The 60,478-nt window shown below is 38.6% G+C and overlaps 1 protein-coding gene across 1 annotated transcript; it reads left to right on the top strand.

Annotated features, from left to right (window-relative positions):
- The first annotated feature begins 24,631 nt into the window (after positions 1-24,631).
- Positions 24,632-32,869, top strand: LOC103099928 (carcinoembryonic antigen-related cell adhesion molecule 1-like). The gene is made up of 3 exons (XM_007506454.3): positions 24,632-24,893; positions 31,936-32,211; positions 32,582-32,869. The coding sequence occupies exons 1-3, from the start codon at positions 24,884-24,886 to the stop codon at positions 32,839-32,841; spliced, it is 546 nt and encodes a 181-aa protein (XP_007506516.3). The 5' UTR covers positions 24,632-24,883; the 3' UTR covers positions 32,842-32,869.
- The last annotated feature ends 27,609 nt before the right edge of the window (positions 32,870-60,478 follow it).

Raw genomic sequence — 60,478 nt, 5'->3', positions numbered from 1 at the left:
CCTAATTTGTTAATATATGAACTCAAGGATATAAATTTCCCCCTGTGTACTGCTTTGGCTGCATCCCATAGGTTTTGAAAGGATGTCTCATCATTGTCATTTTCTTCAATGAAATTAATTGTTTCTATGATTTCTTCTTTGACTAACCAGTTTTGGAGACTCGTATTGTTTAATTTCCAATTAATTTTTGATTTACCTCTCCATGTACCCTTACTAATTATTATTTTCATTGCATTGTGATCTGAGAAGGTTGCATTTATTATTTCTGCTCTTTTGTACTTGTTTGCAATGTTTTTGTGCCCTAATACATAGTCAATTTTTGTGAATGTATCATGTGCTGCTGAAAAGAATGTGTATTCCTTTTTGCCCCCATTTATTTTTCTCCACATGTCTACTAACTATAATTTTTCTAGGATTTCATTCACTTTTCTTACCTCTTTCTCATTTATTTTTTGTTTTGATTTATCTAGTTCAGATAGAGGAAGGTTCAGGTCTCCCACTAGTATAGTTTTCCTATCTATTTCATCCTTGAGCTCCACTAGTTTCTGCTTTAGAAATTTGGATACTATGCCATTTGGTGCATATATGTTGAGTACTGATATTTCCTCGTTGTTTATACTGCCTTTCATCTGGATGTAATTACCTTCCCTATCTCTTTTAACTAGATTTATTTTTGCTTTGGCTTTGTCAGATATCATGATTGCGACTCCTGCCTTCTTTTTATCAGTTGATGCCCAATAGATTTGGCTCCATCCTCTTACTTTCACCCTATGCGTATCTATCTTCCTCATGTGTGTTTCTTGTAGACAGCATATGGTAGGGTTTTGGATTCTAATCCACTCTACTATTTGCTTGTGTTTTATGGATTTGTTCATTCCATTCACATTCAGAGTTATGATTACCAGATATGTATTTCCCAACATTTTGCTTTCTACTTGTAGTTCTGCATTTTCTTCGTTCACTATTTCCTTCTATAATCTACTTTTAATCAGCCCTCCTAGTTTCCACCCTTATTTCACTACCCTTTCTACCCCATCCCTATTAATTTCCCTCCTTATTTTTTGAAGTCTTTTAAAACTACCTCCCAACCCTCTCCATCCCTTATACTGCTTCCCTCCCCACCAGTCCATTTTGTAATATAAGAGATAATCTGTGTAAATATTTCTGGTTGTGGTAACTGGATATTCTGGCTTGTGACTAGAGAGCTGCTACAAGGGGACACCTGAGGTTGCCTAGTTATAATGGAGATAGATGAGAGATAAGGCTAGAGAGATAGATACTGCTAGAGGGGATTACTCTGGAGCTGCCTAAAGATCACTAAAGGCTAATAAATCAAACTATTTTCTACTCTCCACCCTTCACCTCCCAGTCTTCCACCTGAAGCCCTCCCGCTACCCTTTCCACTCCCCTGGTCTTAGTCAGCCACCTTCTAAGTAACCCAGGGGAACTATGCGATTTCAGAGAAATATTCTTTACTCTTCTTTTCTCAGGTAAAGGGTTTATTGGTAACAAACAGAATGTGGATTGAGGTGAGAGGGATGAAGTTTGTCCCTAACCTACAAGGAGAATTAAGAAGGGTTTAGGAAATGTCAGTCTAGTCACAATTGTGACACTCTGTCTACAGCCAGAGAGATGGAAGATAACTGTTAAATCTTCCTTCTCCAGTCAGATAATCTCTGCTTGAGTAATTCAAGTCCAGACTCTTTCAAAAAACCACAAAGGTCTTTCTCTCTGCCTAAGTCAGGAAAAGCCAGGCTCTCTTGATCAGGAATCCAGAGAAGAGATTTCTCTCTTGGTCAGTCACTCCCAGAGAGAACCCCAAAGTCCCAGTTTCTCTCCTCTGTCCAGGCTCCCAACTGCCTCCTCCTGGGAACATTCCTTTTGGAATCTTCACCTTGATTTTGCAGATCATGTCCCCAGTTTGATCTGCATGCTTGGCTTGTCCTGCAAATCCTCTCTTTCTTCATGCCTCTTCCACAATCCCCCCTTTTATTCTCCAAAAAAATCAACTTGCATTTTTCAATGATTCTTACACTTATTAATTCTATCTATCTATTCTTCACCCTGTGCTATCTTAAGTATTCCCTTAGCCACCCCCAGATAAAAAAATCCTAACTTAACTATTCTATCTACATAGATGTTAAGCTAAGAATCGTATAGGAAAATGGTTTAGGTAAGGGATTTACATGAATATAGTTTCACATAACAAATCCTGTAACATTTGTCAAATCAATCCAACAATTTCACTAACATTAAGAATATGCAAATGTCCTAATTCCTAATGTCTATACAGTCACTAAGAAAAGTTTACTATCATTAACAAATGCTAACCTACAATCATAATGCAATGTAAATTCTATACTTCAGAACTTCTATGTCTTCTTTCCTAAGACTTAAACAAATTCACTAGGCTGTCACTAATGTTAGTAGTTAGAATATTAATAAATTACTCAAATAAAGTTAGCTCATTAGTCAATAGTAATTTACATGTGTACATAGGATCCATACACATTGACATATGTACATCATACTATATTTCTGTGCAAACTCATACAGAAAAGAAATCTTTGAATTTTCCACAGAAATTTGTATCAATGTGTCTTTTGTTATGCCACTATGCATGTTTTGTACTTACCCATTCTATGAGATATCTTACTAAAGTGTATTCAATGTAGGATGTGTGCATATATGTGCATATATGTGAGGTAACATGTATTATGCATTCTTACATACCCTCATGATCAAAAGTTCCAAAATTCCAAAGTTCCAAAGTCCTACCATGTCCTTTAACGATGTTTGCATAAAATCTTTCTTACTCTCTGGTCCTCTGTCTGGTCTGCATGCCAGTTGCCATCTTCCAGTCTTGATGTGGTCTTCAAATCAGGATCCACTGGAATTTCAATCAATCAGGAACCCAGAACACACGAACAAACCACAAACATGTATGCATGTGACATTTTTATGTGTGTGCAAATAAGAGTGAAAAGTATATTTGCATGGAAGTAAGTTGAAATCTTCATGAATGTTTGTCAGAATTTATCAATCTTTATGTCTGCAGGTAAGATTTACATGTATTCTCTTCGTGCATGGAGGTAAGCTTTGCATATGTATATCTTCGTGAAAAGCAAGTAAGGTCTACATATGTTTTTTCACAGATGGGTGTGACCATTATGCATAGGTTCTCAGGATTTTGTTAAAAATAGTGATTTCAAGTTTGCTAATTCTTGTTCTTTCACTTTTCACTAGAAGATTTATTGAATGTTTACTGTACTTAGTTCTTGGCAGAGACTTTGTATAGAAATATATCGAGGCTTTTTCTAAGGCTTCTAATGCTATTCTTTTGGCTGCAACACTGGCTGCATTTGCTCCAGGGGTGCTATCACTTAATCATGTTAACATATGTAGGACTCTCTTGTCTGTATTCTGGTGGCAAGTAGTCATGTCCTTTCATGTGTTGTCAGTAGGGACGGTCATTGCTTATTGATTATATTCCCAGAGCTAATCAACATTATGGGTGTGATGCAATTTCACATGTGAAGTATGGAACTATGGATCTCTTTGATCAACCTTTATAGATGTTGGGATTGTCATTATGACCTTAGTTGGTCTGATCCATCTTGATTCTGTAGGAGATTCTCTATTAAGGTTCTTGACATATACCTTATCACCTGGTTTTATCTCATGCAATGAAAAATCTAGTGGTATTCTTTGCCCAAGCAAACCCAGTTTCCTTAGTTCTTCAATCCTACGTTGTATCTGTTTTAAGTATTCATGAAGAACACATTCCCCTCTTAAGATGGACAAGTAAGGTGGTCTTACTGTCCTACCATGCCAAAGTGGCTGACCATGTAGCATTTCAAAAGGTGATATAATGCAGGTCAGTCCTAAGCCTGGTTCTAATATTGAACAAATCAAGAGGCAAAACATCTGTCCATTTTAAATGTGTTTCTGAACAGAGTTTGCCTATTTATGTTTTCAGTTCTTTGTTCATACGCTTGACCTGCCTGGAACCTTGGGGTCGATATACTGAATGGTAATTGTACTTAATCCCTAAATTCTTGTAGATTACTTTTAGAATCTGGGAAGTAAAGTGAGACCCCTTGTCCGAATCTATGGTATCAGGAATGCCATGCCTAGGTATAATCTCCTTTAATAGAAATCTCACTACCGTAGCAGTGTCACTTTTCTTGGATGGACATGCCTCAACCCATCTAGTCAATTTATCCATAATCACCAATGCATATTTGTATCCCTTGTCTCTAGGCATGTTGATATAATCAATTTGAATACACTGAAAAAGCATATAGCTGAGTGGTCTGCTTCCCAATGCAGCACTCTTAAAATGTCCTTGATTATATCTCTTGCATGTTTCACATGCCTGACAAGGTCTAATGGTATTTTTTGTAATTCCTGGTGCTGTCCAATATCTCTTTATGGTATCCGGAATCCCTTGCACTCCATAATGTCCTTCTGCATGACTTACAGTGCATAGATGTTGATATAACTTTTTAGGGAGAATAGGTTTACCCCCTTGAGCAATCCAGACACCCTTGATTAGTTTAGTACCTAGCTGCTCTTTCCATGTCTGCATCTCTTCTCCATCCTAGGCTTCAGTGAGATCCTCCCTTTTGATCAGAGAGAAATTCAGCACATGGTGAGGATCGAACCTAGCAGCGTACTTTGATGTTGTGCCTGCTCAGTCATTCCCTAGGGGTATTCTGTCCTTCCCATGAGTGTGTGCCTTAAAATGGATTATGGCCACCTCTTTAGGAAAGTCTACAGCACTTATGATATGATCTATCAGATTGCGATATGCAATTGGTTTCCCAGCTGAAGTTTTATGCCCTCTGTTTTACCATATGTATGATGACCAATGCACCGTGGAGAAAGCATATTGTGAATCCAGAAAAATATTAACTCTTTTCCCTCTAGCTAATTCTAGGGCCATGATCCTCCCTAAGCGCCGACATGGCTTGGCAGTGATGCATGCCAAAGAGTTTTGTCATTGTCAACAACTGCTGCCCCTGTGAATTTTCTCCCATCATGAACATAAGAGGATTCATCCATGTATAACTCTATTTCTGGATCCATAAGAGGTGTATCTTTAAGGCATTCATTTGGCCTATGCATGAGTTCCACTATCTGATCCCAATCATGCAATACTTCTCCATCCATTGGCAAATCAGGGATCAGAGATTCTGGGTTCGATGGTGCATATCTATGAATTGTGATGTTATAATTGCCTAACAAAATGACTTCATACTGGGATATTCTTGCATCGGTGAATGAATGCATATTCTGCGACCATAACAGTTTTTCAATTTGATGTGCGGAATACACATGCAATTTACATCCTAGTACTATATCATATGACTTCTTGACCATTAGAGCTGTAGCTACTAAGCTCCTGAGGCAATGAACCATTCCTTGTGCAACCGTGTCAAGGATAGGACTGTAAAATGCAATAGCCCTCAGATTTAACCCAAAATACTGTGCTAATATTCCAGAAGCAACACCTTTTGCTTCATGGACATACAAGTGGAATTCTTTCATATAATCAAGTATTCCCAAAATTGGAACTGATAAAATAGCTCCTCTCAACTGTGACAAAGCATGTAAATGTTCTTTATTTAATTGCAATGGTTCTTTAATATCTTTCTTTGTCATATCAATCAAGCACTTGGAAATATGAGAATATCCTACTATGTACTGCCTTGAGAAACCAGCAACCGCCAGAAAAGCTCTTAAGTTCTTTCTTAGTTCTAGGGGTGCCTAGCTTCTGTATGTCTGCCCTCCTTTTATTAGATATTTTCCTGGTGTCCCCCTCCAGGACTAATCCTAAATATTCAACTGTTGGTAGGACCCATTGAATCTTCTTTTTAGAAACTTTATGTCCCCTCTTATAAGGTTCTATCAATTATTTCTTTGAATCTTCCAAACATGTTTTAGGGTCAGGAGATGCTAGCAACAAATCATCCACATAGTCTATCAATCTGCTATGTTTGAAAGTTATGGTAGCTAGATCTCTCTGCAACAGTTGACAAAATATTGAAGCAGACTCGCAACATCCTTGCACTAATCTTGCATAGCACAGCTGGGTTTGTCTCCATTGGAAAGCAAAAATATTTTGAGAATCAAGGTGCAATAGTATAGTGAAGCAAGTGTTGCTCAGGTCCAACACTGTGTACCACCTAGACTCTGCAGGTATTTGAGTTGTGATATTGTCTGGAGATGGTGTTATAGTGTGTTTTTTTTTCATATAAAATTATTCACAGCCCTTAAATCCATCACAAATCTCCAGGCAGGAGTTCCATCTTCATTTAGCTTGTTCTTTTTAATAGCTAATATTGGGTAAATGTATTCAGATACCATAGGTCTCAATATACCTTGCTCAAGCAAACTATTTATGATAGGTGTTATCTCTTCTCTCGCTTCTCTACTCAATTTGTATTATGGTATCTTAGATGGTATTCCTTCCCTGACCTCAATCCTAACAGGAGTAATAGATTTAATCTAACTCATATCATTTTGATATTTTGCAAACACCCCTTGTGGTATATCTGTGGGTATGTCACACATAGAAGTTACAACTTGAATCTTTTCAGGTTCTTCTTCAAGTTGTTCTAATAGTGATAGTGCTTCAGTGAATTCCTGGATAGATGCAATTAAATCTCCCCAGATTTTTCTGTCTGGGGTCTGTCATCCCCAGTCCTACTTGCCTCAGCCCAGAAAGACTGAGCACCCGGGGCTTGGGCTCCATGTGAACGTCTTTGTCAGCCACAGGAACTGAAGCTGAACTTTTCCTAAGGCCTGGAGGAGTTGTGATCTGCACCAGAGAAAGGGGTGTCCTTGCCATTGAAATCACAGGTTTTTGGTCTCTGGCCTACTGCCTTGCCAAGGTCTTAAACAGGCCACTTCCAAACCACTTATTTGGTTATAAGGTAAGAAAAAGAACCAACACAGTCATTTTCTGTCTATTCTCTGCACAGCGCCACTGTCCAAACCTACCATTCTCACCTCCAACAATACTGCAGTGGAGACCAAAGACTTCTCATTGACCTGCAATGCTACAGGTCAAATTCACGCTTACAAGTGGTTCATAAACGGAGTTGCCCCAGCTGGTCGCAGGATACAGCTGTCACCAGATAGGAGGACACTCACTCTCCAAAGTCTCACAAGAAGAGTTAACAAAGGGCCCTGTGTGTGTGAAATCGAGAACCCATTTTATCGCAATAGGAGTGATCCATTCACACTGGATGTTGCCTGTGAGTAAATTTGTTCTTCCTATATGGTGCCTGCTTATAGATTGGTGGTGTGTTCCTAGAGGCCAGGCTAATTCCATCCCTCCTCAGAGAGCTAAAGAGCTAGGCTCTGAGGCTCCCAACCCCTTTCATCTTTAGGGAGCCCAAATTGGCCTTGTCATGTGTTCTGGTGGAGGGTGGCCATCCAGGGTGCTGAACTGGAGAAAGCCCTAAGATCTTCCAAGTTCAGATCCACACTGGAAAAGTAGAAGATGAGTTGTGAATTTCCCAGCTCAAAGGAGGATCAGGGAGACACAGTGGTCCTTGGTGATGGGTTACAGACTAGGAGATGCCCCCTTATTTCTGCCATAATCTCAATATGGAATCCTTCTCTTTCTTCCAGATGGCCCAGATATCGCCACAATTGTACATTCCCCCGATGAGTACCCTACTGGGGCAAATATTACCTTGAGCTGTGTTGCTGATTCTAACCCTGCAGCACAATTCACTTGGTTACACAATGGACAACCAGTCAGCAACTCAGCCACATTTTCTATTATTGCATCCCTGAGTGATGCTGGCACTTATACCTGTACTGCATCTAACTCATTCACTGGTTTGACGCGTACTGCAACCAAGAATATTATAATCTATGGTGAGTATCTGGATTGGGCCCCCAACTTTGTGTGGGGCTCTCTCTTTCCCTGGCATGACAGAAATAGACAAAAGTGACTCTCTCCCCCCCCCCTGGTCCCATGGCACAGTGCATTGTGTTAGAAAGAGCCCTGAGCTCAGAATCATAAAACTTGGATAGAATCCTTTCTTTTCTGTCTACTCTCTGTGTAGTAAATGACTCCTCCTTTTGAGGCCTCAGTTTCTTTATCTGGAAAAATGAATTACATTTTCTCTGTATATAATAGCATTCTATGAGTAAAGGTCCTTTTTATATGGTAGGTATAAAAAGCATGTGAGTTGTCTTCATCATCCTTGTTATTGATATTGTATTATTCTCTTCTGTCCTAGTGATATACAACCTTCTTCATCTCCCAAATTCTAGGACCGCAGGTTCAATGACTGCCCAATACTCTTTCCTTCAATCCCTTTCCCTTGGTGCTGTGGAACCACGGAATATTTCTAGTCTTGGTTGGAGTATAAGCTATGGTCATGCAATGGGGCTGGCCTTGATTCCCCTTGGTAGGGAAATTCTGGAGATGGAAAGGAAGATATAAACTTTGTCTCCTTTCACACAAAGAGATTCACCATTGGACATATATTTTCCTCTTTGTGGCATCAAATGTCACATGGAAGCATGTCTCTTGTGAAGCCTGGTTCTGATCTATTGGCTTTAGCATTCAGTAGCTGGATCCACTGTAGAATTCCTGCTGCCCAATTAATTCACTGGTCTGACTTTCCTATGTACAGATGACAGACCCTCCATTCCCATAATCACATTAATGTACAGCAGGACCATAGAGAGATCATCTCTGGCCTTAGTTTCCTTTTATTTCATGTAGTTTTATTGTTACAAACCTTAGGGGTATCCCAACTTCCTGTCCCTGCCTCTAGGAATGTTCTGAATGGAGAGCAGGGGGGAGAGATAGAATTGTGAAGTGGGGAAGTGACCTTGGGGAAGTCAGACACCAACAGGATATACTTTAGAGGTGGAATGATTTTTTATTGGCCTCAATCTGTACATGAGGATGATGAAAGCACACATTTTAAATGATCATATAATTATCTGTTTGTCATTTTCTTTTGTTAACTATTTTCCAATTACCTTTTCCCCTGGTTCATGCAGCACCTGAGAATGTTGCAGGCTATGTATTTGACTCCCGTGGTTGAAAAGAGCTTTTTCTTAATTTATTTTTTTCCAATTAACTAAAATCTATTTTCTGTTACCCTTCTACCTTCTACCAGTAATGAAAACTAAAATCTTTGGGACAGAGATGAGTTGTGTCTGCCTGTAGCCACAAATTAATACATTCCTAGGTGGACACCTGAGAAGGAGAGTTAGAAACTGAGAGAAAATGGGTGAAGGGGATATAGAGAAAGAGGAAATAGAACAAAGGAAGAGAGACTCAGAGACAAGGCTTCAAGAGCTTGGGATCCAGCCTGTGTGCTCCGCTGATGGTGGTAGAGAGAAAGAGAGAGTGAACTATATATGTCCTCAATCTTTTATTGGAGGATCAAGGAATGGGGAATGGAGGTAGCTAATGATCATTTTACAAGGCACAAGACTTAACATTGGTTCAACTGACTACCACAAGATCAAATAGGAGGGGTTTATTCAAACATGTGACCTGGTATGGAATCTGGTCAGACAAGGTGTGAACTAGGACCCTATGGCAGCTTACCCGGGAATTCTTCTTATTTTTGGACTGTAGATTTGGAGAGTAGTCAGAATTAATACAGTACCTATTAAATGCAATGATCAAGACTAATAAGCCTATGAATCCGGTACATGAGCACATAAGTTGCAATATTTACATATTAATAATTGTTTCAAGATTAAAATTCATGTATGATGCCGCATGGACAATCAAGGAAAACTAATTTCAGAGCTCAAAAAATATGTGTTGCAACATACACCCTCAGTCCATCCCATTTCTGAAGAGAGGCAGCTGATTTCATAGGAAGTCTATAGCTTTTTGTAGAAAGTGAGTAACTTATTTCATCATGGGTCTTCTGCAGTCCTGGTTGGTCAGTGCAGTGATGAGAGGTCCCATGGGTTTCCAAGTTGTTTGCCTTCAGAACAATGTTGGTATTGTATATATTATCTCTTGGTTCTACTCACTTCATTCTGTATCAGTTCAGATAAATCTTCTGAAGTTTCTTTTCTTGAACTCATTCTGTTCAATGTTTCTATGAGTGACTTGGATCAAATGAAATAATATCTGTAAAGAGTTTTGTAAATCATGACCATTAATGTTCTACTAATTCTACAGACAAGCAGAAGGCATAATTTTGAAACTGGAATGAAAAAAAGAAATAATGAGAAAATTGGCAGGATAGGGATTGTTGAAACAGGTAGGATGCAGAAGTAGTTTAGGATGCTGGCACAGTAGACATAATGTGATAAGATGAATGTCATTGGGGATTGATATCAGGTCCTATCCTTGAGTAGAAAAAGTCCAAAACACAAAAAAGCATCGGCCTCGATGGGACAGTGACTGGTACCTATGCCATAGAAAAGAGTTGAAGTAATGGGGTATGGTTGATTTAAAAAAGGGGAAATTGGAGACAGACTATTAATGCCAATTTGGATTGCATAAAGAGATGTTGGGGATTATTGAGAGATCCACAAACTTATTATAAGTGGGAAAGGTAACAGGGTAGTTGAAAAAGCATAATGCATACTTTTTTTAACCCTTCCCTTTTAGCCTTAGAATCCATACTGTGCAATGGAGGTTAAATGAGTGGCCTAGGGTTATATATCTTTGAATTATTTGAGGTCAGATTTCATCCCAGAACCTCTGATCTCTAGGCCTGGCTCTTAATGCACTGAGCTAAACAACTACCCCAACCAATGCAGTCTTAAGAGAAGCATGTCCATTTCCAAGAATAAGGAGAAAGCTGCCCTTCTGTACTATCAGATGGCACTTGGATTATTGTATTTGGTTCTAGATGACTATTTACAAGTGGCAACAGTGAACTGGGGAATGTTCAGCCAGATTGGTGAGGAGTCTGGAGTCTCTGAATATCAATTGAGGGAACTACATATTAGAAAAATGCCTGGGACTTCTACTGAGTCACAATAGGGGGCTGCTAAAGAGTTGTAAGAAAGAAAGACTGCAACATTATCAAAGCAGGGATAATTAACATTTATTTTATGTAGCACACAAGGTTATCCTCAAGAAAAAGGTTGGGGATGTAATATGGAGGCCTCGAAGGAGCAGAAGTTCAGACCTCTGAATACCCTTCCTAATGGATCACACACTGAATGCTCCCAGGGGATTGAAAATCAAACTTAACAACAAGTCTGAGCCAAGGAACCATCCTGCTGGACTTAATTCAAAAGGTACTCTCCCCCTCCCCCATAAAGCCAGATTCTGAGAACACTCAGGGTTAAGGGGAAGGTCCCAGGACCCATCCGCCCACCCACCCAGAGTGCTGAGATTCCAATGGCAGCAGGAACTTCTGGTTGGTCAAAGGTGCTGGTCTGAAAGGCATAACATGCAAGCAGAGCTGTGCCAAGTTCAGAGTGTCCAACACAGGTGTCGGGGAAGGAGCTAGAGAGGGAGCATAGACCTGGCAGCCTTGTCAGAGTGGTGGAGATCCTCCATATTTGCTCCAGCCTTCCAGGAAGTTTTGGACTCAGAGCACACCCAGCCCAACTAAGCTGAACTTAATCTCATCAAAAGACTCCAGAGTTCAGGGAAACCCAAGCTCCATATCCATCCTCATTGACTGCTGGACTTTAATGCAATCAAAAGCCTCCAGAGGTCAGGGAAGCTCAAACCCCACCAGAGGCTACACTGAGAGATCTCCTATTAAAGCTCCAAGAGGGGAGACTGACAGAAGCCCCCAAAACCAAAAAAAAATGAGAGGAGTAAGAGCACAGACAAATATGGGGAGTAAAGAAGGGGTGAATTTCAGCAAACAACAGATAAAGAAGAAAGAAACTACAATAGACAGCTTCTACTCAGCAAATGGAACAGAGGGGGAGAGAACAGCAAACGATAAATCAGAAATCCCAGTGAATTGGATACAGGCTGTGGAAGAATTCAAAACAAAATCAAAAGAAGCTGAAGACAACTGGGAAAATAACTTAAAAATTAAGATAAGTCATCTGGAAACAGAGGCACTTGAACTAAAATGAGAAAATAGTGTCTTGAAAGCCAAAATCAACCAGCTGGAAAATGAGGCAAAGGAGATGAAAGATGAGGCAAAGAAGATGAAAGATGGGACAAAGGAGAAGAAAGACAAGGTAACTAGGATGAAAGAAGACCCTAAAAGAAAATCAGATCAGAAGGAAAAGGAGGACCAAAAAGCCAGGGATGAAATTCAGTCTTTAAGAATCAGAATACAACAACTGGAATTAAGTGACCTCACAAGGCAACAGGACACTATAAAACTAAACAAAAAGAATAAAAATATTGAGGAAAATATGAAGCCTCTCATTCACAAAACAGACAATTTAGAAAATCGTTTGATAAGAGATAATTTAAGAATCATTGGTCTACCAGAAGACCATGACAAAAGAAAAAGCCTGGACATAATACTACAGGAAATTATTCAGGAAAACTGTCACAATATCCTAGAACAAGAGGGGAAAGTGGAGATTGAAAGAATCCACAGATCACCTCCTGTATTTAATCCCCAACTGATAACACCCAGGAATGTTATAGCCAAATTTAAAAACTATCAGACCAAAGAAAAGATATTACAAGCTGCCAAGATTACACCATTCAGATACAATGGATACACAGTGTGGATAACACAAGATCTGGCTACATCCACACTGAAGGACTGAAAGGCATGGAATATGATATTCTGGAAAGCAAGGAACTCTGGAACTAGGTCTACAACCAAGAATCAAATACCCATCAAAACTGACTATATTCTAACTATATTCTGACTATATTTAGAATCCTCTAATGAGGATTCTAAAAAATCCTCAGAAGAAGACTAAATTAGAGATCCTAAAAATCAAAGGAGAAATCAATAAAATTGAAAGCCAAAGAACTATTGATTTAATAAATAAGACTAGAAGCTGGTACATTAAAAAAAAGAAATAAAATAGACAAAGTACTAATCAGTCTAATTAAAAAAAGGAAAGAAAAAAAGAAATTGACAGTATCCAAGATGAAAAGGCAGACCTCACCTCTAATGAAGAGGAAATTATGGTAATCATGAAAAACTACTATGCCCAATTATATGGCAAAAATATGGCTATCTAGGTGATATGGATGAATACTTAGAAAAATATAAATTGCCTAGACTAAAAGAAGAAGAAATAAATTACCTAAACAACCCCATATCAGAAAAAGAAATTGAAAAATCCATCAAAGAACTCCCTAAGAAAAAATCCCCAGGTCCAGATGGATTCACAAATGAATTCTATCAAACATTCAAAGAACAACTAATCCCAATGTTATACAAAGTATTTTACAGAATAAGCCAAGAAGGGGTTCTACCAAGTTCTTTTTACACCACAAACATGGTACTGATCCCAAAGCCAGGCAGGTTAAAAACAGAGAAAGAAAATTATAGGCCAATCTCCCTAATGAATATAGATGCAGAAATATTAAATAGGATACTAGCAAAAAGACTCCAGCAAGTCATCACCAGGGTTAGGTACTACAGGTAGAATTCATACCAGGAATGCAAGGATGGTCCAATATTAGGAAAACTATCTACATAATTGATCATATTAACAAGCAAACCAACAAAATCACATAATTATCTCAAAAGATGCAGAAAAAAAAGCCTTTGATAAAATTCAGCACCCATTCCTATTGAAAACACCAGAAAATATAGGAATAGAAGGGCCTTTCATAAAAATAATAAACTGTATATATCTAAAACCTTCAGCAAACGTCATCTGTAATGGGGATAAACTCGAAGCCTTCCCAATAAGATCAGGAGTCAAACAAGGATGCCCATTATCACCTTTATTATTTAATATTGTACTAGAAACACTAGCAGTAGCAATTAGAGAAGAAAGAGAAATTGAAGGTATTAAAATTGGCAATGAGGATACCAAGCTGTAACTCTTTGCAAATGATATGATGGTCTATTTAAAGTATCCTAGAGAATCAACTAAAAAGCTAGTGGAAATAATCAACAACTTTACCAAAGTTTCAGGATACAAAATAAACCCACATAAGTCATCAGCATTTCTATATCTTTTCAACACATCTCAACAGCAAGAATTAGAAAGAGAAATTTCATTTAAAATCACTCTAGACAATATAAAATACTTAGGAATCTATCTCCCGAGACAAACACGGGAACTATATGAACACAACTACAAAACACTATCCACACCATTAAAACTAGATCTAAACAATTGGAAAAACATTGATTACTCATGGGTGGGATGGGATAACATAATAAAAATGATCATCCTATCCAAACTTATCTATCTATTTAGTGTCATACCCATGGAACTTCCAAAAAACTTTTTTTTACCGAATTAGAGAAAACCATAACAAAGTTCATTTGGAAGAACAAAGGTTCAAGGATATCCAGGGAAATAATGAAAAAAAAAATACATAGGAAAGTAGCCTTGCCGTCCCCAATCTCAAACTATATTACAAAGCAGTGGTCATCAAAACAATTTGGTACTGGCTAAGAGACAGAAAGGAGTATAAGTGGAATAGACTTGGGGTAAATGACCTCAGCAAGACAGTCTATGACAAACACAAAGGCCCCTGTTTTTGGGACAAAAATCAGCTATTTAATAAAAACTGCTGGGGAAATTAGAAGAGAGTGTGGGTAAGATTAGGTTTGGATCAACAAATCACACCCTACACCAAGATAAATTTAGAATGGGTGAATGACTTGAATATAAAGAAGGAAACTATTAGTAAATTAGGTGAACACAGAATGGTATACATGTCAAACCTTTGAGAAGGGAAAGATTTTAAAACCAAGCAAGACTTATAAATAGTAACAAATTGTAAAACAAATATTTTTGACTACATCAAATTAAAAAGATTTTGTATAAACAAAACCAATGTAACTAAAATTAGAAGAGAAGCAACAAATTGGGAAACAATCTTCATAACATAAAGCTCTGACAAAGGTCTAATTACTCAAATTTATAAAGAGCTAAACCAATTGTAGAAAAAGTCAAGTCATTATCCAATTGAAAAATGGGCAAGGGACATGAATCGGCAATTTTCAGTTAAAGAAATCAAAACTATTCATAAGCACGTGAAAAATTGTTCTAAATCTCTTATAATCAGAGAGATGCAAATCAAAACAACTCTGAGGTATCACCTTACACCTAGCAGATTGGCCAACATGACAGCAAAGGAAAGTAATGAATGCTGGAGGGGATGTCGCAAAATTTGGGACATTAATGCATTGCTGATGGGGCTGTGTACTGATCCAACCATTCTGGAAGGTAATTTGGAACTATGTCCAAAGAGCACTAAAAGATTGTCTGCCCTTTGATCCCGCTATAGCACTTCTGGGTTTGTACCCCAAATAAGGAAAAAGACATGTACAAGAATATTCATAGCTGTGCTCTTTGTGCTGGCAAAAAAAAAATTGGAAAATGAGGGGATGCCCTTCAATTGGGGAATGGATAAACAAATTGTGGTATATGTTGGTGATGGAATACTATTGTGCTAAAAGGAATAATAAAGTGCAGGAATTCCATGGATACTGGAACGACCTCCAGGAAGTGATGCAGAGTGATAGGAGCAGAGCCAGGAGAACATTGTACACAGAGACTGAGACACTGTGGCACAATTGAATGTAATGGATTTCTCCATTAATGGTAATGCAATGTCCCTGAACAATCTGAAGGGATCTATGAGAAAAAAAAAAACGGTATCCTTAAGCAGAAGAGAAAGTGTGGGAGTAAAAACACGGAGGAAAGGCAACTACTTGACTACAGTTGTTGAGGGGATATGATTGAGGAGAAATGCTAAATGAGCACCCTAATGCAAATACCAACTTCAAGGAATAGGGTTCGGAGCAAGGGCACATGTGATACCCAGTGGAATCACAAGTTGACTTGGGGAGGGTTGGTGGAAGGGGAGGTGAGGAAAAGAAAATGATCTCTGATTCCAATGCATAATGTATGAAAATGACCAAATAAAGTAATGTTTAAAAACTAAAAACTTAAAAAAAAAGGGAAATTGGATACAGACTATTAATGCCATGTTGGATTGCATAAAGAGATGTTGGGTATGATTGAGAGGTCCACAAACTTATTATCAGTGGGAAGGTAACAGGGTAGTTGAAAAAACATAATGTATACTTTTTTTAATCCTTCACTATTAGCATTAGAATCCATGCTGTGCAATGGAAGTTAAATGAGTGGCCCAAGGTCATATATCTTTGAATTATTTGAGGTCAGATTTGATCCCAGAACTTCTGATCTCTAGGCCTGGCTCTCAATCCACTGAGCTACACAACTACCCCAACCACTAATGCAGTCTTAAGAGAAGCATGTCCACTTCGAAGAATAAGGAGATAGCTGTCTTTCTGTACAATCAGATGGCACTTGGATTATTGTATTTGGTTGTAGATGACACAATTTACAAGTGGCAACAGTGAACTGGGGAATGTTCAGCCAGATTGGTGAGGGTTCTGGAGTCTCTGAAGATCAATTGAGGGAACTGCATATTAGAAAAATGCCTGGGGTTCCTAAGGAGTTGCAATAGGGGACTGCTAAAAAGTTTCAATAAAGAAAGACTGCAACATTATCAAAGCAGGGATAATGAACGTTTATTGTATGCAGCACGCAAGATTTAAAGTTCTCCTCAAGAGAAACAATCTATTCTCCCCAATCCTCCCCAGAATGTGAACAGGGGAGTTAACCCGTTCTCAGGAGATCTTGGAATTGTTTATGCAGCCTTGAACTGAGATTTCTATGTTTTGGTGTACTCAGCAGGAATAGTATGTGTCAAACACCTGGGAAGAGGAAGTTTTTCTCATGGGTTCCTGGAAGGTTCACTGCAATTCCCCATTTATTTTTAAGACATCAAATTCCTTTTGGTACAGGATCCCATTAATAGTTTTTTTGCAATTCAGCAAAACTAGTAATTAAAACTTTTAGCAAACAAGGCAAGCATAAGCAGATAAACAAAATCACAAGTGCACCAACTACAAGAAGAGTCATATCATGAAATAAGGAGGAAAACAATCCTTTTTATGTTTCAATCCAATTATACAAAGAATCTGCGATATGCTGTGGTTAGAGATCCTCCTGAAAGGATGAATCAATATTCTGAATTAATATACTGAGATTGTTAATATATTTGGTGATGTTTTCATGGTCCCATAATTCCTGTAATTGTAATTTAATTTTTTTCCAATGTTTTTGTGTCATTATTTACTCCTATATAGTAAGCAAAATGCAGTATATCTATAATCACATTTCATGTGTGTTTTCAATGACACATTCTACTTCATTTGTTAGATCAGTCATATTTTTCTGTAACATCATAATACTTTTGTAAAAACTTGTATCAATTTCTTTTTCTCTTTCTAATGCTGAGGTTACATTTGTAGCCAATGCTTTCAAATGATTGGCGTCATTCTCAAGAGAATGTAAGTTAGATACTGATTGTGCTAAAGATACAGAATCTATTATAGTAGAAGCCAATGAAGAAACTAATGCTACTATGCCTAATGCAATACAAGTAATACATCGTTTATGTTGTGGTCTTATTTTTTGTTGTAATACATAAAGAATTTGATCCCCTGGGCTACCATACCATGAATCTTTATGTTCAGTGGCAAAAAGGGCCATGCGTGGTCACTTAATGATTAAGACAGGCCCATCCACCTGTGATCCTACACAGTAACTGACCCTACAGTTGCTACAGGTTACATTCCAATATTCAAATATCTAACTCTTTTGCTTGTTATTTCAGTAATGTTCAAAGCTTCAGGATGATTATTTACTGTAGGTATAAAAGCATATCCCCCTGTTAGGCAAGTCTGAATGTCTAATGTAACACTTGTATTTACTGGTTTTTGGACTTTTCCATTATTAGAAACATTAACATAGTGATACATATTTACTTTATCCAATGCCAGGGCTGTCTTTCCATAATCAATCAAAATCTGTATGAAATTAGCAGAACGTAACCAATTAGCTCTGGGGGCATCACCCACAAAGGCAAGCTGTATCCTCCTATAAAACTATCATGAAATTTATAAGAATCCAGTTTCTTTCCAATACACCTTGTGTCGTTATGCCAAGATACCCAAATCATATTTTTCCAATGAATACATGGTGCCCTTTTAGATCTACACAATAGCAAGGGAGGAAACATATTAACAGTGTCTCTTTGTTCATATTCCATCACAGAAGGACAAATAGGTATTTCTTGTCCCCAAGTACCATCACAAGATTCCCCTAGCCAAACTAAATATTGCAGTTGGCTGTACCCTTTATATTTTACCCCTTTGTCTACACGATAAGATCCTATCCAGAAAGAGTCTGACAGGTCAGGATGACCATAATAATGCGCCTGCAGAGATCTGAGGGGCAGGCATTCAGGATGGTCTCGTGTGAGGCACACTAGGGGTGCCTCAACTAGTCCAGTCCAATTGAAAGACACAAACAATTATTGGCCTGATTATTGTCCTTAGCTTGTCTCTCAAAATGGTAAATGCCAGGAATATCAGAATTAGTTTTTGTATATAAGATGACTTACGGTAAAGTGTGTCCCATGCCGACATACTCTACCCAAGGTGGTTGTTCCCAAAAAACCCATCTCTTTATTCCAGGAGCTGTACTTAAATTCTGGAATAGAAGTAGAAGAGTCAGTATCTTATTGAGACGTAGTCGAGTCTCCTTGTGAGGCTTCCGGAGTCCCCTTCTCGTCCTTCTCTTTATGGTCAGTCAGTCTCTTGAACTCAGCAGGAAGGGAGCCATACACTGTCTTTACCTGTGGAGCCACAAACAAAGCCTTGGCCTTGCAGGACCACTGGGTGAGGTCCTTGCCAGGATTGATCATCATCTTTCCATATGACAAATTTTTCTTCTGTAGCAGGGAATACAGGAGTAGTGGTACCTCAATTTCGTTCATAAGAAAATGCAGAGAAAACATTTTCAGCTCTGGATATATTATTGGAAGTAAAGATCAAATTATTTATAGTATATACAGTTATTACCAATCGTTGATGTGGGGTGCTGTCTCCCCCTTTTTGTTTTAAAAGAAACATTTTTAGTATTTGATTACTATGCTCCACAATAGCTTGTCCTTGTGGAATGTATGGGATACCTGTGAGGTGTTGAATATCCCAAGTTTTACAAAAAAGAAAAAGTTGTTTGGAAGTATAAGCAGGTCCATTATCTGTTTTAAATGTTCTGGGGGGACCAGGCATCTGAAAAGTAAGCCCATAAAAACCCTGAATAAGTATCCACAGTGACATGGATATATTTAAGTCGTCCAAAGGACGGTTTGTGAGTCACATCCATTTGCCTTATATCTGTACTACTTAAGCCTCTGGGATTCACACCAATATACATTGGGGGATGGTTTGGAACACAATTAGGACACTTTTTCACAATACTCCTGGCTTCATCTTTAGTGAGTTGCAACATTTGGCCTAAAGCAGTACTATTTTGGTGAAATCTATGATGGATTCCTCAGCTAATTGCATATCAGTTAGATAACATTGAGCAATCAAAGCTTGATCTATGATATCATTTCCTTTAAAAATAGGTCCAGGTAAATTGGTATGACTGCGTACATGCATGGCATACACTGGATGTGTCCTTTGTCATATGACAGTTTGTAATTTACAGAATAACATTTGTACATTGCTTTGAGTAGATCTGATGACAGCTTGTTCTACACCTTGCAAAGACTGAAAAACATATTTAAAGTCCATTATGAGGTTGAAAGGCTCCTGAAATAACCAAAATTCTAGCAAAACAGCTGTTAATTCATTTTGTTGGGTAGAAGAAAAAGGAGTGGTAAAAATGACAGGTAGCTACCTTCCTTGTATACTCCTGCCTTATAACTAGCATTCGCATCAACATAAACATTAGGTCCTGATACTGGAAGATCTCTTAGAACACTAGGAAAAACAACAGGATGTTGGGACAAAAAAGAAAATTAACCTTGTGGAGTGTAGGTGGTAATAGCAATGGGGTATGCTAATAGTAAAGACTAAATATTTCTGTAGTATATCTTTAGCAATGGGTACCCAGATTTCGTGAGGATACCATCCTAAACCTGAAACCACATATTCTATGCCTTTCCATATTAATTGAGCCATAAGACAATCCACAATTATAACTTTGTAAAGCCTTTCCCGATTTGCTTTTTAGATGTAACCCTTCAATGACTCTTTGTTTCTGAGTTATGGCTGGTACATAATTGCTCAAAATAATTGCTCAGAATTTCCTTAATTTCAACTTCATTGCTAACTCATTCATCCTTTTCATTTTTGCTTTTGGTAATTATGTTTTCCTCTTTCTTTAATGAAATTAACCAATGGGTCATCTATTTAGTTGTATTTTTATTAAAAAAAGAAAAAAACAGATCCTAGATTTATTTAATTCTGCATTTTTTCTTTTGATTTTATTAAATTCTCTTTGGATTTTCAGGATTTTCTGTTTAATTGGACATTTCCTGATCTTTCCAGGGAACTGAAGTCAGTTGTATCCACAGACAGCCCTAGAGAGGTTAAGATGCCCTAGATCACATTAGGTGTCAACTGCTACTCTGAAACTTTTTATGAGCCAGAGTTCTTCCTGTCCTGTGTAAACCTCAAAATTTCTTAGACTTATAAATGTTGGAAATTTCACCATTGGGAAATTTCATACTTGAAAAATTCCCTATTGATAGTGGGTCTTGGCTATTGGAATGTGAACCCCATTGGCATGGGAGTTTCCTCCTCTTCCCTTCTTAAGATTACTTTAGGACAGAAACCTTTTGCTGAACAATGGAAAGGACTTTGACCTATGCTTAAAGCATAGAACAGGAATTTCGTTGAGTCATGATTGATTTTAGAATTGATTCAATGGAGATACTTTGAATCAATCTCCACCCTATTCAGTCCTAACAGGATTGAGTAAGGGCTGCAGCCTAGATCAAAATTTAATTATTCCAATCTCTATCCTCCTCAGGTTAACAGGATTTAGAAAGGGCTGTAGCAAAGGATCAAAGATTTAATTATTTGAAAATATGACCTTCAACAGACATGTGCAAAGGCCAGAGACCTCTGGGTGGTCCTGGGTTAAGCTAGAGCCTCCATTGGCACAGGGAAATTGATGGACAGGTGATTGGGAGATGTGAGGACTGAGGGGAGGGAACTTGGAGGGTTTTCCTGAAGGATAGGAGGGTCTGAAGACTGGGGGTGATTGAGGAGTTTGTCTGAGTGGTTGCTGTGTGCTCTGAGAAGCTTGCACTGAAGGAAGCTGAAGGTGGGGGCCCCGGAGACTGTTTCTCCATATTTGGTCACGTGAGTAATAGGGATTGATCTCCTTTCATTGCCCCAGCTATCTAAGGGCTTGGGCCTTTTGGCCCAGCCTAAACAGAAGGGGTATTCAAGCCCTATTCCCTTCTCTCCCCTTTCTCTCTCCCTCTATCTCTCTATCTCTAATTCCTTTCTTCCTCCTGTTTGTAATTAAAACTCCATAAAAGGTTGAAGACTGACTTGAGTTTTCATTAAGGAATTACATAGCTGAATTCCTTGGCGACCTTAAATTAATATATATCAGTGTTTTAAAAGTGATTTCCTTGTCACACCTGGTAGTTCCACCTAGTGGACAGAAGGAGACCAATAGCAAGAGAGGAATATCTGAGGCCAGGGATGATTGAGCCAGGCTGATTTGCATCTGATCATAGAGGGGCAAATGTTGGAGTCCATCCTCACCCATGAAGGGATTGTGTTGCATGTGAACCTGTTTATGGGTCTCAGCACTGTTGCAGAGTCAGGCCAGGAATCCTGCTCAGTTAGTTCCCCAAGGCATCCCAAATCATTTTTGGAAGAGAAATGATCAGGGAGTCAAGTCCATTAAAACTGGATCCTGTTTGGCTCTGTGACCTTGAGCTAGTTACTTAACCCCTATTGCCTGGCCCTTTTGCTCTGGAAACAATACATAGTATTGATTCTAATGCAGAAGGTAAGGGTTAAAAAAAGGGTTGTTCTGTGATAGACAAGAGATAAAAGGGTACCTGAATGTTGCTGTAAGGAGAAAGGAAAATAGTCCCCACCTGATCAATGTAAGCCACTGAACATCCCCTGGCAGGGTCACAGAACCCATTATAACTCCACCAGTCCATGGAGACACGTCTCCTCTCCCACTCAAGTCTTCTCTTCTTTGGGCTAAGCATCTCTAGTGCCCTCAATTGGTCCTTCAATTAAATATGTGTGTGCTCTAGTCTCTTCTCTGCTCATGACTCTCTATTGCCTACAGACTATCCTTGAGTGTTCTTGGTCTGTCATTAAATCTTAGCCATTCACAAAAGGGCATCAGGCCTTTCAGATACTTCTGGCCATGCATTGTGTGCTCAGACAGCATGAGTCTACATTTGGTACTCAGACTCACACTCTGTACTTTCCTTCCTCTGAACCGTTGTTTGGGCTATTTTCAGGATTTATACCGAACTTCTATATATGTTCTCTTTTGGTCCAATAACACTTGGACTGAGAGATTATTTTACCCATTTAACAGATCAGGAGACTGAGACACAGATAGGGACTTGCTAGTAAGACACACAGCCAGTAACATTTTGAGACAGAATTTGAACATAGGTCTTTCTCCCACTTAGGCTACCACTAGTCACTATGTCATGTCAGTAACTGTATCCATTGATGCTGCCAAAAGACCTTCCAAAAAGTCCTACCATGGCCTTCATGGCAGGAGAATGCTCACTGTTCCTTCATATTCTCCCCCCACTACAAAAGGTAGCTAGCTGACCTCATATTTGTCACTGTCCTGGCCAGTGTCACTTGGCTTTACTGGATACAAATGGGAGGCTCACTCTTCCTCACATTAAACTTCCCAATGAAGACCCAGGGATGGAGTACAAGCTCTACCAAAATAACAAGGAGAAAGGTCAAGGAAGCTGAAATATTTCTAACTTATGACTATCAATTTAGAAATTATTTTTAAGACAGCTGGCCATGGATGACCCAGGACAGAGGCCTGACGATCCTCATGCATGTGCCCCAGAGATTGCTCTGGCATACATATCTCTCTCAGTGGCAAGGCCTTACTTCCAACTAGAGATAAGGAAAGGTCTCTCCTTGGGCCATGAAGACTCTGGGAAAATTATTCCCCATTAGTTTAGATTCCCAGCATAAAACCATATCTGAGCTTGAAGATCACCTTCAACATTCTCATTCTTATCTTATAGGGTAGGAAACACCTAAGGAAAAGGGAGAGGCCAATGCAGGGAATTCCAGAATCTTCTGTAAAGGGTAGGCACTACTTCCTGTGGACAAATCATGTCCTAGGCACCAGAGATGTTATTGTGGGTTTGAAATCTGCAGACTTGAACCAGGTCTGACCTGACTCCAAGCCTGAGGCTCTTCCTTTTGTTCCCTGATACTAACTGATCTATTTCCACTCTCTGCCTTTCCTTTTCTTTCCTCTTCAGAATTAAAGTAATGTTTCCCTTTCTGAGCACAGTCTCCCTGTGGCCTGTCCCTAGTCTATCCACACCAACCTCTCCCAATATCCTTATCAAGCTGTCAAGGTAAGGAACACTGGCTTCCGAAAGCCCAGGCCAAGGAATCATAAACTCTTGGTGGTTCTGCCAAGCTATAAAGGCCTCAAATCCAAGCCCAGGTGCTGGATGAAGGGGTCTGTCATCCCCAGTCCTGCTTGCCTCAGCCCAGAAAGACTGAGCACCCGGGGCTTGGACCCCATGTGAATGTCTTTGTCAGTCACAGGAACTGAAGCTGAACTTTTCCTAAGGCCTGGAGGAGATGAGATCTGCACCAGTGAAAGGGGGAAGCTTTGTTATTGAAATCACAGGTTCTTGGTTTCTGGCCTCCAGCCTGCCAAGGTCTTAGACAGGCCACTTCCAAACCACTTATTTGGTTATAAGGTAAGAAAAAGAACCAACACAGTCATTTTCTGTCTATTCTCTGCACAGCGCCAGTGTCCAAACCTACCATTGTCACCTCCAACATTACTGCAGTGGAGACCAAGGACTTCTCATTGACATGCCAGGCTACAGGTCAAATTCACGCTTACCAGTGGTTAATAAACAGAGTTGCCCCAGCTGGTAGCAGGATACAGCTGTCGCCAGATAAGAGGACACTCACTCTCAGCAGGCTCACAAGAAGAGATAACAAAGTGCCATATGAGTGTGAAATCCGGAATCCATTTTATAGCAATAGGAGTGATCCATTCACACTGGATGTTGCCTGTAAGTATATTGCTTCTTCCTATATGGTGCATGCTTATAGCCTGGTGGTGTGTTCCCAGAGGCCAGGCTAATTCAGTCCCTTTTCTGAGAACTAAAGAGCTAGGCTCTGAGGTTCCCAAACCCCTTCATCTTTAGGGAGCCCAGATTGGCCTTGTCATGTGTTCTGGTGGAGGGTGGCCATTCAGGGTGCTGAACTGGAGAAAGCATTAAGATCTTCCAAGTTCAGATCCAAACTGTAAAAGTAGAGGAGGAGCTGTGAATTTCCCAGCTCAAAGGAGCATCACAGTGGTCCCTGGTGATGGGTTACAGACTAGGAGATGCCCTTCTTTTCTGCCATAATCTAAATATGGAATCCTTCTTTTTCCCCCAGATGGCCCAGATATTGCCACAATTGACCATATAAGTGATCAGTTCGCAACGGGGATAAATGTTACCTTGAGCTGTGTTGCTGATTCTAACCCACCAGCACAATTCACTTGGTTACAGAATGGACAATCTGTCAGCAACTCAGCCTCATTTTCTATTATTACATCCCTGAATCATATCGGAAACTATACCTGTATTGCAACTAACTCATTTACTGGCTTGACGCGCACTGCAAACAAGACTCTTATGATCTATGGTGAGTAGCTTGATTGGGCCCCCAACTTTGTGTTGGGCTCTCTCTTTCCCTGGCAGAAATAGACATGGAGAGAAATAGACATAAGTGACATTCTGCCTCCGTGGTCCCATGGCACAATGCATTGTGGTAGAAGGAACCTTCTACTCAGAATCATGAAACTTGGATTTAATCATTCCTCCTCTGTCTATTATCTGTGTGGTAAGTGTGTCTCCTCCTTTCACATCCTCAGCTTCTTCATCTGGAAAAGTGAATAATATTTGCTCTGTATATAATAGGATTTTAGGATATATAGGAATGTTTTTGTGTCATTATTTACTCTTATATAGTAAGCAAAATGCAGTATATCTATAATCACATTTCATGTGTGTTTTCAATGACACATTCTACTTCATTTGTTAGATCAGTCATATTTTTCTGTAACATCATAATACTTTTGTAAAAACTTGTATCAATTTCTTTTTCTCTTTCTAATGCTGAGGTTACATTTGTAGCCAATGCTTTCAAATGATTGGCGTCATTCTCAAGAGAATGTAAGTTAGATACTGATTGTGCTAAAGATACAGAATCTATTATAGTAGAAGCCAATGAAGAAACTAATGCTACTATGCCTAATGCAATACAAGTAATACATCATTTATGTTGTGGTCTTATTTTTTGTTGTAATACATAAAGAATTTGATCCCCTGGGCTACCATACCATGAATCTTTATGTTCAGTGGCAAAAAGGGCCATGCGTGGTCACTTAATGATTAAGACAGGCCCATCCACCTGTGATCCTACACAGTAACTGACCCTACAGTTGCTACAGGTTACATTCCAATATTCAAATATCTAACTCTTTTGCTTGTTATTTCAGTAATGTTCAAAGCTTCAGGATGATTATTTACTGTAGGTATAAAAGCATATCCCCCTGTTAGGCAAGTCTGAATGTCTAATGTAACACTTGTATTTACTGGTTTTTGGACTTTTCCATTATTAGAAACATTAACATAGTGATACATATTTACTTTATCCAATGCCAGGGCTGTCTTTCCATAATCAATCAAAATCTGTATGAAATTAGCAGAACGTAACCAATTAGCTCTGGGGGCATCACCCACAAAGGCAAGCTGTATCCTCCTATAAAACTATGATGAAATTTATAAGAATCCAGTTTCTTTCCAATACACCTTGTGTCGTTATGCCAAGATACCCAAATCATATTTTTCCAATGAATACATGGTGCCCTTTTAGATCTACACAATAGCAAGGGAGGAAACATATTAACAGTGTCTCTTTGTTCATATTCCATCACAGAAGGACAAATAGGTATTTCTTGTCCCCAAGTACCATCACAAGATTCCCCTAGCCAAACTAAATATTGCAGTTGGCTGTACCCTTTATATTTTACCCCTTTGTCTACACGATAAGATCCTATCCAGAAAGAGTCTGACAGGTCAGGATGACCATAATAATGCGCCTGCAGAGATCTGAGGGGCAGGCATTCAGGATGGTCTCGTGTGAGGCACACTGGGGGTGCCTCAACTAGTCCAGTCCAATTGAAAGACACAAACAATTATTGGCCTGATTATTGTCCTTAGCTTGTCTCTCAAAATGGTAAATGCGAGGAATATCAGAATTAGTTTTTGTATATAAGATGACTTACGGTAAAGTGTGTCCCATGCCGACATACTCTACCCAAGGTGGTTGTTCCCAAAAAACCCATCTCTTTATTCCAGGAGCTGTACTTAAATTCTGGAATAGAAGTAGAAGAGTCAGTATCTTATTGAGACGTAGTCGAGTCTCCTTGTGAGGCTTCCGGAGTCCCCTTCTTGTCCTTCTCTTTATGGTCAGTCAGTCTCTTGAACTCAGCAGGAAGGGAGCCATACACTGTCTTTACCTGTGGAGCCACAAACAAAGCCTTGGCCTTGCAGGACCACTGGGTGAGGTCCTTGCCAGGATTGATCATCATCTTTCCATATGACAAATTTTTCTTCTGTAGCAGGGAATACAGGAGTAGTGGTACCTCAATTTCGTTCATAAGAAAATGCAGAGAAAACATTTTCAGCTCTGGATATATTATTGGAAGTAAAGATCAAATTATTTATTGTATATACAGTTATTGCCGATCGTTGATGTGGGGTGCTGTCTCCCCCTTTTTGTTTTAAAAGAAACATTTTTAGTATTTGATTACTATGCTCCACAATAGCTTGTCCTTGTGGAATGTATGGGATACCTGTGAGGTGTTGAATATCCCAAGTTTTACAAAAAAGAAAAAGTTGTTTGGAAGTATAAGCAGGTCCATTATCTGCTTTAAATGTTCTGGGGGGACCAGGCATCTGAAAAGTAAGCCCATAAAAACCCTGAATAAGTATCCACAGTGACATGGATATATTTAAGTCGTCCAAAGGACGGTTTGTGAGTCACATCCATTTGCCGTATATCTGTACTACTTAAGCCTCTGGGATTCACACCAATATACATTGGGGGATGGTTTGGAACACAATTAGGACACTTTTTCACAATACTCCTGGCTTCATCTTTAGTGAGTTGCAACATTTGGCCTAAAGCAGTACTATTTTGGTGAAATCTATGATGGATTCCTCAGCTAATTGCATATCAGTTAGATAACATTGAGCAATCAAAGCTTGATCTATGATATCATTTCCTTTAAAAATAGGTCCAGGTAAATTGGTATGACTGCGTACATGCATGGCATACACTGGATGTGTCCTTTGTCATATGACAGTTTGTAATTTACAGAATAACATTTGTACATTGCTTTGAGTAGATCTGATGACAGCTTGTTCTACACCTTGCAAAGACTTAAAAACATATTTAAAGTCCATTATGAGGTTGAAAGGCTCCTGAAATAACCAAAATTCTAGCAAAACAGCTGTTAATTCATTTTGTTGGGTAGAAGAAAAAGGAGTGGTAAAAATGACAGGTAGCTACCTTCCTTGTATACTCCTGCCTTATAACTAGCATTCGCATCAACATAAACATTAGGTCCTGATACTGGAAGATCTCTTAGAACACTAGGAAAAACAACAGGATGATGGGACAAAAAAGAAAATTAACCTTGTGGAGTGTAGGTGGTAATAGTAATGGGGTATGCTAATAGTAAAGACTAAATATTTCTGTAGTATATCTTTAGCAATGGGTACCCAGATTTCATGAGGATACCATCCTAAACCTGAAACCACATATTCTATGCCTTTCCATATTAATTGAGCCATAAGACAATCCACAATTATAACTTTGTAAAGCCTTTCCCGATTTGCTTTTTAGATGTAACCCTTCAATTACTCTTTGTTTCTGAGTTATGGCTGGTACATAATTGCTTAAAATAATTGCTCAGAATTTCCTTAATTTCAACTTCATTGCTAACTCATTCATCCTTTTCATTTTTGCTTTTGGTAATTATGTTTTCCTCTTTTTTAATGAAATTAACCAATGGGTCATCTATTTAGTTGTATTTTTATTTAAAAAAAACAGATACTAGATTTATTTAATTCTGCATTTTTTCTTTTGATTTTATTAAATTCTCTTTGGATTTTCAGGATTTTCTGTTTAATTGGACATTTCCTGATCTTTCCAGGGAACTGAAGTCAGTTGTATCCACAGACAGCCCTAGAGAGGTTAAGATGCCCTAGATCACATTAGGTGTCAACTGCTACTCTGAAACTTTTTATGAGCCAGAGTTCTTCCTGTCCTGTGTAAACCTCAAAATTTCTTAGACTTATAAATGTTGGAAATTTCACCATTGGGAAATTTCATACTTGAAAAATTCCCTATTGATAGTGGGTCTTGGCTATTGGAATGTGAACCCCATTGGCATGGGAGTTTCCTCCTCTTCCCTTCTTAAGATTACTTTAGGACAGAAACCTTTTGCTGAACAATGGAAAGGACTTTGACCTATGCTTAAAGCATAGAACAGGAATTTCGTTGAGTCATGATTGATTTTAGAATTGATTCAATGGAGATACTTTGAATCAATCTCCACCCTATTCAGTCCTAACAGGATTGAGTAAGGGCTGCAGCCTAGATCAAAATTTAATTATTCCAATCTCTATCCTCCTCAGGTTAACAGGATTTAGAAAGGGCTGTAGCAAAGGATCAAAGATTTAATTATTTGAAAATATGACCTTCAACAGACATGTGCAAAGGCCAGAGACCTCTGGGTGGTCCTGGGTTAAGCTAGAGCCTCCATTGGCAAAGGGAAATTGATGGACAGGTGATTGGGAGATGTGAGGACTGAGGGGAGGGAACTTGGAGGGTTTTCCTGAAGGATAGGAGGGTCTGAAGACTGGGGGTGATTGAGGAGTTTGTCTGAGTGGTTGCTGTGTGCTCTGAGAAGCTTGAGCTGAAGGAAGCTGAAGGTGTGGGCCCGGGAGACTGTTTCTCCATATTTGGTCACGTGAGTAATAGGGACTGATCTCCTTTCATTGCCCCAGCTATCTAAGGGCTTGGGCCTTTTGGCCCAGCCTAAACAGAAGGGGTATTCAAGCCCTATTCCCTTCTCTCCCCTTTCTCTCTCCCTCTATCTCTCTATCTCTAATTCCTTTCTTCCTCCTGTTTGTAATTAAAACTCCATAAAAGGTTGACAACTGACGAGTTTTCATTAAGGAATTACATAGCTGAATTCCTTGGCGACCTTAAATTAATATATATCAGTGTTTTAAAAGTGATTTCCTTGTCACACCTGGTAGTTCCACCTAGTGGACAGAAGGAGACCAATAGCAAGAGAGGAATATCTGAGGCCAGGGATGATTGAGCCAGGCTGATTTGCATCTGATCATAGAGGGGCAAATGTTGGAGTCCATCCTCACCCATGAAGGGATTGTGTTGGATGTGGACCTGTTTATGGGTCTCAGCACTATTGCAGAGTCAGGCCAGGAATCCTGCTCAGTTAGTTCCCCAAGGCATCCCAAATCATTTTTGGAAGAGAAATGATCAGGGAGTCAAGTCCATTAAAACTGGATCCTGTTTGGCTCTGTAACCTTGAGCTAGTTACTTAACCCCCATTGCCTGGCCCTTTTGCTCTGGAAACAATACATAGTATTGATTCTAATGCAGAAGGTAAGGGTTAAAAAAAGGGTTGTTCTGTGATAGACAAGAGATAAAAGGGTACCTGAATGTTGCTTTAAGGAGAAAGGAAAATAGTCCCCACCTGATCAATGTAAGCCACTGAACATCCCCTGGCAGGGGCACAGAACCCATTATAACTCTACCAGTCCATGGAGACACGTCTCCTCTCCCACTCAAGTCTTCTCTTCTTTGGGCTAAGCATCTCTAGTGCCCTCAATTGGTCCTTCAATTAAATATGTGTGTGCTCTAGTCTCTTCTCTGCTCATGACTCTCTATTGCCTACAGACTATCCTTGAGTGTTCTTGGTCTGTCATTAAACCTTAGCCATTCACAAAAGGGCATCAGGCCTTTCAGATACTTCTGGCCATGCATTGTGTGCTCAGACAGCATGAGTCTACATTTGGTACTCAGACTCACACTCTGTACTTTCCTTCCTCTGAACCGTTGTTTGGGCTATTTTCAGGATTTATACAGAACTTCTATATATGTTCTCTTTTGGTCCAATAACACTTGGACTGAGAGATTATTTTACCCATTTAACAGATCAGGAGACTGAGACACAGATAGGGACTTGCTAGTAAGACACACAGCCAGTAACATTTTGAGACAGAATTTGAACATAGGTCTTTCTCCCTCTTAGGCTACCACTATTCACTATGTCATGTCAGTAACTGTATCCATTGATGCTGCCAAAACACCTTCCAAAAAGTCCTACCATGGCCTTCATGGCAGGAGAATGCTCACTGTTCCTTCATATTCTCCCCCCACTACAAAAGGTAGCTAGCTGACCTCATATTTGTCACTGTCCTGGCCAGTGTCACTTGGCTTTACTGGATACAAATGGGAGGCTCACTCTTCCTCACATTAAACTTCCCAATGGAGACCCAGGGATGGAGTGCAAGCTCTACCAAAATAACAAGGAGAAAGGTCAAGGAAGCTGAAATATTTCTAACTTATGACTATCAATTTAGAAATTATTTTTAAGACAGCTGGCCATGGATGACCCAGGACAGAGGCCTGACGATCCTCATGCATGTGCCCCAGAGATTGCTCTGGCATACATATCTCTCTCAGTGGCAAGGCCTTACTTCCAACTAGAGATAAGGAAAGGGCTCTCCGTGGGCCATGAAGACTCTGGGAAAATTATTCCCCATTAGTTTAGATTCCCACCATAAAACCATATCTGAGCTTGAAGATCACCTTCAACATTCTCATTCTTATCTTATAGGGTAGGAAACACCTAAGGAAAAGGGAGAGGCCAAAGCAGGGAATTCCAGAATCTTCTGTAAAGGGTAGGCACTACTTCCTGTGGACAAATCATGTCCTAGGCACCAGAGATGTTATTGTGGGTTTGAAATCTCCAGACTTGAACCAGGTCTGACCTGACTCCAAACCTGAGGCTCTTCCTTTTGTTCCCTGATACTAACTGATCTATTTCCACTCTCTGCCTTTCCTTTTCTTTCCTCTTCAGAATTAAAGTAATGTTTCCCTTTCTGAGCACAGTCTCCCTGTGGCCTGTCCCTGGTCTATCCACACCAACCTCTCCCAATATCCTTATCAAGCTGTCAAGGTAAGGAACACTGGCTTCCGAAAGCCCAGGCCAAGGAATCATAAACTCTTGGTGGTTCTGCCAAGCTATAAAGGCCTCAAATCCAAGCCCAGGTGCTGGATGAAGGGGTCTGTCATCCCCAGTCCTGCTTGCCTCAGCCCAGAAAGACTGAGCACCCGGGGCTTGGACTCCATCTGAATGTCTTTGTCAGTCACAGGAACTGAAGCTGAACTTTTCCTAAGGCCTGGAGGAGATGAGATCTGCACCAGAGAAAGGGGGGAGCTTTGCTATTGAAATCACAGGTTCTTGGTGTCTGGCCTCCAGCCTGCCAAGGTCTTAGACAGGCCACTTCCAAACCACTTATTTGGTTATAAGGTAAGAAAAAGAACCAACACAGTCATTTTCTGTCTATTCTCTGCGCAGCGCCAGTGTCCAAACCGACCATTGTCACCTCCAACATTACTGCAGTGGAGACCAAGGACTTCTCATTGACATGCCAGGCTACAGGCCAAATTCACGCTTACCAGTGGTTCATAAACGGAGTTGCCCCAGCTGGTAGCAGGATACAGCTGTTGCCAGATAAGAGGACACTCACTCTCAGCAGGCTCACAAGAAGAGATAACAAAGGGCCATATGAGTGTGAAATCCAGAATCCATTTTATAGCAATAGGAGTCATCCATTCACACTGGATGTTGCCTGTAAGTATATTGCTTCTTCCTATATGGTGCCTGCTTATAGCCTGGTGGTGTGTTCCCAGAGGCCAGGCTAATTCAGTCCCTTCTCTGAGAACTAAAGAGCTAGGCTCTGAGGTTCCCAAACCCCTTCATCTTTAGGGAGCCCAGATTGGCCTTGTCATGTGTTCTGGTGGAGGGTGGCCATCCAGGGTGCTGAACTGGAGAAAGCCCTAAGATCTTCCAAGTTCAGATCCAAACTGTAAAAGTAGAGGAGGAGCTGTGTATTTCCCAGCTCAAAGGAGCATCACAGTGGTCCCTGGTGATGGGTTACAGACTAGGAGATGCCCTTCTTTTCTGCCATAATCTAAATATGGAATCCTTCTTTTTCCCCCAGATGGCCCAGATATTGCCACAATTGACCATATAAGTGATCAGTTTGCAACGGGGATAAATGTTACCTTGAGCTGTGTTGCTGATTCTAACCCACCAGCACAATTCACTTGGTTACAGAATGGAAAATCTGTCAACAACTCAGCCTCATTTTCTATTATTACATCCCTGAATCATATCGGAAACTATACCTGTATTGCAACTAACTCATTTACTGGCTTGACGCGCACTGCAAACAAGACTCTTATGATCTATGGTGAGTAGCATGATTGGGCCCCCAACTTTGTGTTGGGCTCTCTCTTTCCCTGGCAGAAATAGACATGGAGAGAAATAGACATAAGTGACATTCTGCCTCCGTGGTCCCATGGCATATTGCATTGTGGTAGAAGGAACCTTGAACTCAGAATCATGAAACTTGGATTTAATCATTCCTCCTCTGTCTATTATCTGTGTGGTAAGTGTGTCTCCTCCTTTCACATCCTCAGCTTCTTCATCTGGAAAAGTGCATAATATTTGCTCTGTATATAATAGGATTTTATGTGGGGAAAGTACTTTTTACATGTTAGGCACAAAAACATGTGAATTGTCATCATCATCCTTGTTATTGATATTGTATTATTCTCTTCTGTCCCAGTAGCATACAACCTTCTTTGTGTCCCACCTTCTAGGACTGCAGTTTCAATGACTGCCCCATACTCTTTCCTTCAGTCCCTTTCACTTGGTGCTGTGAAACCACAGAATATTTCTAGTCTTGGTTGGAGTATAAGCTCTGGTCATGCAACGGGGCTGGTCTTGGTCCTCTTTGGCAGGGAAATTCTGGAGATGGAAAGGAAAATGTAAACTTTGTCTCCTTTCACACACAGAGATTCACCATTGCACCTATATTTTTCCTCTTTGTGGCATAAAAAGTCACATGAAAGTATGGCTGCTATGAAACCTGATTCTTATCCACGTAAAGGGATGATTGGCTTTAGCCTCCAGTAACTGGGTCCACAGTAGAATTCCTGATGCCCAATTAATTCACTGGTCTGACTTTCCTATGTATCGATGACAAAACCTTCAGTCTCATAATCACACTAATGGGCAGCAGGTTCATAGAGAGATCATCTCTGGCCTTAGTTTCCTTTTATTTCATGGAATTTTATTGTTACAAACTTTAGGGTTATCCCAACTTCCTCTCCTAGACTATGGGGATGTTCTGAATGGAGAGCAGCGGGGAGAGATAGAATTGTGAAGTGGGGAACTGATCTTGGGGAAGTCAGACACCAACAGCATATACTTTAGAGGAGGGATGATTTTTTATTTGCCTCAATCTGTACATGAGGATGCCTAAAGCTCACATTTTAAAATATCATATAATTATCTGTTTGTCATTTTCTTTTGTTAACTATTTTCCAATTACCTTTTCCCCTGGTTCATGCAGCACCTGGGAATGTTGCAGGCTATGTATTTGACACCTGTGGTTGAAAAGATCTTTTTCTTAATTTATTTATTTTTCCAATTAACTAATATCTATTTTCTGTCCCCCTTCTACCTTCTACCACTAATGAAAACTAAAATCTTTGGGACAGGTATGAGTTGTGCCTGCCTGTAGCCATGAATTAATCTATTCCTATGTGGACACCTGAGAAAGAGAGTTAGGAACTGAGGGAAAATGGGTGAAGGGGATATAGAGAAAGAGGGAATATAATAAAAGAAGAAAGACTCAGAGACAGTGCTTAAAAAGCCTTAATGTGTGCTCCTCTGATTCTAGTAGAGAGAGAGAAAGAGTAAACTACATATTTCCTCAATCTTTTATTGGAGGATCAAGGAATGGGGAATGGAGGTAGCTAATGATCATGTAACATGGCATAAGAGTTAACATTGGCTCAACTGACAACCATTAGATCAAGGAGGAGGAGTTTATTCAAACATGTGACCTGGTATGGAATCTGGTCTGACAAGGGGGGAACCAGGACCCTGTGGCAGCCTACCCAGGAATTCTTCTGACTTTTAGACTGTAGATTTGGAGAGTGGTCAGAATTAATCCAGTACCTATTAAATACAATGATCAAGAACTACTTGCCCATGAATCTGGTATATAAGAATATAGGTTGCACTATTGATATATTAATAATTGTTTCAAGATTAAAATACACCTATGATGCCACATTGACAATCAAGGAAAACAAATTCTGATGCTCAAAAAATATCTGTTGCAACATACACCCTGACTGCATCCCATTTCTGAAGTGAGGCAGCTGATTTCATAGGAAGTCTGTAGGTTTTTGTAGGAAGTGAGTAACCCATTATCATGGGTTTTCTGCAATCCTTGTTAGCCACTGCATTGATCAGAGGTCCCAAGTTTTTCAAAGTTCTTTGACTTCGGAACACTGTAGTTATTGTATAAATCACCCTCTTGGTTCTACTCACTTCATTCTGCATTAATTCAGAGAAATCTGAAGTTTCTGTTTTTGAACTCATTCTGTTCAGTGTTTCTTTGAGTGACTTGGGATCAAATGGAATAATATCTGTAAAGAGCTTGGTAAATCATGACCATTAATGTTCTACTAATTCTTTTTTCCTTAATTTTTCTTTTGTATTTTTATTGTTGTACAAAACACTCCATTTGGGACATTGTAGTAAGAGCACATTTATACGTAACCAAATTCCAAAATAAAACCACAAATATACTAATATGAAAGGAAACTCCAATAGTTTTTTTCTCTGGAAGTGGATAACATTCCCTGTCATAAATCTTTCAGGATTGTCCCAGATTATTACATTACTGAGAGTAGCCAAGTTTTCACAGATGATCCTTGTACAATATTGCTGTTACTGTGTATAGTTCTACCAGATTTGAACCCAGGACCTCCCATCTCTAGTCCTAGTTCTCAATGCACTGAGCTACCCAGCTGCCCCTTGTTTATCGTTTCTTTTTTTATTAATTTAATTTTTTTTGGTTACAATAATCTCTTTATTTCACTCCCTCCCCTCTACCTACCCTTCCCACAGCTGATGTGCAACTTCATTGGGTCTTACTTGTGTCCTTGATCAGAACCTATTTCCATGTTGTTGTTTGCACAAGGATGTTAATTTAGAGTCTACATCCCCAACCATATCCCTTCATCCCATGTATTCAAGCAGTTGTTTTTCTTGGGTGTTTTTACTCCCATAGTGTTTCCTCTGAATGTGGATAGTGTTTTTTTCTCGTAGATTCCTCCAAGTTGTTCAGAATCACTGCTGACTGTTCTTTAATGCCCTTTGGGCATAGTTCCAAATTGCCCTCTAGAATGGTTGGATCAATTCACAACTCCATCAGCAATGCATTAATGCCCCAACTTTGCCACACCCCCACCAGCATTCATTACTTTGCTTTGCTGTCATATGAGCCAATCTGCTAGGTGTGAGTTGATAACTCAGAGTTGTTTTGATTTGCATTTCTCTGATTGTAAGTGATATAGAAAACTTTTTCATGTGCTTAATAATAGTTTTGATTTCTTCATATGGAAGATGCTTACTCATGTTCCTTGCCCATTTATCAATTGGAGAATGGCTTGATTTTTTGTACAATTGATTTAGCTCTTTATAAATTTGAGTAATTAGTCCTTTGTCAGAGGTTTTTGTAATGAAGATTTTTTCCCAATTTGTTGCTTCCATTATAATTTTGGATGCATAAGTTTTGTTTGTACAAAAACTTTTTAACTTGATGTAATCAAAATTATTGATTTTACATTTTGTGATTTTTTCTAGCTCTTACTTGGTTTTAAAGTCTTTCCTTTCCCAAAAATCTGACAAATATAGTATTCTGTGTGCACCTAATTTACTTATAGTTTCCTTCTTTATATTCAGGTCTTTCACCCATTCTGAGTTTACCTTGGTGTAGAGTGTGAGATGTTGATCTAAACCTAATCTCTCCCATACAGTCTTCCAATTTTGCCAGCAGTTTTTATCAAATAGTGGGTTTTGGTCCCCAAAACTGGGACCTTTGGACTTATCATAGACTGTCTTGCTGAGGTCATTTACCCCTAGTCTATTCCATTGATCCTACTTTCTGTCTCTTAGCCAGTACCAACTTGTTTTGATGACCCCTGCTTTATAATATAGTTTTAGATCTACGACTGCAAGTGCTCCTTTCTTTGCATTTTTTTTTCATGATTTCCCTGGATATCTTTGATCTTTTGTTCTTCCAAATGAATTTTATGTTTTTTTTCTAACTCAGTAAAAAATTTTTTTGGGTATGGAACTAAATAAGTAAATTAATTTGGGCAGGATTGTCATTTTGATTATGTTAGCTTATCCTACCCATGAGCAACCAATGATTTTCCAATTGTTTAGATCTATTTTTAATTGTGTGGAGAGTGTGTTTTAGTTGTGTTCATAAAGTTCCTGTGTTTATCTCAGCAGATAGATTCCTAAGTATTTTATATTGTCTATGGTGATTTTAAATGGTATTTCTCTTTCTAATTCTTGCTGCTGAGATGTGTTGGAGATATATAGGGAAATGTTGATGACTTATGTGGGTTTATGTTGTATCCTGCAACTTTGGTAAAGTTGTTGATTATTTCCACTAGCTTTTTGGTTGATTCTCTAGGATACTTAAGGTAGACCATCATATCATCTGCAAAGAGTGATAGCTTGGTCTCCTCATTGCCAATTTTAATGCCTTCAATTTCTTTTTCTTCTCTAATTGCTACTGTTAGTGTTTCTAGTATAATGTTAAATAATAGAAGTGATAATGGGCATCCATGTTTCACTCCTGATCTTATTGGGAATGCTTCTAGTTTATCTCCATTGCAGATGATGTTGCTGATGATTTTAGATCTATACTGTTTTTTATTTTTAGGAAAGGCCCTTCTATCCTATACTTTCTAGTGTTTTCAATAGAAATGGGTGCTGAATTTTATCAAAGGCTTTTTCTGCATCTTTTGAGATAACCATGTGATTTTTATTGGTTTGCTTGTTAACATGGTCAGTTATGTGGATGGTTTTTGTTACCATGAAAATGTGGGTTCAAGACTGTGAATTGCCAAAACTGTAGAAATAATTTTAGTGTCTTGATTTTATATCAAAAATAAGTTGTTGCCATGGGAAAAACCCCAAATATGAAATACCCAAGTGAATTGGGTTTTATAGAGATTTAAATTAAAATGAATGAAGGAATTAAGGGAAAGGAGAGACAGAGTAAGAGGAAATAGTAGGAAAAGGCCTAGGGCCTAGGCCAAATGGCCTCGGCCTTTCTCTTTAAGAGAGAAAACTAAGTCAGTCTTTTATCCACTCACCACAAGATTTTGTTCCAAGCAAGATTCCAACTAAGTTCAGAGACCCAGCTACTCCAACGAGTCTGAGATCCAACTAACTCCTAAGTTGAGAGAACCATCTCCTTTTATAGAAAAATTTCTCTTATGTCAGCTTCCCTAAATTTTCACATCTACTAATCACAGTAGATGCTTTCCACAGGACTTACCATTCTTAATTCACATATTCTTTTGTTATCACCTTCTCTGAGTAGACTAAAACTTCACACCTCTTTTGTTATGCTTTCCTTTTGTAAGTTGCTTGACATTTTACTGATTAATTTAACCTTTATAGGAACTTAGTACCTTTTTGTATTAGATCAAAAAATAGACCTAGCTTAAGGTTTTGGACTCACTGTAAGTATGAATTAGGGACTTTTTCATTGTTCCAGTAAGGAGTTTTACAACTTTATCTTCCCCTAAAGTATGCCTAAGTATGGGTGGAGTAATGTTAAAATTCCCAGTACATTCCTGATCAAGTACCTCCATTTTTAAATGGGGAATAGCCTTAACCAAATGTTCCAAGGTAGAGTCTGAGCAGTTTTAAGATTCATATTTTCCTAATATTGAACCATTCTTGCATTCTTGGTATGAATCCTACCTGGTCATAGTGAATAACCCTTGTGATGACTGGATGGAGTATTTTTGCTAGGATCCTATTTAAGAGTTTTGCATCTATATTCATTAGCGAGATTCATCTATATGTTTCTTTCTCTGTTTTTGACCTGCCTGGTTTTGGGATCAGTACCATATTTGTGTCGTAAAATGAATTTGGTAGAACTCCTTCTTTGCTTATTCTGCCAAATAGTTTGTATAATATTGGGATACGTTGTTTTTTGAATGTTTGATAGAATTCATTTGTGAATCCTTCTGGACCTGGGGATTTTACTTAGGAAATTATTTGATGGCTTGTTCAATATTTTTCTGATGTGGGGTTGTCTAGGTAACCAATTTCTTCCTCTGTTAGTCTAGGTAATTTATATTTTTCTAAGTATTCATCCATTTCACCTAGATTGCCACATTTGCTGCCATATAATTGGGCATAATGATTCTTTTAATGATTGCCTTAATTTCCTCTTCATTAGAGGTGAGGTCTCCCTTTTCATCTTGGATGCTGTCAATTTGGTTTTCTTCTTTCCTTTTTTAAATTAGATGGTCTAGTACTTTGTGTATTTTGTTTTTTCAAAGTATCAGCTTCTAGTCTTATTTATTAAATCAACAGTTCTTTGACTTTCAATTTTACTAATTTCTCCTTTGATTTTTAGGATCTCTAATTTAGTCTTCATCTGAGGATTTTTAATTTGTTCACTTTCTAGTTTTTTTTAATTTGCATGCCCAATTCATTGACCTCTGCCCTCCCTAATTTGTTAATATATGAACTCAAGGATATAAATTTCCCCCTGAGTACTGCTTTGGCTGCATCCCATAGGATTTGAAAGGATGTCTCATCATTGTCATTTTCTTCAATGAAATTAATTGTTTCTATGATTTGTTCTTTGACTAACCAGTTTTGGAGACTCGTATTGTTTAATTTCCAATTAATTTTTGATTTACCTCTCCATGTACCCTTACTAATTATTATTTTCATTGCATTGTGATCTGAGAAGGTTGCATTTATTATTTCTGCTCTTTTGTACTTGTTTGCAATGTTTTTGTGCCCTAATACATAGTCAATTTTTGTGAATGTATCATGTGCTGCTGAAAAGAATGTGTATTCCTTTTTGCCCCCATTTATTTTTCTCCACATGTCTACTAACTATAATTTTTCTAGGATTTCATTCACTTTTCTTACCTCTTTCTCATTTATTTTTTGTTTTGATTTATCTAGTTCAGATAGAGGAAGGTTCAGGTCTCCCACTAGTATAGTTTTCCTATCTCTTTCATCCTTGAGCTCCATTAGTTTCTGCTTTAGAAATTTGGATACTATGCCATTTGGTGCATATATGTTGAGTACTGATATTTCCTCGTTGTCTATACTGCCTTTCATCTGGATGTAATTACCTTCCCTATCTCTTTTAACTAGATTTATTTTTGCTTTGGCTTTGTCAGATATCATGATCGCGACTCCTGCCTTCTTTTTATCAGTTGATGCCCAATAGATTTGGCTCCATCCTCTTACTTTCACCCTATGCGTATCTATCTTCCTCATGTGTGTTTCTTGTAGACAGCATATGGTAGGGTTTTGGATTCTAATCCACTCTACTATTTGCTTGTGTTTTATGGATTTGTTCATTCCATTCACATTCAGAGTTATGATTACCAGATATGTATTTCCCAACATTTTGCTTTCTACTTGTAGTTCTGCATTTTCTTCGTTCACTATTTCCTTCTATAATCTACTTTTAATCAGCCCTCCTAGTTTCCACCCTTATTTCACTACCCTTTCTACCCCATCCCTTCTTATTTCCCTCCTTATTTTTTGAAGTCTTTTAAAACTACCTCCCAACCCTCTCCATCCCTTATACTGCTTCCCTCCCCACCAGTCCATTTTGTAATATAAGAGATAATCTGTGTAAATATTTCTGTTTGTGGTAACTGGATATTCTGGCTTGTGACTAGAGAGCTGCTACAAGGGGACACCTGAGGTTGCCTAGTTATAATGGAGATAGATGAGAGATAAGGCTAGAGAGATAGATACTGCTAGAGGGGATTACTCTGGAGCTGCCTAAAGATCACTAAAGGCTAATAAATCAAACTATTTTCTACTCTCCACCCTTCACCTCCCAGTCTTCCACCTGAAGCCCTCCTGCTACCCTTTCCACTCCCCTGGTCTTAGTCAGCCACCTTCTAAGTAACCCAGGGGAACTATGTGATTTCAGAGAAATATTCTTTACTCTTCTTTTCTCAGGTAAAGGGTTTATTGGTAACAAACAGAATGTGGATTGAGGTGAGAGGGATGAAGTTTGTCCCTAACCTACAAGGAGAATTAAGAAGGGTTTAGGAAATGTCAGTCTAGTCACAATTGTGACACTCTGGCCACAGCCAGAGAGATGGAAGATAACTGTTAAATCTTCCTTCTCCAGTCAGATAATCTCTGCTTGAGTAATTCAAGTCCAGACTCTTTCAAAAAACCACAAAGGTCTTTCTCTCTGCCTGTCAGGAAAAGCCAGGCTCTCTTGATCAGGAATCCAGAGAAGAGATTTCTCTCTTGGTCAGTCACTCCCAGAGAGAACCCCAAAGTCCCAGTTTCTCTCCTCTGTCCAGGCTCCCAACTGCCTCCTCCTGGGAACATTCCTTTTGGAATCTTCACCTTGATTTTGCAGATCATGTCCCCAGTTGATCTGCATGCTTGGCTTGTCCTGCAAATCCTCTCTTTCTTCATGCCTCTTCCACAATCCCCCCTTTTATTCTCCAAAAAAATCAACTTGCATTTTTCAATGATACTTACACTTATTAATTCTATCTATCTATTCTTCACCCTGTGCTATCTTAAGTATTCCCTTAGCCACCCCCAGATAAAAAAATCCTAACTTAACTATTCTATCTACATAGATGTTAAGCTAAGAATCGTATAGGAAAATGGTTTAGGTAAGGGATTTACATGAATATAGTTTCACATGACAAATCCTGTAACATTTGTCAAATCAATCCAACAATTTCACTAACATTAAGAATATGCAAATGTCCTAATTCCTAATGTCTATACAGTCACTACGAAAAGTTTACTATCATTAACAAATGCTAACCTACAATCATAATGCAATGTAAATTCTATACTTCAGAACTTCTATGTCTACTTTCCTAAGACTTAAACAAATTCACTAGGCTGTCACTAATGTTAGTAGTTAGAATATTAATAAATTACTCAAATAAAGTTAGCTCATTAGTCAATAGTAATTTACATGTGTACATAGGATCCATACACATTGACATATGTACATCATACTATATTTCTGTGCAAACTCATGCAGAAAAGAAATCTTTGAATTTTCCACAGAAATTTGTATCAATGTGTCTTTTGTTATGCCACTATGCATGTTATGTACTTACCCATGCTATGAGATATCTTACTAAAGTGTATTCTATGTAGGATGTGTACATATATGTGCATATATGTGAGGTAACATGTATTATGCATTCTTACATACCCTCATGATCAAAAGTTCCAAAATTCCAAAGTTCCAAAGTCCTACCATGTCCTTTAACGATGTTTGCATAAAATCTTTCTTACTCTCTGGTCCTCTGTCTGGTCTGCATGCCAGTTGCCATCTTCCAGTCTTGATTGAAGATGTGGTCTTCAAATCAGGATCCACTGGAATAATCAATCAGGAACCCAGAACACACGAACAAACCACAAACATGTATGCATGTGACATTTTTATGTGTGTGCAAATAAGAGTGAAAAGTATATTTGCATGGAAGTAAGTTGAAATCTTCATGAATGTTTGTCAGAATTTATCAATCTTTATGTCTGCAGGTAAGATTTACATGTATTCTCTTCGTGCATGGAGGTAAGCTTTGCATATGTATATCTTCGTGAAAAGCAAGTAAGGTCTACATATGTTTTTTCACAGATGGGTGTGACCATTATGCATAGGTTCTCAGGATTTTGTTAAAAATAGTGATTTCAAGTTTGCTAATTCTTGTTCTTTCACTTTTCACTAGAAGATTTATTGAATGTTTACTGTACTTAGTTCTTGGCAGAGACTTTGTATAGAAATATATCGAGGCTTTTTCTAAGGCTTCTAATGCTATTCTTTTGGCTGCAACACTGGCTGCATTTGCTCCAGGGGTGCTATCACTTAATCATGTTAACATATGTAGGACTCTCTTGTCTGTATTCTGGTGGCAAGTAGTCATGTCCTTTCATGTGTTGTCAGTAGGGACGGTCATTGCTTATTGATTATATTCCCAGAGCTAATCAACATTATGGGTGTGATGCAATTTCACATGTGAAGTATGGAACTATGGATCTCTTTGATCAACCTTTATAGATGTTGGGATTGTCATTATGACCTTAGTTGGTCTGATCCATCTTGATTCTGTAGGAGATTCTCTATTAAGGTTCTTGACATATACCTTATCACCTGGTTTTATCTCATGCAATGAAAAATCTAGTGGTATTCTTTGCCCAAGCAAACCCAGTTTCCTTAGTTCTTCAATCCTACGTTGTATCTGTTTTAAGTATTCATGAAGAACACATTCCCCTCTTAAGATGGACAAGTAAGGTGGTCTTACTGTCCTACCATGCCAAAGTGGCTGACCATGTAGCATTTCAAAAGGTGATATAATGCAGGTCAGTCCTAAGCCTGGTTCTAATATTGAACAAATCAAGAGGCAAAACATCTGTCCATTTTAAATGTGTTTCTGAACAGAGTTTGCCTATTTATGTTTTCAGTTCTTTGTTCATACGCTTGACCTGCCTGGAACCTTGGGGTCGATATACTGAATGGTAATTGCACTTAATCCCTAAATTCTTGTAGATTACTTTTAGAATCTGGGAAGTAAAGTGAGACCCCTTGTCCGAATCTATGGTATCAGGAATGCCATGTCTAGGTATAATCTCCTTTAATAGAAATCTCACTACCGTAGCAGTGTCACTTTTCTTGGATGGACATGCCTCAACCCATCTAGTCATTGCCTTAATTTCCTCTTCATTAGAGGTGAGGTCTCCCTTTTCATCTTGGATGCTGTCAATTTGGTTTTCTTCTTTCCTTTTTTAAATTAGATGGTCTAGTACTTTGTGTATTTTGTTTTTTCAAAGTATCAGCTTCTAGTCTTATTTATTAAATCAACAGTTCTTTGACTTTCAATTTTACTAATTTCTCCTTTGATTTTTAGGATCTCTAATTTAGTCTTCATCTGAGGATTTTTAATTTGTTCACTTTCTAGTTTTTTTTAATTTGCATGCCCAATTCATTGACCTCTGCCCTCCCTAATTTGTTAATATATGAACTCAAGGATATAAATTTCCCCCTGAGTACTGCTTTGGCTGCATCCCATAGGATTTGAAAGGATGTCTCATCATTGTCATTTTCTTCAATGAAATTAATTGTTTCTATGATTTGTTCTTTGACTAACCAGTTTTGGAGACTCGTATTGTTTAATTTCCAATTAATTTTTGATTTACCTCTCCATGTACCCTTACTAATTATTATTTTCATTGCATTGTGATCTGAGAAGGTTGCATTTATTATTTCTGCTCTTTTGTACTTGTTTGCAATGTTTTTGTGCCCTAATACATAGTCAATTTTTGTGAATGTATCATGTGCTGCTGAAAAGAATGTGTATTCCTTTTTGCCCCCATTTATTTTTCTCCACATGTCTACTAACTATAATTTTTCTAGGATTTCATTCACTTTTCTTACCTCTTTCTCATTTATTTTTTGTTTTGATTTATCTAGTTCAGATAGAGGAAGGTTCAGGTCTCCCACTAGTATAGTTTTCCTATCTCTTTCATCCTTGAGCTCCATTAGTTTCTGCTTTAGAAATTTGGATACTATGCCATTTGGTGCATATATGTTGAGTACTGATATTTCCTCGTTGTCTATACTGCCTTTCATCTGGATGTAATTACCTTCCCTATCTCTTTTAACTAGATTTATTTTTGCTTTGGCTTTGTCAGATATCATGATCGCGACTCCTGCCTTCTTTTTATCAGTTGATGCCCAATAGATTTGGCTCCATCCTCTTACTTTCACCCTATGCGTATCTATCTTCCTCATGTGTGTTTCTTGTAGACAGCATATGGTAGGGTTTTGGATTCTAATCCACTCTACTATTTGCTTGTGTTTTATGGATTTGTTCATTCCATTCACATTCAGAGTTATGATTACCAGATATGTATTTCCCAACATTTTGCTTTCTACTTGTAGTTCTGCATTTTCTTCGTTCACTATTTCCTTCTATAATCTACTTTTAATCAGCCCTCCTAGTTTCCACCCTTATTTCACTACCCTTTCTACCCCATCCCTTCTTATTTCCCTCCTTATTTTTTGAAGTCTTTTAAAACTACCTCCCAACCCTCTCCATCCCTTATACTGCTTCCCTCCCCACCAGTCCATTTTGTAATATAAGAGATAATCTGTGTAAATATTTCTGTTTGTGGTAACTGGATATTCTGGCTTGTGACTAGAGAGCTGCTACAAGGGGACACCTGAGGTTGCCTAGTTATAATGGAGATAGATGAGAGATAAGGCTAGAGAGATAGATACTGCTAGAGGGGATTACTCTGGAGCTGCCTAAAGATCACTAAAGGCTAATAAATCAAACTATTTTCTACTCTCCACCCTTCACCTCCCAGTCTTCCACCTGAAGCCCTCCTGCTACCCTTTCCACTCCCCTGGTCTTAGTCAGCCACCTTCTAAGTAACCCAGGGGAACTATGTGATTTCAGAGAAATATTCTTTACTCTTCTTTTCTCAGGTAAAGGGTTTATTGGTAACAAACAGAATGTGGATTGAGGTGAGAGGGATGAAGTTTGTCCCTAACCTACAAGGAGAATTAAGAAGGGTTTAGGAAATGTCAGTCTAGTCACAATTGTGACACTCTGGCCACAGCCAGAGAGATGGAAGATAACTGTTAAATCTTCCTTCTCCAGTCAGATAATCTCTGCTTGAGTAATTCAAGTCCAGACTCTTTCAAAAAACCACAAAGGTCTTTCTCTCTGCCTGTCAGGAAAAGCCAGGCTCTCTTGATCAGGAATCCAGAGAAGAGATTTCTCTCTTGGTCAGTCACTCCCAGAGAGAACCCCAAAGTCCCAGTTTCTCTCCTCTGTCCAGGCTCCCAACTGCCTCCTCCTGGGAACATTCCTTTTGGAATCTTCACCTTGATTTTGCAGATCATGTCCCCAGTTGATCTGCATGCTTGGCTTGTCCTGCAAATCCTCTCTTTCTTCATGCCTCTTCCACAATCCCCCCTTTTATTCTCCAAAAAAATCAACTTGCATTTTTCAATGATACTTACACTTATTAATTCTATCTATCTATTCTTCACCCTGTGCTATCTTAAGTATTCCCTTAGCCACCCCCAGATAAAAAAATCCTAACTTAACTATTCTATCTACATAGATGTTAAGCTAAGAATCGTATAGGAAAATGGTTTAGGTAAGGGATTTACATGAATATAGTTTCACATGACAAATCCTGTAACATTTGTCAAATCAATCCAACAATTTCACTAACATTAAGAATATGCAAATGTCCTAATTCCTAATGTCTATACAGTCACTACGAAAAGTTTACTATCATTAACAAATGCTAACCTACAATCATAATGCAATGTAAATTCTATACTTCAGAACTTCTATGTCTACTTTCCTAAGACTTAAACAAATTCACTAGGCTGTCACTAATGTTAGTAGTTAGAATATTAATAAATTACTCAAATAAAGTTAGCTCATTAGTCAATAGTAATTTACATGTGTACATAGGATCCATACACATTGACATATGTACATCATACTATATTTCTGTGCAAACTCATGCAGAAAAGAAATCTTTGAATTTTCCACAGAAATTTGTATCAATGTGTCTTTTGTTATGCCACTATGCATGTTATGTACTTACCCATGCTATGAGATATCTTACTAAAGTGTATTCTATGTAGGATGTGTGCATATATGTGCATATATGTGAGGTAACATGTATTATGCATTCTTACATACCCTCATGATCAAAAGTTCCAAAATTCCAAAGTTCCAAAGTCCTACCATGTCCTTTAACGATGTTTGCATAAAATCTTTCTTACTCTCTGGTCCTCTGTCTGGTCTGCATGCCAGTTGCCATCTTCCAGTCTTGATTGAAGATGTGGTCTTCAAATCAGGATCCACTGGAATAATCAATCAGGAACCCAGAACACACGAACAAACCACAAACATGTATGCATGTGACATTTTTATGTGTGTGCAAATAAGAGTGAAAAGTATATTTGCATGGAAGTAAGTTGAAATCTTCATGAATGTTTGTCAGAATTTATCAATCTTTATGTCTGCAGGTAAGATTTACATGTATTCTCTTCGTGCATGGAGGTAAGCTTTGCATATGTATATCTTCGTGAAAAGCAAGTAAGGTCTACATATGTTTTTTCACAGATGGGTGTGACCATTATGCATAGGTTCTCAGGATTTTGTTAAAAATAGTGATTTCAAGTTTGCTAATTCTTGTTCTTTCACTTTTCACTAGAAGATTTATTGAATGTTTACTGTACTTAGTTCTTGGCAGAGACTTTGTATAGAAATATATCGAGGCTTTTTCTAAGGCTTCTAATGCTATTCTTTTGGCTGCAACACTGGCTGCATTTGCTCCAGGGGTGCTATCACTTAATCATGTTAACATATGTAGGACTCTCTTGTCTGTATTCTGGTGGCAAGTAGTCATGTCCTTTCATGTGTTGTCAGTAGGGACGGTCATTGCTTATTGATTATATTCCCAGAGCTAATCAACATTATGGGTGTGATGCAATTTCACATGTGAAGTATGGAACTATGGATCTCTTTGATCAACCTTTATAGATGTTGGGATTGTCATTATGACCTTAGTTGGTCTGATCCATCTTGATTCTGTAGGAGATTCTCTATTAAGGTTCTTGACATATACCTTATCACCTGGTTTTATCTCATGCAATGAAAAATCTAGTGGTATTCTTTGCCCAAGCAAACCCAGTTTCCTTAGTTCTTCAATCCTACGTTGTATCTGTTTTAAGTATTCATGAAGAACACATTCCCCTCTTAAGATGGACAAGTAAGGTGGTCTTACTGTCCTACCATGCCAAAGTGGCTGACCATGTAGCATTTCAAAAGGTGATATAATGCAGGTCAGTCCTAAGCCTGGTTCTAATATTGAACAAATCAAGAGGCAAAACATCTGTCCATTTTAAATGTGTTTCTGAACAGAGTTTGCCTATTTATGTTTTCAGTTCTTTGTTCATACGCTTGACCTGCCTGGAACCTTGGGGTCGATATACTGAATGGTAATTGCACTTAATCCCTAAATTCTTGTAGATTACTTTTAGAATCTGGGAAGTAAAGTGAGACCCCTTGTCCGAATCTATGGTATCAGGAATGCCATGTCTAGGTATAATCTCCTTTAATAGAAATCTCACTACCGTAGCAGTGTCACTTTTCTTGGATGGACATGCCTCAACCCATCTAGTCAATTTATCCATAATCACCAATGCATATTTGTATCCCTTGTCTCTAGGCATGTTGATATAATCAATTTGAATACACTGAAAAAGCATATAGCTGAGTGGTCTGCTTCCCAATGCAGCACTCTTAAAATGTCCTTGATTATATCTCTTGCATGTTTCACATGCCTGACAAGTTCTAATGGTATTTTTTGTAATTCCTGGTGCTGTCCAATATCTCTTTATGGTATCCGGAATCCCTTGCACTCCATAATGTCCTTCTGCATGACTTACAGTGCATAGATGTTGATATAACTTTTTAGGGAGAATAGGTTTACCCCCTTGAGCAATCCAGACACCCTTGATTAGTTTAATACCTAGCTGCTCTTTCCATGACTGCATCTCTTCTCCATCCTAGGCTTCAGTGAGATCCTGCCTTTTGATCAGAGAGAAATTCAGCACATTTTGAGGATCGAACCTAGCAGTGTACTTTGATGATGTGCCTGCTCAGTCATTCCCTAGGGGTATTCTGTCCTTCCCATGAGTGTGTGCCTTAAAATGGATTATGGCCACCTCCTTAGGAAAGTCTATAGCACTTATGATATGATCTATCAGATTGCGATATGCAATTGGTTTCCCAGCTGAAGTTTTATGCCCTCTGTTTTACCATATGTACGATGACCAATGCACCGTGGAGAAAGCATATTGTGAATTCAGAAAAATATTAGCTATTTTCCCTCTAGCTAATTCTAGGGCCATGATCCTCCCTAAGCGCTGACATGGCTTGGCAGTGATGCATGCCAAAGAGTTTTGTCATTGTCAACAACTGCTGCCCCTGTGAATTTTCTCCCATCATGAACATAAGAGGATTCATCCATGTATAACTCTATTTCTGGATCCATAAGAGGTGTATCTTTAAGGCATTCATTTGGCCTATGCATGAGTTCCACTATCTGATCCCAATCATGCAATACTTCTCCATCCATTGGCAAATCAGGGATCAGAGTTTCTGGGTTCGATGGTGCATATCTATGAATTGTGATGTTATAATTGCCTAACAAAATGACTTCATACTGGGATATTCTTGCATCGGTGAATGAATGCATATTCTGCGACCATAACAGTTTTTCAATTTGATGTGCGGAATACACATGCAATTTACATCCTAGTACTATATCATATGACTTCTTGACCATTAGAGCTGTAGCTACTAAGCTCCTGAGGCAATGAACCATTCCTTGTGCAACCGTGTCAAGGATAGGACTGTAAAATGCAATAGCCCTCAGATTTAACCCAAAATACTGTGCTAATATTCCAGAAGCAACACCTTTTGCTTCATGGACATACAAGTGGAATTCTTTCATATAATCAAGTATTCCCAAAATTGGAACTGATAAAATAGCTCCTCTCAACTGTGACAAAGCATGTAAATGTTCTTTATTTAATTGCAATGGTTCTTTAATATCTTTCTTTGTCATATCAATCAAGCACTTGGAAATATGAGAATATCCTACTATGTACTGCCTTGAGAAACCAGCAACCGCCAGAAAAGCTCTTAAGTTCTTTATTAGTTCTAGGGGTGCCTAGCTTCTGTATGTCTGCCCTCCTTTTATTAGATATTTTCCTGGTGTCCCCCTCCAGGACTAATCCTAAATATTCAACTGTTGGTAGGACCCATTGAATCTTCTTTTTAGAAACTTTATGTCCCCTCTTATAAGGTTCTATCAATTATTTCTTTGAATCTTCCAAACATGTTTTAGGGTCAGGAGATGCTAGCAACAAATCATCCACATAGTCTATCAATCTGCTATGTTTGAAAGTTATGGTAGCTAGATCTCTCTGCAACAGTTGACAAAATATTGAAGCAGACTCGCAACATCCTTGCACTAATCTTGCATAGCACAGCTGGGTTTGTCTCCATTGGAAAGCAAAAATATTTTGAGAATCAAGTTGCAACAGTATAGTGAAGCAAGCGTTGCTCAGGTCCAACACTGTGTACCACCTAGACTCTGCAGGTATTTGAGTTGTGATATTGTCTGGAGATGGTGTTATAGTGTGTTTTTTTTTCATATAAAATTATTCACAGCCCTTAAATCCATCACAAATCTCCAGGCAGGAGTTCCATCTTCATTTAGCTTATTCTTTTTAATAGCTAATATTGGGTAAATGTATTCAGATACCATAGGTCTCAATATACCTTGCTCAAGCAAACTATTTATGATAGGTGTTATCTCTTCTCTCGCTTCTCTACTCAATTTGTATTGTGGTATCTTAGATGGTATTCCTTCCCTGACCTCAATCCTAACAGGAGTAATAGATTTAATCTAACTCATATCATTTTGATATTTTGCAAACACCCCTTGTGGTATATCTGTGGGTATGTCACACATAGAAGTTACAACTTGAATCTTTTCAGGTTCTTCTTCAAGTTGTTCTAATAGTGATAGTGCTTCAGTGAATTCCTGGATAGATGCAATTAAATCTCCCCAGATTTTTCTGTCTGGGGTCTGTCATCCCCAGTCCTACTTGCCTCAGCCCAGAAAGACTGAGCACCCGGGGCTTGGGCTCCATCTGAATGTCTTTGTCAGCCACAGGAACTGAAGCTGAACTTTTCCTAAGGCCTGGAGGAGTTGTGATCTGCACCAGAGAAAGGGGTGTCCTTGCCATTGAAATCACAGGTTTTTGGTCTCTGGCCTACTGCCTTGCCAAGGTCTTAAACAGGCCACTTCCAAACCACTTATTTGGTTATAAGGTAAGAAAAAGAACCAACACAGTCATTTTCTGTCTATTCTCTGCACAGCGCCACTGTCCAAACCTACCATTCTCACCTCCAACAATACTGCAGTGGAGACCAAAGACTTCTCATTGACCTGCAATGCTACAGGTCAAATTCACGCTTACAAGTGGTTCATAAACGGAGTTGCCCCAGCTGGTCTCAGGATACAGCTGTCGCCAGATAGGAGGACACTCACTCTCCGCAGTCTCACAAGAAGTGATAACAAAGGGCCCTATGTGTGTGAAATCGAGAACCCATTTTATCGCAATAGGAGTGATCCATTCACACTGGATGTTGCCTGTGAGTAAATTTGTTCTTCCTATATGGTGCCTGCTTATAGCTTGGTGGTGTGTTCCTAGAGGCCAGGCTAATTCCATCCCTCCTCAGAGAGCTAAAGAGCTAGGCTCTGAGGCTCCCAACCCCTTTCATCTTTAGGGAGCCCAAATTGGCCTTGTCATGTGTTCTGGTGGAGGGTGGCCATCCAGGGTGCTGAACTGGAGAAAGCCCTAAGATCTTCCAAGTTCAGATCCACACTGGAAAAGTAGAAGATGAGTTGTGAATTTCCCAGCTCAAAGGAGGATCAGGGAGACACAGTGGTTCTTGGTGATGGGTTATAGACTAGGAGATGCCCCCTTATTTCTGCCATAATCTCAATATGGAATCCTTCTCTTTCTTCCAGATGGCCCAGATATCACCACAATTGTACATTCCCCCGATGAGTACCGTCCTGGGGCAAATATTACCTTGAGCTGTGTTGCTGATTCTAACCCTGCAGCACAATTCACTTGGTTACACAATGGACAATCAGTCAGCAACTCAGCCACATTTTCTATTATTGCATCCCTGAGTGATGCTGGCACTTATACCTGTACTGCATCTAACTCATTCACTGGTTTGACGCGTACTGCAACCAAGAATATTATAATCTATGGTGAGTATCTGGATTGGGCCCCCAACTTTGTGTGGGGCTCTCTCTTTCCCTGGCATGACAGAAATAGACAAAAGTGACTCTCTCCCCCCCCCTGGTCCCATGGCACAGTGCATTGTGGTAGAAAGAGCCCTGAGCTCAGAATCATAAAACTTGGATAGAATCCTTTCTTTTCTGTCTACTCTCTGTGTAGTAAATGACTCCTCCTTTTGAGGCCTCAGTTTCTTTATCTGGAAAAATGAATTACATTTTCTCCGTATATAATAGCATTCTATGAGTAAAGGTCCTTTTTATATGGTAGGTATAAAAAGCATGTGAGTTGTCTTCATCATCCTTGTTATTGATATTGTATTATTCTCTTCTGTCCTAGTGATATACAACCTTCTTCATCTCCCAAATTCTAGGACCGCAGGTTCAATGACTGCCCAATACTCTTTCCTTCAATCCCTTTCCCTTGGTGCTGTGGAACCACGGAATATTTCTAGTCTTGGTTGGAGTATAAGCTATGGTCATGCAATGGGGCTGGCCTTGATTCCCCTTGGTAGGGAAATTCTGGAGATGGAAAGGAAGATATAAACTTTGTCTCCTTTCACAGAAAGAGATTCACCATTGGACATATATTTTCCTCTTTGTGGCATTAAATGCCACATGGAAGCATGTCACTTGTGAAGCCTGGTTCTGATCTATTGGCTTTAGCATTCAGTAGCTGGATCCACTGTAGAATTCCTGCTGCCCAATTAATTCACTGGTCTGACTTTCCTATGTACAGATGACAGACCCTCCATTCCCATAATCACATTAATGTACAGCAGGACCATAGAGAGATCATCTCTGGCCTTAGTTTCCTTTTATTTTATGTAGTTTTATTGTTACAAACCTTAGGGGTATCCCAACTTCCTGTCCCTGCCTCTAGGAATGTTCTGAATGGAGAGCAGGGGGGAGAGATAGAATTGTGAAGTGGGGAAGTGACCTTGGGGAAGTCAGACACCAACAGGATATACATTAGAGGTGGAATGATTTTTTATTGGCCTCAATCTGTACATGAGGATGATGAAAGCACACATTTTAAATGATCATATAATTATCTGTTTCTCATTTTCTTTTGTTAACTATTTTCCAATTACCTTTTCCCCTGGTTCATGCAGCACCTGAGAATGTTGCAGGCTATGTATTTGACTCCCGTGGTTGAAAAGAGCTTTTTCTTAATTTATTTTTTTCCAATTAACTAAAATCTATTTTCTGTCACCCTTCTACCTTCTACCAGTAATGAAAACTAAAATCTTTGGGACAGAGATGAGTTGTGTCTGCCTGTAGCCACAAATTAATATATTCCTAGGTGGACACCTGAGAAGGAGAGTTAGAAACTGAGAGAAAATGGGTGAAGGGGATATAGAGAAAGAGGAAATAGAACAAAGGAAGAGAGACTCAGAGACCTGGCTTCAAGAGCTTGGGATCCAGCCTGTGTGCTCCTCTGATGGTGGTAGAGAGAAAGAGAGAGTGAACTATATATGTCCTCAATCTTTTATTGGAGGATCAAGGAATGGGGAATGGAGGTAGCTAATGATCATTTTACAAGGCACAAGACTTAACATTGGTTCAACTGACTACCACAAGAACAAATAGGAGGGGTTTATTCAAACATGTGACCTGGTATGGAATCTGGTCAGACAAGGTGTGAACTAGGACCCTATGGCAGCTTACCCGGAAATTCTTCTTATTTTTGGACTGTAGATTTGGAGAGTAGTCAGAATTAATACAGTACCTATTAAATGCAATGATCAAGACTAATAAGCCTATGAATCCGGTACATGAGCACATAAGTTGCAATATTTACATATTAATAATTGTTTCAAGATTAAAATACATGTATGATGCCGCATGGACAATCAAGGAAAACTAATTTCAGAGCTCAAAAAATATGTGTTGCAACTTACACCCTCAGTCCATCCCATTTCTGAAGAGAGGCAGCTGATTTCATAGGATGTCTATAGCTTTTTGTAGAAAGTGAGTAACTTATTTCATCATGGGTCTTCTGCAGTCCTGGTTGGTCAGTGCAGTGATGAGAGGTCCCATGGGTTTCCAAGTTGTTTGCCTTCAGAACAATGTTGGTATTGTATATATTATCTCTTGGTTCTACTCACTTCATTCTGTATCAGTTCAGATAAATCTTCTGAAGTTTCTTTTCTTGAACTCATTCTGTTCAATGTTTCTATGAGTGACTTGGGTCAAATGAAATAATATCTGTAAAGAGTTTTGTAAATCATGACCATTAATGTTCTACTAATTCTACAGACAAGCAGAAGGCATAATTTTGAAACTGGAAAGAAAAAAAGAAATAATGAGAAAATTGGCAGGATAGGGATTGTTGAAACAGGTAGGATGCAGAAGTAGTTTAGGATGTTGGCACAGTAGACATAATGTGATAAGATGAATGTCATTGGGGATTGATATCAGGTCCTATCCTTGAGTAGAAAAAGTCCAAAACACAAAAAAGCATCGGCCTCGATGGGACAGTGACTGGTACCTATGCCATAGAAAAGAGTTGAAGTAATGGGGTATGGTTGATTTAAAAAAGGGGAAATTGGAGACAGACTATTAATGCCAATTTGGATTGCATAAAGAGATGTTGGGGATTATTGAGAGATCCACAAACTTATTATAAGTGGGAAAGGTAACAGGGTAGTTGAAAAAGCATAATGCATACTTTTTTTAACCCTTCCCTTTTAGCCTTAGAATCCATACTGTGCAATGGAGGTTAAATGAGTGGCCTAGGGTTATATATCTTTGAATTATTTGAGGTCAGATTTCATCCCAGAACCTCTGATCTCTAGGCCTGGCTCTTAATGCACTGAGCTACACAACTACCTCAACCACCAATGCAGTCTTAAGAGAAGCATGTCCATTTCCAAGAATAAGGAGAAAGCTGCCCTTCTGTACTATCAGATGGCACTTGGATTATTGTATTTGGTTCTAGATGACTATTTACAAGTGGCAACAGTGAACTGTTGAATGTTCAGCCAGATTGGTGAGGAGTCTGGAGTCTCTGAAGATCAATTGAGGGAACTACATATTAGAAAAATGCCTGGGACTTCTACTGAGTCACAATAGGGGGCTGCTAAAGAGTTGTAAGAAAGAAAGACTGCAACATTATCAAAGCAGGGATAATTAACATTTATTTTATGTAGCACACAAGGTTATCCTCAAGAAAAAGGTTGGGGATGTAATATGGAGGCCTCGAAGGAGCAGAAGTTCAGACCTCTGAATACCCTTCCTAATGGATCACACACTGAATGCTCCCAGGGGATTGAAAATCAAACTTAACAAAAAGTCTGAGCCAAGGAACCATCCTGCTGGACTTAATTCAAAAGGTACTCCCCGCCTCCCCCCATAAAGCCAGAATCTGAGAACACTCAGGGTTAAGGGGAAGACTGAAGGAAGGTCCCAGGACCCATCCCCCCACCCACGCAGAGTGCTGAGATTCCAATGGCAGCGGGAACGTCTGGGTGGTCAAAGGTGCTGGTCTGAAAGGCATAACTTGCAAGCAGAGCTGTGCCAAGTTCAGAGTGTCCAACACAGGTGTCGGGGAAGGAGCTAGAGAGGGAGCATAGACCTGGCAGCCTTGTCAGAGTGGTGGAGATCCTCCATATTTGCTCCAGCCTTCCAGGAAGTTTTGGACTCAGAGCACACCCAGCCCAACTAAGCTGAACTTAATCTCTCAAAAGACTCCAGAGTTCAGGGAAACCCAAGCTCCATATCCATCCTCATTGACTGCTGGACTTTAATGCAATCAAAAGCCTCCAGAGGTCAGGGAAGCTCAAACCCCACCAGAGGCTACACTGAGAGATCTCCTATTAAAGCTACAAGAGGGGAGACTGACAGAAGCCCCCAAAACCAAAAAAAATGAGAGGAGTAAGAGCACAGACAAATATGGGGAGTAAAGAAGGGGTGAATTTCAGCAAACAACGGATAAAGAAGAAAGAAACTACAATAGACAGCTTCTACTCAGCAAATGGAACAGAGGGGGAGAGATCAGCAAACAATAAATCAGAAATCCCAGTGAATTGGATACAGGCTGTGGAAGAATTCAAAACAAAATCAAAAGAAGCTGAAGACAACTGGGAAAATAACTTAAAAATTAAGATAAGTCATCTGGAAACAGAGGCACTTGAACTAAAATGAGAAAATAGTGTCTTGAAAGCCAAAATCAACCAGCTGGAAAATGAGGCAAAGGAGATGAAAGATGAGGCAAAGAAGATGAAAGATGGGACAAAGGAGAAGAAAGACAAGGTAAAGAGGATGAAAGAAGACCTTCAAAGAAAATCAGATCAGATGGAAAAGGAGGACCAAAAAGCCAGGGATGAAATTCAGTCTTTAAGAATCAGAATACAACAACTGGATTTAAGTGACCTCACAAGGCAACAGGACACTATAAAACTAAACAAAAAGAATGAAAAAATTGAGGAAAATATGAAGCCTCTCATTCACAAAACAGACAATTTAGAAAATCGTTTGAGAAGAGATAATTTAAGAATCATTGGTCTACCAGAAGACCATGAGAAAAGAAAAAGCCTGGACATAATACTACAGGAAATTATTCAGGAAAACTGTCACAATATCCTAGAACAAAAGGGAAAAGTGGAGATAGAAAGAATCCACAGATCACCTCCTGTATTTAATCCCAAACTGATAACACCCAGGAATGTTATAGCCAAATTTAAAAACTATCAATCAGACTAAAGAAAAGATATTACAAGCTGCCAAGATGACGCCATTCAGGTACAATGGAAACACAGTGAGGGTAACACAAGATCTGGTTACATCCACACTGAAGGACTGAAAGGCATGGAATATGATATTCTGGAAAGCAAAGAACTCTGGAACTAGGTCTACAACCAAGAATCAAATACCCATCAAAACTGACTATATTCTAACATCTGAAAGTATGGTCATTCAACACAATAGAGGAATTCCAAGCATATGTAAAGAAAAGATCAGACCTGAACAGAAAATTTTATGTCCAAGCATAGAACTCAAGAGAATCATCAAAAGGTAATTAAAAAAGAGGGGGAAAAGAAAAACAAAAAAAAGAAGAAAAACATGTTTAAGAGACTCAATAAGTTAAAATTATATGTATCCCTATAAGAAAGAGAGGTCATTGGTATCTCTTAAAAACTGTTGCTATCACCTGGGCAGCTAGTAGAATTACACTTAGAGGGAACAGTGACAAACTGTATAGGATGAAAGGACAAGACACAATAGGTATATAGATATATGCATGCATAAATACATATACGTGTGTGTGTGTGTATACAACCAGACCTAAAAAAAAGAGGTTAATACTAAAAGAAACAGGAAAAGAAACAAATGGGGGTAAATTTCTATGTCACAAAGAAGCTCATGGCAGGAGGGTAGAGAACATCGATACACTGGAAGGGTAAAGAGGGTGGAGATAGGAATTACTCATCGCTTATGTGCTTTGAAACTGACCTAAAGAGGGAAGAATAATCCAATTCATTGAGGCAGAGAATAGATTTGCGCCCTATATGGAAATAGAAGGGTAAAAAATGGACTGGTGGTGAGGGAAAGAAATACAAGGGAGGGAGAGGGTGGGGGAGAAATTTATAAAAAGATTACAGGGGAAAATAAGGGGGGGATAAAAAGGAGGGGGGTAGAAAGGGAAGTAAAATAAGGGTGGTAACTATGGGGACTGATTATAAATAAACATTAGTGTAGAAGGAAATAGTGAAAGAAGAAAAGTAATCATAACTCTGAATGTGAATGGAATGAATTCACCCAGAAAATGCAAGTGGATAGCAGAGTGGATTAGAATCCAAAACCCTAACATATGCTGTCTGCAAGAAACACACATGAGGAAGATAGATACGCATAGGGTGAAAGTTAGAGGATGGATCCAAATCTATTGGGCATCAACTGATAAAAAGAAGGCAGGAGTCACAATCATGATATCTGAGAAAGCCAAAGTAAAAATAAATCTAGTTAAAAGAGATAGGAAAGGTAATTACATCCTGATAAAAGGCAGTATAGACAACAAGGAAATATTTGTACTCAACATGTATGCACCAAATGGCATAGTATCCAAATTTCTAAAGGAGGAACTAGAGGAGCTCAAGGATGAAATAGATAGAAAAAGTATATTAGTGGGAGACCTGAACCTTCCTCTATCTGTACTAGATAAATCAAACCAAAAAATAAATAAGAAAGAGGTGATAGAAGCGAATGAAATCTTAGAAAAATTAGAGTTAGTAGACATGTGGAGAAAAATAAATAGGGACAAAAAGGAATACACCTTATTTTCAGCAGCACATGGTACATTCACAAAAATTGACTATGTATTAGGGCACAAAAACATTGCAAACAAATGCAAAAGGGTAGAAATAATAAATGCAAACTTCTCAGACCACAATGCAATGAAAATAAAAATTACTAAGGGTACATGGAGATGTAAACCAAAAATTAATTGGAAATTATACAATATGATTCTCCAAAACCAGCTAGTTAAAGAACAAATCATAGAAACAATTAATAACTTCATTGAAGAAAAAGACATTGGTGAGACATCCTTTCAAAACCTATGGGATGCAGCCAAAGCAGTACTCAGGGGGAAATTTATATCCTTGAGTTTATATATAACAAATTAAGAAGGACAGAGGTCAATGAATTGGACATGCAAATTAAAAAACTAGAAAGTGAACAAATTAAAAATCTTCAGAAGAAGACTAAATTAGATCCTAAAAATCAAAGGAGAAATCAATAAAATTGAAAGCCAAAGAACTATTGATTTAATAAATAAGACTAGAAGCTGGTACATTGAAAAAAAAACAAATAAAATAGACAAAGTACTAATCAGTCTTATTAAAAAAAGTAAAGAAAAAAACAAATTGACAGTATCCAAGATGAAAAGGCAGACCTCACCTCTAATGAAGAGGAAATTAAGGTAATCATGAAAAACTACTATGCCCAATTATATGGCAAAAATATGGCTATCTAGGTGATATGGATGAATACTTAGAAAAATATAAATTGCCTAGACTAAAAGAAGAAGAAATAAATTACCTAAACAACCCCATATCAGAAAAAGAAATTGAAAAAGCCATCAAAGAACTCCCTAAGAAAAAATCCCCAGGTCCAGATGGATTCACAAATGAATTCTATCAAACATTCAATGAACAACTAATCCCAATGTTATACAAAGTATTTTACAGAATAAGCCAAGAAGGGGTTCTACCAAGTTCTTTTTACGCCACAAACATGGTACTGATCCCAAAGCCAAGCAGGTTAAAAACAGAGAAAGAAAATTATAGGCCAATCTCCCTAATGAATATAGATGCAAAAATATTAAATAGGATACTAGCAAAAAGACTCCAGCAAGTCATCACAAGGGTTAGCTACTACAGGTAGAATTCATACCAGGAATGCAAGGATGGTTCAATATTAGGAAAACCATCTACATAATTGATCATATTAACAAGCAAACCAACAAAAATCACATGATTATCTCAAAAGATGCAGAAAAAAAGCCTTTGATAAAATTCAGCACCCATTCCTATTGAAAACACCAGAAAGTATAGGAATAGAAGGGCCTTTCATAAAAATAATAAACTGTACATATCTAAAACCTTCAGCAAACGTCATCTGTAATGGGGATAAACTCGAAGCCTTCCCAATAAGATCAGGAGTCAAACAAGTTTGCCCATTATCACCTTTATTATTTAATATTGTACTAGAAACACTAACAGTAGAAATTAGAGAAGAAAAATAAATTGAAGGTATTAAAATTGGCAATGAGGATACCAAGCTGTCACTCTTTGCAAATGATATGACGGTCTATTTAAAGTATCCTAGAGAATCAACTAAAAAGCTAGTGGAAATAATCAACAACTTTACCAAAGTTTCAGGATACAAAATAAACCCACATAAGTCATCAGCATTTCTATATCTTTTCAACACATCTCAACAGCAAGAATTAGAAAGAGAAATTTCATTTAAAATCACTCTAGACAATATAAAATACTTAGGAATCTATCTCCCGAGACAAACACGGGAACTATATGAACACAACTACGAAACACTCTCCACACCATTAAAACTAGATCTAAACAACTAGAAAAACATTGATTGCTCATAGGTGGGATGGGCTAACATAATAAAAATGATCATCCTATCCAAACTTATCTATCTATTTAGTGCCATACCCATGGGACTTCCAAAAAACTTTTTTTACCGAATTAGAGAAAACCATAACAAAGTTCATTTGGAAGAACAAAGGATCAAGGATATCCAGGGAAATAATGAAAAAAAAATACATAGGAAAGTGGCCTTGACGTCCCCAATCTCAAACTATATTACAAAGCAGTGGTCATCAAAACAATTTGGTACTGGCTAAGAGACAGAAAGGAGTATCAGTGGAATAGACTTGGGGTAAATGACCTCAGCAAGACAGTCTATGACAAACCCAAAGACCCCTGTTTTTGGGACAAAAATCCACTATTTGATAAAAACTGCTGGGTAAATTAGAAGACAGTGTGGGTAAGATTAGGTTTGGATCAACAAATCACACCCTACACCAAGATAAATTCAGAATGGGTGAATGACTTGAATATAAAGAAGGAAACTATTAGTAAATTAGGTGAACACAGAATGGTATACATGTCAAATCTTTGAGAAGGGAAAGATTTTAAAACCAAGCAAGACTTATAAATAGTCACAAAATGTAAAACAAATACTTTTGACTAAATCAAATTAAAAAGATTTTGTACAAACAAAACCAATGTAACTAAAATTAGAAGAGAAGCAACAAATTGGGAAACAATCTTCATAACATAAAGCTCTGACAAAG

Source organism: Monodelphis domestica, chromosome 4 (assembly GCF_027887165.1).
Source record: "Monodelphis domestica isolate mMonDom1 chromosome 4, mMonDom1.pri, whole genome shotgun sequence".
Classification (NCBI taxonomy): domain Eukaryota; kingdom Metazoa; phylum Chordata; class Mammalia; order Didelphimorphia; family Didelphidae; genus Monodelphis; species Monodelphis domestica.
Note: the sequence above shows the minus strand (reverse complement) of the source record. Positions and strands in the feature narration are given on the sequence as shown.

Bases quoted from the DNA above. Each gene is read 5' to 3' on its own strand.
- LOC103099928 (XM_007506454.3), top strand. The intron at 32,212-32,581 runs GTAAGTATATTG...TTTTTCCCCCAG, and splicing joins ATTCACACTGGATGTTGCCT to ATGGCCCAGATATTGCCACA.